Source organism: Psammomys obesus, unplaced genomic scaffold, assembly GCF_907164565.1.
Source record: "Psammomys obesus unplaced genomic scaffold, mPsaObe1.curated_primary_1811, whole genome shotgun sequence".
In the NCBI taxonomy this organism is placed as follows: Eukaryota; Metazoa; Chordata; class Mammalia; order Rodentia; family Muridae; genus Psammomys; species Psammomys obesus.
The window spans coordinates 16,503,664-16,573,158 of record NW_026596120.1 but is presented as its reverse complement, the minus strand read 5'-3'; the positions used below and the strand labels follow the sequence as shown (position 1 = coordinate 16,573,158).

At 51.4% G+C, this 69,495-nt stretch overlaps 3 protein-coding genes across 4 annotated transcripts in view; 1 reads left to right on the top strand and 2 right to left on the bottom strand.

Annotated features, from left to right (window-relative positions):
- Nucleotides 1–26,097: 26,097 nt before the first annotated feature.
- Nucleotides 26,098–35,275, bottom strand: CUNH3orf18 (chromosome unknown C3orf18 homolog). Its single transcript, XM_055629757.1, has 5 exons — nt 34,948–35,275; nt 33,080–33,455; nt 29,813–29,838; nt 29,062–29,209; nt 26,098–28,074 (listed from the first exon to the last, which is right to left on the bottom strand). Exons 2-5 carry the CDS (start codon nt 33,311–33,313, stop codon nt 27,994–27,996), a joined length of 489 nt encoding a protein of 162 aa, XP_055485732.1. The 5' UTR covers nt 33,314–33,455; nt 34,948–35,275; the 3' UTR covers nt 26,098–27,993.
- Nucleotides 35,276–37,309: 2,034 nt separating this feature from the next.
- Hemk1 (HemK methyltransferase family member 1) lies at nt 37,310–47,670 on the top strand. 2 transcript variants are annotated; one of them, XM_055629879.1, is made up of 11 exons: nt 37,310–37,375; nt 38,325–38,703; nt 39,205–39,296; nt 39,599–39,692; nt 43,474–43,608; nt 43,907–43,971; nt 44,238–44,287; nt 45,981–46,089; nt 46,824–46,919; nt 47,063–47,176; nt 47,288–47,670. In XM_055629879.1, exons 2-11 carry the CDS (start codon nt 38,473–38,475, stop codon nt 47,322–47,324), a joined length of 1,023 nt encoding a protein of 340 aa, XP_055485854.1. In that variant the 5' UTR covers nt 37,310–37,375; nt 38,325–38,472; the 3' UTR covers nt 47,325–47,670. The 2 variants fall into 2 exon arrangements, with proteins under 2 accessions (XP_055485854.1, XP_055485855.1); XM_055629880.1 differs by lacking the exon at nt 37,310–37,375 and having other exon boundaries at nt 38,600–38,665.
- Nucleotides 47,671–68,349: 20,679 nt separating this feature from the next.
- The window catches only part of Cish (cytokine inducible SH2 containing protein), a 5,378-nt gene continuing 4,232 nt past the window's right edge, over nt 68,350–69,495 (bottom strand). The window contains exon 3 of the mRNA XM_055629469.1: nt 68,350–69,495. This exon is cut by the window's right edge and continues 444 nt beyond it. Within this exon, the coding sequence (XP_055485444.1) occupies nt 69,407–69,495 (89 nt within the window). The 3' untranslated portion in view covers nt 68,350–69,406.

Sequence of the window (69,495 nt, the reverse complement as noted above, 5' to 3'; positions counted from 1 at the left end):
AGGCCAGTGGAAGGAGGCCAGGGGAACGTGCGTCTCTGCCTCACGGTGCAGACCCCAGCAGGCTAATGGGGGACACACAGTGAGCAATGGTGGGACATGGAAGCGATTTAGGGGATACCGTGCAGTCCACGTGAGGCGCCCAGGTGGGGCTTTGCAGGGACAAGCCAGGCCCTCTCCTCCGTCTCCCGTGTCCGCGTAGGGGACGAGTCCAGGGCGACAGTGTCACGGCACCCGGGTTAGCGCGGCACCCTGCCCGGCCTCGCTAAGTGAACATTCCTCCGCTCGGGGGAGTTTTATGGCTCGCCGCCGTGCTTCCTCCGCAATGGCCTGTGCTGTTTACGAATCTCTCTCCGGCTTGGAAATAGACTGTCTTTCCTGAACGATTTTCTCTTTTCCCATTTACTAAACATTGATTTCCCCCCTCCTGCGCCTCTAATAGAGCAGAAACCAATACGTCTTTGTTTGCTTTGCTCGCGCGTTCCGTGCACAGGCGGCGGGGGGCACGGGCTGCTGCGGCAGGGCCAGGCGGCTGCTCCGCGCATGTGCGTCGGGCCAGGAGGCGCTGCCCTCCGCGGTGGAGAGCTCCAGCATTGCTGCCCGGTCCCGCAGGGCACCAAAGCCCGGGACACCGGAATAGTGGGGGCATGCATCCTTGGGTGAACAGGGAAGTAGAACCGGGAGCCTCCAGCCGTCTGGGATCGCTGGGGGCCCCGGAAGCAGGTACGCAAGAAAGGCAATCACACCAGCAGTCTTTAAATTCTTCGGTGCTGCCTGCGATGCCATTAAGTGCTGCCTCGCTTCCTCCAGCGCAGCCTTTGAAGTCCAACTGTTCAGGATGAAGAGTTCGTGAGCACCCAGGATGCGTTTAGCAGAGGCCAAGTTGGCCACACCTCTTCCCTCTTGGATGCAGCCGCTCCATACTGGGAGCCCTTCCCCACCTTGGGGACTTGGCATGGAGGAGGGCTCTCATGACAGGCAACGTCTCTGCTCCTCAGGCCTCTTACAGCTCCCCCCACACACACACACAAAGGGTGAACCCCAATTAGAGCAGAAGTCACTCTCATTCTTTGGGCCTCAGGGTCTCCGTCGGGAAAATGACTTCAGTGGCTGGGTAAAATGCTGACGTTTCTGACCAATGCCAACCCCCAGGAGAACTCATACCCACCAGCATCCACCGAACAGCCCCGGAAAGACTCAATCCTGGGTTCGCTTTCTGCTCTGCCTTTCAGTGGGTTGTGAGCACACCCTGTCTCTTTCCTGGGGGTTGTGGCTAGGTTGTGTTTTGTAAGAGCACGAAGAGATCCAATGGCATGTGGGAACTCACCTTCTACCACTCTGTAAGGCCTCCACTAGCGGAGAGGTTTGAGCTTCCCCAGGCACTTGGCTCTAAAACTAAGCAGCTCCCACTGCATCCCGGACCCAGTGGAACCCCTCAGTGTCCCTTAGGAGCCCCAGATCATTTCTAGGACAGACTGCTGGGTACCCACTGCATGTGTGCAAGATAGACTAGGGTCAAGTTCCTTCACTCTTCCAGGGGGCATGCATGTCATGACCAGTGAGGACAGAATACTGGTAGTAGGACATCCTAGCCATCCATGGGAAGGAAGATGCTACAGGCATGGGGGCCTCACCCAGGAGAGGTCTGGACCAATTATGAGGAAAAGAGAGGTAGCAATAATTAAAAATTAAAAGCCAACACGACAGCAGTTTAAAAATGGAAAGAATGAGTAAAAACAATTAGCAGAGATGAGCAACAGGGCAAGTGCAATACAAATGGAACCAATCACAGAGCACTAATGACATTGGGAAACCCAATTTTTACAGTGTCAGGCCTGCGTGATTGAAGCACCAGGCCTACTTCTCTGAAACAAGCTGCGTGCTTGTCTGAGGACGGGAGGACTTGATCTCCGCCATGCAGCTCAGAGAGACCTGAGTGGAGAGGCCACGAGGCAGAGGGCAGCAGCTGATGGTAGGGGCTTGAGTCAGGGGTCCCAGAGATGATGCTAGGGGGTAGAGAAGATAAGTCGGGAAACTGAGCAAGGGACAAAGTGGGGTAGGCATAGCTCCCCCTCAGCGTCCCTGTCAACAACAGCAGTGGTGGTAACGCCACAGTCACACAGGCATACGCAATTGGTTGCCTCGGAGACCAGGCGACCCTCCTGGCAGAGGGAGGCTGAGTCAGTTTGAGTAATGGCGGAGAACGCTGCCGCTGATGGGGAAAAATACATCTTCATAACAGGGTGAACCTTTTGGAAAATGGAATAAGTAAAATAATTGAGAGAAAGAAAATTGAGTTTTTATTGCTTTTTAAGTGTTTAAGTGGAGGTTTCATTTAGGGAAATTATTGTTGCTTTTATTTTTAGCCACTCGGTGGGGTGGGGTGGGGTGGGGTGGGGGGTTGACTTAGGGTTGGGCGCCTGTTTCCTGCCCCTCTTCCTGGTAGCCATCGGTACCCCCATTTCAGAGAAGGAGAGCCTCAGCTGAGAATCTGATACAGTCGCCGGCCTTTGCAGATGCTGCTGTGATTTCTGGCTCCTCACATCAGGCAGACTCCCTTGCTTCTTCTCAGACTCCTTGCTCAGTCAGGCTCTAACCTCCTTTCTCAGTCTTTGGCCCTCACCTCCCCAGCTCTTGATCCCTGCTGCCTGTCTGGGATGACCCATCTCACCTTGAGCTGCCTCACTATCCTGAACCATTTGACCCTCCCCTAATTTTCTGCTTCCTCCTACGTGCTCCTATGTCTCCTTTTTTCTTGCCCTGCATGCAAGTCAGGGAGGAGCTCAGCAAACCCTTGTGGATGGACCATGTTCCTGCAGTGCATGGTGGTGGGGATTGTGGAATCTCCCTAGTCCACTTACCTGAGGTGCTGACTGAGCTCCACAGCGCCTCCTGCTGACCTGGGTGTCCGCAGCCTCATCTGCACTTGGATCTCCATTCTCTCTGCTTGGCTTGGCTTTGTCCTTTCTGCACCCCAGAAACGGCTCAGGTGAAGGCTCACAAAGACTACGCTTGGAAGACCACACACTGAACTAGGTGTGTCCCTCCAGACTCGACAGTTTTCCCCTGTGCAGCGTTTGGCACCACTCAGAGCCATTTATGGAGCCATTCTTGTCTACCCTTCCCTTACCTGAGGTAAGCACCCTGCTCCCCCAGGAACAACCATATTATTTCCTCAGCCCCATGTGGAGACATACTAACAGACCTCGGAACCCTTAGCTGTCTCTGACCCTGCCCTTTTTTGTCCAAACCCCTCGCTCAGCTTAACCCAAATCCCTTCACAGCACAGACCTCCATGGCTCTCCACAGCCCTGTCCTAGGGCATTCCAGTTCCCTGCTCTGCAGCTCTTTCCTGAGCCGCCTCAAGTTTCTGTCAGCCCGCATGCTCTTGCCTTTCCCTTCCCTTCTGCTCAGCCTGACCAAGCCTACAGTGCACATTCACCCCTCAGAAGACGAATCGAGGCAAGGCCCTGACTCGAGTTATTTCAGCCAAAAGTAGAACTTATGGAAACAAGTAACAAAAAATAAAAATAATAAAAAAATAAAAATCCAGACTTATGAATTTCTGGCACGGTTGGATAAAGGTGCTCAATCATTGCCACAACTCACTCAGCCTTTTACGTCTTTTTATTTCTACTTTTTAATTTAAATATTTCTCTCTCCGTGTGTGTGTGTGTGTGTGTGTGTGTGTGTGTGTGTGTGTGTGCCACAGGCTTCTGAGTGCCCCAGAACTGGAGTTACAGAAAGTTCTGAGCTATCCAATGTAGGTCCTGTATCCTGTATGTTCTCTCTACCACTGAGCCATCTCTCCAGCCTGTGTCCTAAAACAAAACAAAAAACTGTTGAGAGTTTGCTGTGTAGCCCAAGCTATCCTCAAACCCGTGAGCCTCCTGCCTCATCCTCTCTAGTGCTGAGATCACAGGTGTGCCCCATTACTTTCAACTAGCCTCCTTGTTAATCCATTCCCTGGAGGGAGAACTTCATGGCCACCCTTGCCTGCAGCCTCCCTCCCATCCCTGGGTCCTGATGCACACACATATTGTTTCCTCGGGCCCCTGATCTCTGTGTCCATCCTCCCCATGGGGTACTTGCCCTGGATGTGGAAGACATGGAAACCGGCAGGCATAGACCGGGCAGCTCAGGGTCTGTCTTCAGGCATGCCACCTTCCCTACCAGCTCCTACAGACAGTGGGTTTTTAACATTCTGAGTTGGACATGAACTCCTTCCAGCCTTCCCCAACAAAAAACACTCTTGGCTCCTGATTGTTCTCAGGACCAACCCAAATGGGCTCTTCCCACCTGCTGCACTGACTAATCCAACCACATGCCCTGACCTTGGCAAGGCTTGTCTCTGCAGGGTGTTCTCATCAGGCCTGTAGCGTGGGCCCTGCTGGCCTCAATACCTGAGAGGCCTCTCCCTCCAAACTCTCGTCTAGTTAATTCCCTTCTTCTTCAAGTTTTAGCGTAGAGATCACCGACTGTAGTGGCGAAGTGTTCTGTGGACCCCTCACCTGTCCTCCCCTGTTGAAGATGACTTGTCTCTGTGAGATCTTTTTTCTCCAGTGGCACGTGGCCCTCTCAAGGGCAGCCAGTGTACAGCTCCTCCTGTCATCTCACTGTGAGCAGCTGTGAGCCTAATACTCAGTGCATGGTCTTACGATGACTGATGGCTTCCCAGTGATGGGGCCAGCAAGCCCTCTCATGTGTATCGTGGGGCATGACCAATCAAGACCTCCCAGGACTCTCCCTCCTCAACAGAGCCAACAGGACAGACTCAGACATGCTAATGGAACCAATCTTGAGACATTTTAGAAGGAAGTGGGGTCCTATGTCTGCATTTCATCCCGCCTCATACAATAGCAGGGGCCTAAGCAAGCCGGAGAAGATGGAGCCCTCCTCCTGCTGGCTACATCCTTCTCTGTTCAAGTCCAGTCCCACCTTGGTCCCCTGGCCACAGCACCTTTCCTCTCTAGAGTGCTTCTGTAGCATGGCATCTTGGCCAACCACCTTCCCCCCTGCCCAGCCCCCAGCCTGGCTCCCCACCCCCACCCCCTGGGCTCCCCTGCCTCAGTCCCTCACACACCAATCTCCACAGTACACACAGTACAGCTGTTTTCTTCCAAGAAGCTAAGCTGACTCAGTCTGCTGTGTCATTACCCTATGTGGGCAGTGCCTGCCGGCGGAGGTGGCTAAGGCTGTGGGCAGAAGGGCAGCTGGGGTGTCTTACTAGGTGGGTCTTCACCTGTTCACACACAGGAGCGCAGCAGAGCAGGTGGGTTTCTCAGAGGGGGGGTGGAAGTGCACACCTCCGCCCACCCGTGTGCGCCCGTGTGCACACAATCACGCGCATAGAGTTAGCCATGCATGCACACGCACCCACACACACACACACACACACTGTTTCCCCCCGGGTGTCCCACCCACATCCATACCTGCTGATAGGCTTCCAGCTGCAGCTAGAAGCTATTATTAGCCATCACCATCCTAGGCCTGGCATCAGAGGCCTCTACAGTCAAACCTCAACAGACTGCTCCAGCCACCCTTTTCGAGGAATCCCTTGACACAGGAGACACACAGCCTGAGGATGGGGCTGGAGGTGGGGAGTCAGGAGACAAGAGACAAGAAAGAGGATCTCCATTTCTCTCCATCAGTCTGTCTGTATGGCTGCTTTGGGGGAGCCCCTAGGACAGATACTCGGAGTTCCCCTCTTTAGCCTGAAGGTCCCTCTTCAGTGTTCTCTGGTTGTTTCTGAAAGGTCAGGGGCGCATCTGAGGCCACCATTTTGGAGAGGACTCATTGTCCTTCCTGCTCACCACTAACTGTGATTGATCTTGCAGTTGCGATAATCTGAGGTCTCCTGTGGACCGTCCTGTGCCAGGTAACTGCCAAGGTCCTTGCCTGCTCATGCCAGAGACACTTCCCAGATAAGGCAAGTTAAGACTTTGGGATTTGACATGACTTGTTGAAATAAAGGCGGCAGGAATTGACCTTGAGGTAGGTCACCAGCTGGGCTGGGCTGACGCCGCCTTTCCCTCTACACGGCTGGAAGGGTGGATGGTACATGGTGGCCTCAAGCACGGGCCCCCGAGGATTATCTGGGTGTGGGCTGCATGGCATTCAAAACAGGCTGATGCAGGGTTCAGAAAAAAAAAAAATGACATCCCAAAATATGGAACCGTGGAGGTCATTGTGACCTCCTATGTCCTATTTCTACTGCTTCCATCTTCCTCCTGCAGACAGGGTCACCAGCCGATTTCCTAGTATCCCAATGCTAGTCATAAGCCATTGTGATCGATTCCCTTTTCCCTTAAAGACCCTCGTGTGACAGGTGTCTTGCCCCCTAACTGGAAGGGGTGAGAGGAAAGCATTTCACATGGAAACATGGGTCCCCTTGTTTATTACTGGGAGATCACACCCTTTTCTCTCCAACCGTATTTCTCCACAGCTATGCACAAAAAAATAAACAAGTAAAATTTTAAAATAGCACAGAAATTCTGCCTTTCCTAGTCTTTGAGCCTTTCCCAATACACCCATGGCCGTAATACTGGTTAAAGAAAGTCCGGCTTTCTCTTGCTAATCCACCTTTTGTTAGAGGGATGTGGGCTACAACCCTAGCAATAGGTAAAGAAATCATAGGACATTTTCTCTCCTCGCTATTCTTTCTGGAACTGCGTGACAAGGCTGCTGCCGGAAGATTTCCTGAAGATTACGTTCTGTGGGTTGGGATACAAACCCTTCTAGGGCAGGCCAGCTCACATTTGCAATGGGTAAGTGTGTCCTTCCCCCCTCCCACCCCCACTTGCCTCTCTTATCTCCATAAAAAAACAGCCCCAGGCCCTCTCTTTGTCGGGTGTCATTAGCTGCTCTTCCCTCACTTGGCCAGATTAGATTGGGGCTTGTTAAGGAAGTGGCCCAGGGGTCTTTGTCAGCTGGTGCTGTTAAGACTGACCTTGGACAGGGAGTGTAGTGGCTGCTAGCCAGGGTCCCTCAACTCTCCCTAAGGGGGAGGGGTGGGAAGTGAAGGAATGGGGGAAAAGGAGGAGGGAATGAGGGGGGTGAGGAGAGAGAAAGGAGAAGGGAAGAGGGTGGGGAAGACAGGAAGGAGGGAGAGACTGACAGAAGGGAGGGAAGTAGAGGGGAAGGTGGAAGGGGAGGGGAGGAGAGGAAAAGGGAGGAGGGAGGACACACTGCCTGACCTGCAGGGGCTGGAGGGAGGGGGAGCCTGGGCCGCAGGGGAGTCAACCGTGGCTGCAGGAGACAGATAAGGTTGGGGAGAAAGACTCTAGTCACAGAGCAGCTGATGGGAGCGTGGGGATTAGGGGCTCCAAGGGCTTGTCTTGTGAGTGGAAACCCAGGAAGAGAAAAGCTGAAGGAAAAAAGAGAAAGCCCCTATTTAAGGGAACCCTTCTGCCCTTGGGAAGAATAAGAAAACCCACCCCATCAGGGCAATCTAGCAGACTAGAGGCAGGGACTATCTAAGGGAGCGCAGGCTGGGGCAGTGCAGTAAATTCCCTGTGTGCAGGATGTCTCCCTCCCAAACAAAGACAAACCATAGCTACGGCTGTCCTGACAGGCGTGGCAACCCTTTCCAGCTACCAGAGCTATCTCTGCCTCCGTGGGGCTTAGCTACCCTTGAATATTTGTGCCCTATCTGGCTTTGTCCTACAGGCCCCTAGTCATACTTCTCAGAATCCTGCACTCAGCCTGGTGTCTGTGGCTCTTCCCTGTCGCAGGTGAAGATGGGCCCCAGCCAGCTGGGGTTTGGCTGGGTGCATGATGAGAAAGAGCTCGATGTTGCCCGATGGCATTGCACTGGCTGGTTTTATGTCAACTTGACATGAGCTAGACTCATCAGAGATGAAGGAGCCTCAGTTAAGAAAATGCCTCCATGAGATCCAGCTGTGAGGCATTTTCTCAATTAATGATCAACCAACAGGGGAGGGCCCAGTCCGTGGTGGGTGGTGCCATCCCTGGGCTGGTGGTCCAGTGTTCTTTAAGAAAGGAGGCCGAGCAAGCCAGGGGAAGCAAGCCACCCCTCCATGGCCTCTGCATCAGCGTCTGCCTCCAGGATCCCGCCTTGCTTGAGTTCCTGTCCTGACTTCCTTTGGTGATGGGCAACGAAGTGGTAATATCCGCTGAATCAACCCTTTTCTCCCCAACTTGCTTTTTGGTCATTGATGTTTCATCAGAGCAACAGAATCCAGAGTAAGACAGCATTCTTTGGACGAGATTTTGAAGACTCATACCTCTTCACTCTCCAAGACAGGAAGTTCGTGGACATTGGGCCTCGGATGTGACAAGCGTTGCCTGAGGTTCCCAGAGCCTGTCTTGTTCAGGCGACTGTGCCTAAGAAACCTAGTTCTTCTTGACCGGTGTTAAGACACTGTGTGGGTGGGGTAAGACCCTGGCCTTGCTGATACCAGCAAGCAGGACAGGCAGCGCTAAGTTGGCAGAAGCGCCCCCTCTCGAGACTTAGTGGGTGGGGCCTCTCTTGTAGGTTCCTCATAACTGAGCAAGGGGCCTGCCTGCTGGAGAGCTTTCCCTGAGGGAGTCCAACCAGTGAGTTGAGAGTCAGACAGGTCTGCCCAAATCAGCTTCAAAGTACGGAGGTAGGACCTGTTGGCTGAGAGATCGGCTCCGGAGAGCAGCTGATGGAGATAAATGGCTCTCATCCCAGGTGGAGGTCGGGACCCAGTAAGGCAGTATTGAGCCTGATGGATGACTCAGGGCTGAGCCAGGAAGGAAGGGAGGCTTCTTGGAGCAGATCTGTCCGGATAGGAGAGCCCCACTACCCACAGCTTTTGGGCGAGAGCTAAGTCATTGAAAAAAGCCTGGTCTCAGACCCTGTTTTTTCACTTACCTGTGTGTCCATTCTCATGTCTGCCCCTGTTCTTCATTGGGAAGGCCAGGCCATCCATGTCCCTTGGCCCTGTGATGTTTGTGTCCCTCCTACCACACTGGCCCCTGGCTGCTCCTCTAACAAGCTTCTGGATCTTTCCCTTTGACATCTCCAACCTAGTCAAGAGCCTTCTTTTGCAATGTCCCCTTGGAATTAGATTCTGACATCTATGTCACAGCTGGTACTGGAGGTGGCCCCCTCTCTCCCCCCATCTTGGAAACAGCCTTACAGGCCTTGTTTGTTTCCATTCAGAACCTGGAAATACCCAGTGTTTTAGTTCATCACTTTATCACCTGTCTCGACCAGGTATTGGAGAACCCCCAAAAAACCCCTCATCAAGCCCCCCCAAAAAATGTGAGGTCCTCGATTCTTTCCCTGCAAGGCCCCCAGGGCAGTCAAGTCAGAACAGAGCAGACTCAACCCCCAGGTCAGTAATGAGAGGATTGTTATGCATCTCTGAGGGAGGCTACAGAGGCTTATGGCTTATCAGACCCAGGGTGTAGGAGGGGCTGCCTATACAATCAGGACGATAAGGGTACCTTGCAGCCAGAACGTAGATTCTTGGAGCCCTGCCTGGGCTAGACCCTGTGGCCAGAGCGCAGAAGTGATGTTGACAAAAAGTCAGGGCATCTTCTTGCCCCCAACATGATGGTGACAAATGAGAGGTGTCTGGATCTTTAATAAATGATGGGAAGGCTGGCGCAGCCTGGCTGGTGCAGGGCTTCGTGAGGTGGCCAAGGGGAGGCGTGGGGGACATGACAAGCGGCTATGAGAATCCATAAACACTTCGAAACTGTCCATAATGGACAGGGGGGATGGTGGTCCTGATGGCACACAATGGTGTAAGCTTAGGGCCCAGCTTGGCCTCAGCCACAGAGGGGACACATTAGAGCCCTCGGTGTCCCCCTCATCTTTGGGCAGGGACCAGCAGTGGGCAGTGGAGAAACTTCACTCACCACACCCAGCTCCCATCTCATCTACCTTGCTCTCTTCTCTCTCCTTCCACCCTCCCAACCTTGAGCTCCAAGAAAGGTCCTTTCTGGATCAGTGAGGGTATCAGCAGGCCTGGTAAGTGTGGCTGTCTCATGCAGCCAAGCCACTGAGACCTTAGCACCCCACAGCAGCTCCTCCAGCCCAGCTTCTTCTTGGACTGTTTGCTTTAGAGTGTAGACCTCATCTTCCTTCAACTCTTTCTGGTCTGGAGCCACCAGAGAAACACCCCTGCCACCCCGGGTCTCTTTGGAGGTCAAGTCTACTGAGTAGAAGGGATCGAGCAAGACAGCCTATCACTGCTGCCACCTGCTGGCTGAAGGAGGCAATATATGTTAAAAAAAAAAAAAAAAACCAAACCAAACCCAAGCTGCTCCAATTCCAGGAACGAGGTGGAGGAAAGAAATTGCATAGGGTTGAGGCAAAGACATGAGGGGTCAGGGCGAGTATTACAATGCCTCTTCTAGGCCAGTATCCTGGGCCTTCAGTTTGCTTGGTTGAGGTGTCACCAGAACCTTGTGGAAAGCTATAAAAAAAATTGTGAGGCCAGGGAGCCATGGTATGGGGTGTAACCCAGAATAAGAATGGGATCAAACATAGCCCTGAGCCCCACTTCAACCTCCAGGAGATCACTTAGCCTGGTAGTCAGGTTTAAATCCCTCTCCGCTTATAAGGTCATGTCGCAGGACCTGAACTTCCTCCTCATTCAAATGAGGCATTTCCAGGCCACCTCCATAGCCCCTACCCACCCAAAAGTTCTAAGTAGCCTTTGTTGCTCACAATTCAGTGAGCTGTTTCCCTGAAGCCTATCTCTCAGAGGATCTGTTCTGGGAAGCAGACCCTGACCAGCAAAATGTGACTTGACTAGGATCACAGATGGCCTTTTCTGCCTACACTCTATGATGACTGACACTGAGGCCCACATCCTGCCCGCCTTGGTGATAGAGAAGAGAGGCAAGAATAGGACCAAAAAGGGAAGAGACAGAAAGAGCCACTGGGAGGAGAGTGTAGCCCAGCCAGGCCCTTCCTGCATCATCTCCTCTTTCTTACAGATGTAACTGGTCCTCTCTCCACATGATCTGGGGTGAGTCCCACAGGCTCTGTTTAGCACCTGGCTGTCACCACTTGTATCATGACTGTGCTGCACATAATTGTATTTTCTTGTTGCTGTGACCAGATACCTGACAAGAGTAATTTAAGGATTCTTCTGGCTCACGGGTCTTAAAAGGATACAGCCCATCACGATGGGAAGACGCTATGGCAGGAGCATGAGGTGTGCTGATCACATTATATTTGCAGCCAAGAGGCAGATGAATGCTGGCACTCTGCTTGCTTTCTCCTCTGTATTCGGGACCCCAGCCCATGGAATGGTATCACCTACATTCAGGGTGGGCCTTCTTATCTCAGTTCAAGCATCTTCACACACTCCCAGGGGATTCTCAAGCCGGTCAAGCTGACAACCGTCAAGATTAACCATCATGAACTGGAGAGACAGTTCAGTTTGAAAAGCACCCACCTCACAAGCACAAGGGCCTGGGTTCAGATCTTCAGCACCCATGTAAAAAGGCAAGCATAGTGGCAGGTGTCTGTAACCAAAAGCAGGGAATGATGGATAGATGGATCCCTGAAGCTCATTGGCCAGCCAGCCAGCCTTGTTGAATCAACAAGCTCAAGGTTTAGTGAGAAAGCCTACCTCAAACAAACACAATAATAAGGTAGAGAGCTTGTTTTACTATGTCTTCTGTTGCTATGAAGAGACACCATAACCACAGCAACTCTTACAAAACAAAAACAAAAAAATACCCAAAAACATTCAACTGGGGCTGGCTTACAGTTTCAGAAGGTTAGTCCATTTTCTTCATGATGGAAACGTGCAGGCAGACGAGGTAGCTGAGAACTCGAAGGCAACAGGAAGAGAGAGCATGGGCTTGGCTTAGGCCTTTGAAAACTTCAGAGCCCACCCTCAGTGACATACTTACAAGGCCACACCTTCTAATCCCTCTCTAAGTAGTGCCATTTCCTAATGACCAAACATTCAAACCCATGAGCCAACAGGGGCTGTTCCTGTTCAAACCACCACAGAGCTCTTCCATCCTGGTCTCTCCAGATTTACTCGGTGCTGCTGCCTCCTCTCCTGCAGCGCCTCCTCCTACCCTGCCTCCATTCTCTGGGAACTCCACCTTTTGGTGCAGACCCAGTTGTCCCCCTTGATCTTCCTCAGGGACCCTTTTAGCCTTCCCTTCTGGCCTATTTGCATCCCTTTGTGTCAGCTAACAGGCAGGAACGCTTTCTATCAGGGACCCCAGTGGCCACACTGAGCTGAAGGGAGATCAGTGCCCTACTCAAGCTCCAGGCTTAGGGGTCTACATGGAAGAGGAAGAGGATTCTAAGAGCCAGAGGTGACAGATGACTCCAAGGAAACGTTGTCTTCAAGACACGACAGGACTGATGTACATACGAACTCAGAGACTGTGGCAGCACACAGCAGCCCTGCCCAGGCTCAAGCTAGCTGCGCCCAACGCTGAGAGGGAAAAGTGCCTAAGCAAGAAGCTATCTGCAATTGATAGCTCCCGGAAAAGACAAAATCAGTTTTCTCCAGTGGGTGTCACCAGATATGTCAACCATACCTGAGGGCAGGCCCCATGCCCAGAAATAGTTGACAACACAAAACAGAGTCAATGGTATTTTGGTGGACTTTTCATTTTGTTCTGCTTTAGTTTTGTTTTTTGGTTTTTTGTTTGTTTGTTTTTGTTTTTTTGCTTTTTTTTTTCTTCTTTGTTTTGGTTCTCATCTTTGTGTTTTACTGTTTCTTGCTCTTTTTGGGTTTTTGTTTGCTTTAGAGAGACAGAACAAAGTTGGTGGGTAGGGAGGTGAGGAGAATCGAGGAGTTAGAAGATGGGAAAATATGATTATAGTATATTGTATAGACTTCTTTAATAAAAATACATTTTTTTAAAAAAGTAGAAAATGATCTGGGAAGACACCAGAGACTCTGGTTGGCTCTGGTTTCCACAAGGACACACACACATCTGGGCACATGCACTTGTATGTGTTCCGAAACACACATAAATGAACAGGTATATACCTCACATATACACACACTCACACACTCTTAACAATTACAATGCACACTCCCCCCATGTCTCTCCAGAAAGATTTGGACCCTTGCTTTTGCCATTCTGGAATCCTCCTACTCATGATCATCTCGTGGACTACATAGAGAGTCTGGCTACAGAGATGGTTGTCTCCAAAACAAACAAAGAGGAAGGAAAGAAGGAAGGTAGGAAGGGAAAGGTGGGTGGAGATGAACAAATTGTTTAAAGAAAATCCAAAGACATAACCTTGAAGATACAATTGCATTCCTCTAAGAGGAGCAGTTAAACAGGCAGAGCTAGAAGCAGTTGCCTCCTGGTTGACCATGGTGGGAGAAGCAGAAATTAAAGCTATTTGTTGGGAGGAAATTGTTCAACTTCCCTGAAAGCAATTTCACAATGTCTGTCAAAATTTAAAATGCACAACCTCCCCGACCCGCCACTACCCATTTCTAGGAAATAGCCTACAGAAGAACTCACACACGTGTGAAATTATGCCCAAGGGTGTTCACTACGTAGTGTTTGGAAGAGTAATTGGAAACAGCTAGCCTGGGGAGCACAGCCGGGCGAATAGGGAGTGGTCTCTTCCTGTGTATTTTTCATCTGTTAAAACGGATGTAGGCTGGTGGCCACATGCTGTGCCAGAAACACAAGGTGTCACAAACCTATGGGATGTTAACATGTTTTGTTTTTGTTTGATTTTAAGAAGCCAGTGGGGCCCGGGGAGCTGGCTTGGTGCCTGCTGTGCAAGAATGATGTTCTGAGTTCTAATCCTCAGCCCTCACAAAGAAAGCTGTTGTTGTTGTTGTTGTTGTTGTTTTTCCTCCACACACATCTGTAACCTCTGGGAAGGCTATTGGGGCTTGCTGGCCACCAATCTAGCTGGAAAATGTTGAGCTCCGGGTTCAGGGAGAGACCCCCACCTCAAGAGAATAAGGTAGAGAGCACCAGGAGACAGAGCCAGCATCTTCTTGTGAACTGCAACTGCACACACAAACATGTATGCATGCATACAAGACACGCGCACACATGAACAAGTAATAACGGGTGACAGGCGGAAAGTTACCCGTGTCCTCCAGGCTCCTCTGTCTCCATCCCAACTACCCTGTTCCAAGACATTTAACTGCATCTGGCTCTACAATTTGTCAGCCAGTGCCCAAGAGTTTAGCAGGGAGGAGGCAGAGGCTGTATTTATTACCGGAGGCTCCTCCCACACTCCATGCTCCACTTGAGTTTTTTAAGCCAGACACCTGGTCACCTGTTTCTGTCTGTCTGTCTGTCTGTCTCTCTCTCTTTATGTGTGTGTGTGTGTGTGTGTGTGTGTGTGTGTGTGTGTGTGTGTGTGTTTAAAACACTGTGGTTCCCTATGGCCCTTCGGACGGAGGTCAGAAGTCTATAAGGCGTCTGAGGGTCTAGTCCAGTGAGCAAGTCCATCCTCTGGACTCCAGAGCAGTGCTTCTCAATGCTCCTAACGCAGCAACCCTTTCATACAATTTCTCATATTGTAGTGACCCCCAACCATAAAATTGTTTTGTTGCTACTTCATGACTGTAGCTTTGCTACTGTCGTGAATCGTAATGTTAACTATCTGACATGCAGGACATCTGATATGTGCCCCTCACAGGTTGAGAACCCCTGCTCTACACCTCTCCCAGGCCCCTAGCCCCAGCAGCTCTCTGCCCACTCCAGGGCACAGCCTCGGAGGACCTCTTCACCCTCCTCAGGCTTCTGTCCTCCTGCCCTTACAATGTAGTCACTAGTCTAGTGCCTGCCTCCAGTCCGGGCTCTGCCAGGGAACTGAAGGCAGGGAGAGTCCCCATCCCACCCCAGTGCCTCGAGCAGTGCAAGTTGGCTGAATGAACAGAAGTTTTCTAGGTTCCTCATCCCTGAGACCCTCCACCCCTATCACAGCGGCCAGCTCTGGCCCCTCCAGCTCCTGCTTGACTCACATTGGGAAGCCAGATCAAAAGGAGCCAGGGAGACCCAGGCACTGGTACCTGGCCCACCAGAGATCAAGGCTCTGGTGTCTGGCAGGAGCACCCAGTGGTTGAGGCAAGGTGGGAAAGCGCATGTGTCCGGTCATTAAGATGCCATGTTTTTCAGAATGACTGTACTGCCAATGATGGAGAAACAATGTAGTAAATATGAGAAATAAATCTCGTTACCACGTAATGAACTGCCTTATTAATGTGTTAAACTTGTAAGAAATACTTAAGTGTTTAATTGCCACCTAATGAGGATGCCAATTAAGGATCATTATGCATTTCTTTAAAAATCATAATTGGCAGGGGGGCATTTCAATCAATGCCAGGGGGCTGGCTCCACAGGGACCCCATCTTGGCAGGACATCTGGTGGCTATAACTGCCAGCCGCCATCTGGTGGCTAGCCCCGGAGGAGCTCGCAGCAAGGTCAGGGCCACCTAGGTTTAGACGTAGCTCCCAAACCCCAGCAAACACCAGGACTCACTTTCCCTACCACCGCCAAGTTCTGGTATCGATCAAAGCCACTCTGAAATGTCACCTCTACCATTCTCCCAGGCAGATGGGAAGCCTCAGAGGGCTGGGGACCCACTGAGGACCAGGCTCACAGCTCTCCGTCAGTGATTTTCCTCTTCTGGTATCCTGACAGAAGTTTCCGGGAGGCTGCGTGAAGGCAGGAGACGGGACAACCGATTCAGGAGTAATGAGTCCTCACACTTGGATGCAGGCTCAGAAACAGTGACTAACTATAGCTTGGAGCTCCCTCAGGGCCTCTGGAGGTGGGACTGGGTCTCGCTCCCTGATAGATTGCATTCTAGATGCTTTTTACGGGAGCTGTTGTATGCCTGGGGTTGCTTAGGAGCATTCAGAATAGACCGGGTCCCTCCCACTCTAGCGTACCCCCACCCCCAGGAAAGCAGAGCCAAGCAGATCTATATTCCAGTCCAGGCTAGCTAAGAACAGCATCTTGAGAAGCTAGAGCATGATTAATTTCTAAATTAACTGCCAAATTAATCACCCAGGTAATTGCCAGAGAGCTGGGTGGAGGGCACGGAAAAAGGCCACTGCCCACCAGGGGCAAAGCTGGGCCAGGGGCAGGGTGAGAAATGACCACAGCCCAAGCAGAGGGTGAGAGGGCAGAAACCGAGATTGGACACTCTAGGAGCAGATGGCTTGGGCACAGTGACAGGCAGCACATGGAGGACCTTGGTGGCCAGACTGGGGTCTTCCTGGACTGACTTGAAGCCTTGCAGGTGGAAACTGTAGGAAAGCCAAGCAGGGTATGGAGGGAGCATGGTGGGGGAGGCTCGGAGGCTGGGGGAAGGCTCACGTATCACTTGGCACACACACGTGCTTTTAAGACTGAACAGAGATGGTGATTGGCATTTGGGGTATAAGGCATGGTGTCTGACCCGGGTACTGGGGAAGGGGTGGGTGTTCCAAGCCAGAAGCTGGGGCAAAGTGCTCCTTCTATGAATGTCAGATTAGGATTGATCTGGGAAGCCGCTGAGTAGCTCCTGCCATTTGCTGGTTTTCACGAATCTTAGAAACCTCATCCTTGCCCGTGCAAAAAATATCCCAATGGGCTTATGAGCCAAGGCTGCTGCCTGAAGCCAGGTCAGAGGATTCCCTGGCTGCAGAGCTCAGGCCCTGCCCCAGAGTTCCCAGGCCAAACCATTCTCAGGTTAGATTCAAGAGCTACCAGGTCAGCCTGAGTCTGAAGCAGAAGACTTCCTTGCCTTGAGGAATTTGGGGAATCCATGTTTTCTGTAAGTTTGAGGCCACTTTACTTTTTATAGTGCTGGGAATTAATGTCAGGGCTTCATATGCGGTAGGCAGGCACTCTAAAGTGTAGCTTCAGTCCCCTCCATTCATCCCCCTTTGAGACAGAGTCTCACTCTGTAGCTCAGGCTAGCCTGCCCCAGTCTCCTAAGTATTGGTGGTAGGAGGCCACTTTAGACCTTGAGCCACTTGGGAGAGTCAGAACAGCGACTGAGCCTGAATGTGACCCAGAGGCCGCACCCCTGCCAAAGCCCCAGCATGCCCTGGGCCACTCTTTGGACACCTGGAATGTTATTTATTTACTAAATACTTATCTAGTGTTCTGACGTGTCAGGTGCCATTCATGCTCTCTACATGTATGAGGTCTTTCAATCCCATCAAACATAGAGGACCAGGCCCATTTTGCAGATGGGGAAACTGAGGTAAGAGTTCAGACACTTGGTTGGGATTTTGTGGTAGCAAGTTGGGATTCAGAGCAGATTGTCAATACAGCAAGGGACACCCAGGAAAATTCAGGTGTTGTAGGTCCTTGAGCAAAGGGACACGTGGCTTTGGCATCCGGGGAAAATAGCTGAGCTTATTCTTAAGACTCAGAGGACCTCAGCCCATGCTAGCTTCTCTGGTGACATGCTGCCTACTGCCTGTTGCTGGTGGCATCTGAGCTGTTGGCTTGTTGCTGTCTTCCTCACAGGAGGGGGTGTGCAGGGCCGAGGGGACACTGGTTCTGTCCCCCTGGGGCACACAGCTCAGCAGAGATACAGGTGTGGTCTCCATCAGATCCATATTATCTTAGGGTTTCTATTGTTGTGACAAAGCATCATGACAAAAAAGCAGCTTACACTTCCACATTCCCGTTCATTACCAAAGGAAGCCAGGACAGGAACTCAAGCAAGGCGGGATCCTGGAGGCAGACGCTGACGCAGAGGCCATAGAGGGGTGCTGCCTACTGGCTTGCTTCCCCTGGCTTGCTCAGCCTCCTTTCTTATAGAACCCAGGACTACCAGCCCAGGATTGGCACCTCCCACCATGGGCTGGGCCCTCCCCCATTGATCACTAATTGAGAAAATGCCTCACAGCTGGATCTCATGAAGGCCTTTCCTCAACTGAGGCTCCTTCCTCTCTGATGAGTCTAGCTGTGTCAAACTGACCCATAGAACCAGTCAGTACCGGGATCTGCCAGCCCCAGTGGCAGGCGGAGGGATTTAGGAAAGGCCAGTGCGGTGAGGTGCTCCGCATCTTCAGGGGTCACTAGTGAGATCCTTGGCCTGCTTCTGAAGAAGTTCCTCATCCCTTATAACTCTGTCAGTCCTTCTGGAAATACCGGTCCCCTGCCCCCCATAGCCTTATCTGAAACCTAATTCAAACCAGTGCAAGATCGGCAAATACCTTCGTCCTTCGTGTCCATGTGTGGGGATGCGGGAGCCAAGAGAAAGGGAAGCCCGCTGAGAGGCTGAGTTCAGGATCCACCCCGATGACGCAGAGATAAACTAGACCTATGTGGAGTTTGGCACAGGAGTTCAGAAGAACTGAGTCTAGCCTACCCCTCCCCGATGGCTTCGGACAAGTCATTCAACTTGACTGAAAGCTGGCTCCAGGCGGGATAGCTGACTAACCCCAGGGCTCAGTAGAAGGTGGGGTGACACAGATGTTTATCACCATGCTGAGTGGGGCACCATGGACGGCAGAGCCCCGAGCCCAGGTTCCTCTAGAGCTCTGTCCACACACTAGATGAGCCATCCTCCCCAAGAGAAGTACGGTAGCTGCGTACACTTAGTGAGTGCTCTCAGCTTGCTTGAAATATTGTAACTCATCTAGTTCCCACGAGGCAAGAGCCACTTATCCAATACTCCACTCAATAAATAGCTCTAAGCACCTACTAGGTAGGCAGGCCCTGGCTCCAATCTGGAGGCTCAGGCTTCCAATCATCCTGACCCGGCCCCACTCCAGACCAGCTCCTGGCAGACAACGCAGGCAGCTTTTGTACACCAGCTGCCAGGACTTCTAAAGTCCGCCCCGCTTCCCCCCTCAAACCTCCAGGCTAAATTTAAGACAAGAAACTCCACTCCCAGTTTCAACCCTGTCCCCAAGCCACCCTTCGACCCAATAATCTGAACCTGTACTGCCACCTGGTGGTCACCGTGGGAATGGCTCCAGACGGAGCTGCTGCCTCCCTTGGCCAAGACTTGGAGAAGTCACCACTTAGAGGGTAGGGGCTGGGGACACGGGTGTGGTCAAAGCAATGTCCAATACATTTTATTCATCTCTGCCAGCACTGGTCCCAGGCAAGGCTATTTAGGAAGGGAAGCAGAATGGGCATGTCATCTGGTGTGGGCCTCACGTAGTGAGGCGCTCTGTGTTTGCAGGGGTCACCGGTATTAGTGGCCTGCCTCTGAAGAAGCTCATTATCCTTTACAACTTCTTATCTGTCCCAGTTGGAAATATCCCCTTATGGCTTTAATCAAACCTAACTCAACCCGGTGCGAGGACCAGCAATACAAAACACTTGCCCCAAACAGGAGTGATGGGTCCACCTCTGTACGCTCCCGTTGACCTCAGCTGTACCTTTCCTCACTTCCTGGTGAGGAACGTCATTGCTTGCAGCCTCACTGCCTTGGCTCTCACAGTAGATGGGCTTCTCCAAGGCTAGCCCATCCTGTGCCCATCAGCACCAGAGCCGATCAGAGGACAAGTTGGGAGTGACCAAAGAGATCAAACAACTAAGGCCAGGTAGCGATGTTCACCTTTAATCCCAGCACTTGGGAGGCAGACATAGGTGGTTCTCTGTGAGTTCGAGGCCAGCCTGGTCTACAGCATGATTCCAGGACAGCCAGAGCTACACACAGAGAAATGGGGGGGGGGGGGGGGGAAGCTCTGGCTTCAGAGAATATTTTTCCTTTGGGGGGAAGTTTAGCAGTTAGCTCTGAAGTTAGTCAGCCTGGGGTCAAGTTCAGGCCCTGACATACAGTAGGCACCCCACTGATTTGTGCCTTTGTTTCTCCATCCAAATCTGGACACACAAAGGATGCTCAGGAGGTTGCTGGGAGGTTGGACAGCGCCGGTTCTGTCTGTGGGTATCCAGGATGTTCCCACACTCTCACTCTGCAGGACTTCGCTTTCCCGGGGCTTCAGAGTGGTATTTTATTGACTTATTTATTGAGCTGATCATAAATCTCTTAAGGCTCTCATAATCTTTTGTTCTTGGCTTCCTTCAGTAAATCAGTCCTTCACTGAATGCCAGGCAGGGAGGCTTTGTCCATTTTGTGGCTCTATGGGTCCTGCAGTCTGCTGGCAGGAGAGAGTAAGCGGAGAAAAGAATGGGCAGCAGCATGGGTACTGGGATGAGGTGAGAGAGGCGTCCAGGGCATAGAGGTAAGGGGTTCATGCTCTAATTGGGGGCAGTGCGTGCCAGGTCCTAAGAGTGAATGACCAGGGTTTATGGAGAGGAGAGGAGAGGAGGGAAGGGAGGAAAAGGGAGGGAAACAAAGGACGGAGAACGACTCCAATAGGACTTAGCTGAGGGGGTCAGTGCCTGGTATTGCCAGCAGGTGGCACCATAGTTGCTATGAGACGCTATAGGGCGGATTGGGATCTGAATTCCTACTGGGGACCTGTCAGGCTCCAGAACACACGAACACACACACACACACACACACACACACACACACACACTCTTCTAGACTTTATCTAAAGCTCCTGTCTGGAATGTCCCAGCCCAGCCGGGAGCCCGATGCCCCCAGTCTGTGGGTCTGGATCACCTGTGCAGTGCAGGTGACCCTCCGACTCCTGGAGGGGCCAATCATGCAGAACGGCAACAATCAAGGGTGACTGGGATCACCACACCCTTCCTTGTGCCTGGATCACATTCCCTGGGGCCAGAGTCATGCTGAAGCCACCAACGACACCTCCTCCATGCACTTGAGCTGACGGGCAGGGTGGTTATTTGTGGGTTTCCCTGTTCTAGTGAACATAGGGGAGGGTTCTCCTCCGAGCCAACTGCCTTTCATTCTCACTTGGACCAAGGAGAGTGGGCTATCTCTCCATAAGCAAGGCAGCCTGATCAGAAAAAGTCCTGGGGGATTGAGAAATCAGCAGCCTTCCTGGGTTTCAGCTCTACCAAGAGCCAGGCACGTTCCCTGGCTGTCTCCCTGCCATCCTGCTTTCCAGCTGGCGACTCTGGACTGGTCCCATGACTCTCTGAACATACCTGTGCTTTCTCCAACCAAGGAGTTGAAGGAGGGGTGAACTTACATGGCACGTAGCAGGTATGATGTAGCGGGCAGGAGGTTGGGTACTTTCTTCTTCCTTCATCCCCTCCTCAGTTTTGTCTTCCTCTCTGTCTTTGTCTTAGATGGGCTCTTCCTGTGATATAGCCTGCTGGGTCTCAAACTTAGGATCCTACTGTCTCCACCTCTAGAATGCTGGGCTTGCAGATAGATGCCGTCATGCTCAGCTTCCCTTTGCCTTGTTTTAGGCAAAAGAGAGGACCTATTGGCTGGGTCAAAGATTAAAAGGCGGGCGAGTCTGGAAGAGAAACAGTGTGTGCACTGAGGGGTCAGGAAGAGCAGGGGTGAGGGATGGCCAGGCGGAGGTCCCTGTGAGGGTGATCTGTACCAAGGCTGTGTGTTCTCCTTGCCTCCCCTGCCAGCTCACAGGGCATCCAGCAGGAACATGTTTGTGGCAGGTTCCAGGCCCACCAGTACAGGCAGCTGGACTCCAGCCCTTCATTCAATCTCCAGCCTTTACCTAAGCATGTCACCTGGCACCCAGAGACGGGTGCCCGGGTGCCAAGCAGGCAGGGTGCAGGTTTCCTGTAACCACCGCCTTGCCCCCTCTAGGAGCACAGGTGTCAGGCCTCTAAGATGACTTTACCTAAGTCCCCTTCCCTGGACAGCTTCTGAGGGGTAAACCCTCATCCCCAGCTTTAGATCCAATGGGCTCCAGGACCCCAGGAAAACCTTCAGTTTATATGACTAGAGAAGTTCATCCCCAGGCTGTGGATAAGGGACCTACTGTTCTGGGCTTCCAGCTGGCTCAGCCACGGGAGGCCTGTGTGGCCAACACAAGGGAATCTGCTTCTAGTGTGGCATCTTCTAGACACCACTGTGCTTGCTGGGAGAGAGAGCTAACTGCCACAGGATTTCTTGGGGGAATGTCACAGGTAGAGTCATGGCCACAGCCACAGCCACACCCACATCGTGGGCAGCAAGCAGAAAGAGGCTTGTCCCCATGCCTCTTCCAAGCACTAGCCTTCTCTGACTAAATCTTCAGGAGCAGCTCTCATCAGTACCCTTTCTGTATCCCAGCAGAGTTGGTCCTGAAAGGTGGGAAGCCCCTTGCATGTTGTCAGACACATAGAAAGGCTTGCTTAGTCCTGCGTGCTCTGTGAGTGACATCTGGGAGGCTCAGGGGGAAAAAGGATGCCACGTGTCAAAGACTCTTGTGTCAGGATCCGAGAGCTTCCACCCACGAACCATTGCACTATGTATGGGCTGCCGGGTGCTTGTGGGAGCACCCAGCTGGACTGAAGGGAGCAGGGAGAGGAGAGGAGTGTGAGTAGCTTCACCAAGTGGAATCTAGCCCAAATCTCAGCTTCTGGGATAGGTGAAGGGGTTGGTGAGAGGGATGGCTGGAGTGATGTCACGGCAGACCTGGACTCTCAAGAGGGATCTTCAGGCCTGTCGGTCACCTGTTGGAACAGGGCACCGATGGACCTTGTGGCCAGGGAGAATGGAAGAGGCAGTGGGTGCTTGGGCCAGGAACCCTCCTGTCTTGCTCTGGGCCAGGCCAGGCCTCTGGTTGGAGGTGGGAGGTGTAGGCAGTGTGTCTGGGGGCCTCAAGAAACTTCTCCCAGAGACAAAGGGTCTGGTACCCATTATCCTCAACTGGGTGTTTCAGGAGGCAAGAGAGAGCCTCAGCCTCTCTCTGAGCTCACCAGATTCTCGGTCTCTTTCAAACCTCCCACATCTCTAGAACTGGCCTGTTTACATTTCTGGCCACTTGGGGCAATGTTTGCTGCTGTCACCTTTTAGGCCACTGTGAGGATCCATGTCACCCCTAAATGGGTCCGCTGGGAAATATCATTTAGAAACAGCTAGGTTCGCTTGCTCGTCCCGTAGAACTTAGAATCCAGAGGCCGCAGAGAAACTTAATGGTTTCTTGGACTAACTAGTGATTTCAGCTGTATCCTGGACCTCCTCCTGCCCTTGTAACCCCCTACACATTCTAGGAACCTCACCCTGAGGGGGACATGAGTAAGGAGGCACCTCCTGTGACTGATTCTGCTTCCAAGCTAGGATTTCAAGCTGTCTAGGGCTTTTCTCTAAATGTGAGGACAGAGCTGTACTGGGTAGTCTTATGTTAACCTGACACAAGCTAGAGTCATATCCCCCCAACTGCACCCCAATAACCTGTAGAGAAGCCTCTGGTGCAGTTTCTTGACAACTAACGTGGAAGGGCGTAGCTCGCTGGGTGGTGCCACTGGGATGTACAGGAAAGCGGTCTGAGCAAGCCCTGAGGAGCAAGAGAGTAAGCAGCACCCCTCCATGGCCTTTGAATCAGCTCTGCATCCAGGTACCTGCCCTGACTTCAGGCAATGGTGGGCAGCAAGGTGGAACTATAAACTGAAATAAAATCTTTTCCTCGTCAACTTGGTTATGGTCATGGCATTTCTCCATGGCAGTAGAAACCCTAAGACAGTAGCCCAGGCTGTGACCCACTGCTCAGAGCTGGCCTGAGCCATCAGAGATAGGATCCCTGGCCCTGGAGAAAGGCCTCCTCTCCCAGCCTCTCCCCTGCCTGCGGGTTCCAGCTCCTCAATGCCAGGCATAGAAACCCTGATCTCTGAGGGACCTCAAAGTGCTGTAGCCTTCTACCTCCTACTAGCCCTCAGGCCTGTTCTAAGGATGTCACCTTCCTAGATGTACTGTGAGAATCGGGACATGCAAACTGGGAGGATGTGAGAAGCAGCCTTTCTGACACATATAGAAAACCACCTTCCTAGGTAAGCCTCAGAAGCTTCAGTTCCTCTGTTCCCTCTGTAGTCCCTCTCTTGAGTGAAGGAAGGCTCTAGCATTGGGCTTTGCTCTGGGATTCCTGGGATTCTTTACCAAAAAGAATTTTTTTATTTGTTCTTTTTATTTGTAAACTTATCTGTATGTGTAGGTTTGTGCACATGATGCCTCTGGAGGCAAGAAAGGGGTGCCCTCTGGAGCTGGAGGGACAGGTTGTGGTCCACCTGACATGGATGTTGGGGACAGACGTGTCTTCTGTCACATCGGTGCATGCGTGAACTGCTGAGCAATGCCTCCATTCCTTCTCTAAGGCTCTTATCCTTACCCGGCATGTTTGCTTCCCTTCACCTAGGCGGTTTTCCAGATGTCCTTAAGGAATCCTGTCCCTTACCCTGATCTGCCTCTGCAGGACCAAAGCTAAGAAGTAAGGAGCAATGTACGCTGCCAGCTAGTTCTGAGGGTGAAGGGAGGCGGCATGCCATGGACAGCCCTGGTACCAGGTGGGATGGCACCTGCTTTATCCTGCTTGTCGCCTCTAAAGAGCTTCGTGCTCTTCCCTATCCCCTCCCTCCTCCTGCACCTGATATTCACACATTCCTTGTTCGCTTCTCAGTATTTATGGCCGTTCAAGAGTGTTCTCTGGGAAGCTGAGGCTGTCTTATCTACAATTGTCCCTATGTTCTGAGGACTAGGTGGCCAGGATATCCTGACATTTCCTTCAGGCACTCTTAGGGAAGCCCTGCCCTACCCTCACCACACACACTGAGGCCTGCCAAAGGAGCACAGCTTCACAGCCTAACATGGGGACATCTGCCTAAGCCTTTGATCACTCCATGCATTCCCTGGCCTAACCTTTTACCTTTTTCCTATTTAGCTGTAAATATAAAGATATGGTGGGGGGGGATATGAACACACAGGGTACTCACTCATAGCACCCCTCATCCTTTTTTCCCCCCCCCACTTGGGCATCTCTCTCTTCCATATAGAATGAAGTACAGTGTGGGTTGGTTCACTGATGGGATGCTGGGCTGGGGAGGAGTCTACAGGAAGGTGAGAGCACGGCCGGACTTTCTGAGTTTTCCTTTTCATTCTGAAGACATCCCCGCTGTCTGCCTGCAGCTGGGCAATGGGATTACTTTATTCACTTGGCCTCCTTTGAAGGCCCCCGTCCACCCTGAAACCACCCACTGGAAGCACCGCTGCTTCTGACCCGAGCCCTGGTTGCTATTCACAAAGACAGACTTCGTGCATGAGACGGGGCGAGGGTGGGGGATTGTCAAGGAGCACCTTCCTCAGGGGGACACAACTGTTAATTTTAGAAGCAGCAAAAAGTGGGCAATTCTGCCTTATTCCACTCACCCTGAGGGCAGCGAGGACAGTCCCCTTGGGTACCAGAACATTTCCCCCCAACATTTACCAACCCTACACTGGGTGAAAGACACGGAAATTTGGGAATCTGGATTTTCCTCAGAGAGTAGGAGAAAGAGCCAGAAAACGAAACAGTGTGGGTGGAAGGGACAGTTTACTATGAGGACACAGTCTAAGAGTAGGTGGCTTGCTACTCATGATATGGCAAGCTGTGTCCATTGCTTAGCCAGGCCCTCAGGAAAAAGACCTGGGTCATGCAGCAGAAGAGAAGGGCACAGAGGTTCTCCTATAGCCCACGCTATCCCTGGTCCCTGGGTGTCACCCTTGTTCCTCAAGCACTATGTCTTCAGGATACCAAGAGATCTGCAGAACCCACAGTCCTGAACCAAGGGTTTGGCTGACAGTGTGGAAACACACAGCCCACTTGCTCACCCCATGTCCCTTAGAAGTCCTGCCCATCTTCTGAGAGGAGAGCCCTCCCTAAGAGCAAGTCTCTCACTGACAGGTCCAGCTAGAGCCCGCATGGGTGGCCCATGGGGTACATGGTCCCCAGTGTGCCTAAAGTCCTAGCCCACAGCCTCCACCTTCAGCCCAGCCCTCCACCCCATTATGAAACCTGGAGGCTGAGCCCCTCCATATGTTCATCATGCTAATCTGAGACTTCAGCTCTTTCTCATGGAACCTTTCATCACGGACACTGGGGCATTCCTGGGCAAACTGCTCACCCTATTGCCTCTCTCCTCTAAGTCTTTCTGAGCCCAACAGGCGTGTCCCATACATGTAACCTTATTGACTCCCCCATTCCATGCCACATACCCTGTACTTTGTGCTCCACAGGAAGCCGTTTTACTTTTGTGTTTCGGACACAGCTCCTGTGTATTCCGAGACAAGGTATGCCACCTCAGAGTCTGGGGATCAAGCCCTCTTCCTCACCTGATCTCACAAGATTCTGTCCACTTGATCTCTCTACCCCGCCCCCAGGTTCTACAGTTCTACAGGCATTGTCACTCCATGGCTAGGTCAAGGCATGAGGCCCACACCAAAGCATTTCCATGGGTAGATCACAGAAAACCAGCTGGGCTGCCTGCCATATCATAGCTGGGATCCAAGTGACTGTCCCCAGGCTTCCCACAGATCCTCATCTCACCCATTGTGTCCCTTCCCGGGGTTTGCACCCCAAGTGTCGCAGACTCCATTCTCTTTGTGTAAACATCTTAATTACATCTTTAATGCTCTCACACACCGAGATGCTGTGAGTTAAATTACAGCTTTGTGCATCCTAAATTACTCACAGCCTTCCAGTTGCTCAAGTGCTAACGTATTTATAGCATCTAGAGGCAGGAATAAAACCAGAGCTGTCCCCGTGGGATCCTCCTAGCCCCTCACCTCCTGACACGTGGGATCTGCCCAAGAGTAGATGTGCCACCCCCGAATCCCCTCTAACCAGCAGAGGACAGCGAGTACAGAGACACTGGGGACACGCCTCTGTGCGCGCTCAGGCGTGTGTCTCTGTAGAAAAACTGCCCCGTGGTCTGCTCTGCCCGGATGCCCCTGATATCATCTTTGCACCTTAGAGGAAGGAAGGGCCAATGGCAGAGACTCTCTTCCGCATCCCATGAACACTGAGTGGCCCTTCCTGCAGATAGGGGTGGAAGGGAAAAACTAAAACCAGACTCATTTCTCAGACAACCGTAACTTTGCTTACCAGCTTCTGGCCTGTGACTGCCCTTAGACAGACCAACACCCTCTCCCAGAACCCCATATAGGAAGGGAGCCATTTCCAGAAACAGGTCAGGCCAGCTTTTGGAGCCCACGGAGGAAACACAGTGGACGGAGGAACCCAGCCTTGTTTCCCTCTGCTGTGTAGCCCTGAGCGCTGAAGGAGAGGATGTGGCCTACGGCAGTCTTTCACTACACACCATGGGGTGGGAGTCAGCTTGCAAGGTGGGGCCAATGTGGAGAGCCTCTGTCATGCTCTTCTGCTGGAAGAGCTACATATCTGTATGTGGCCCACTAATACACATGCATGAAGCCTTTCTCCACATCTGGGGTAATTGCATCTTCCCATACCCGGTCTCCCAATTTCCTCTCCCTCAGCAGCTGCCTTGGCTGCTAGGGGTATGGCAGAGACCTCTGGGAGAACTCATGCTAACCCACTCACCACAATATCTTAAATATGGATAGCTCCTGAGTTTGTGTAGCCCTTGGCATTTACTGGGCATTTCCAGCTCTGTTCCTGGGCCTCTTGGGCCTATAAATGGTGCTGCCCTAGCTGGATATGGTGGCATGCCCTAATCTCAGCACTCAGGAGGTAGAGGCAGGTGGATCTCTATGAGTTGGAGGCCAGTATGATTTACTGAGTAAGTTCCTGGCTAGCCAAGACCCTGTCTCAACAAACAAACAATCCCTTGCAAAAAAAAAAAAAAAAGTGTTGCCCTGTCCCTGTCATTCTCTACCCTAGAGGAGGCTCCAGGCCGAAAAAATAAAAGGGCAATCCTAGATGGAGGAGAGCTGCCTCTCCTCTCCCTTCCCCTTCAAGTTGTGCTCTTCCTCCCCGTCAGAGAAGCAGACCTTGATTCATAAAGGTTAGGAGGCAATCAGGAAACCAGCAATGGCTCTTCACCTTCCATGCCAGGGCCGTTGGTTCAGGCAAAGTCAGTGGCCAAATGGCTAGCCTGGTCAGCACTCTCTGTTCAAGCTTGAGAGTCAGTGGGTGGGGCCTCAGCACAGCTGGGGTCTGTTGCAGCCTTTTCCTGTCTTGGTGGTGGTGATGACTCAGGTCCTGAGAATAGGTCTTGACAGTCAGGAAGTGGGCAGCACTGCCAGCACTGTGGCAGGTGTCTTTGTCAGAGGTCCAGGCCTGTTTTCAGGCCTCTCACGCATGGATGGCATTGGCTACGTCAGTAAACACCAGCCTGCTAGGCCTCTGCAGTGGGCCCTGGGAAGGGAGGGTGCTCTGCAGGGAGACAGACAGGAACATCAGAAACCCTGACCCGGGCAGTCTCTGATACAGTCCCGTCCATCCTCACTTCCTGGTGCCTGCTTTTGATTGGCATCGGCTCTGCCTTCTGCCTAGAGTGCCCTTCCACCAGGCTCAGTCTAGAAATGTGACCTGGCTTAGATGATTCCTCCCTCCCCCAAGCCATTCCCAGCTTGCCCTGTCACCTTGGCAGCACTGACTATGAGCTTAGTATTGGATTAATTATGCATGTATTTTCTGCCAGCAGAAATATATCACCTCTGCTGCTCCTCCCCCTCCAGGACAGGGGCAGACATAAGGATGGATCAAGGACAGGCCCAAGCCCTTCACAGTACCATGGTTGGGGTTTGGGAGAGAGGTAGCAAGTGGTCAGGTTGCCCAGTGGTTCTGACAGGATGAGGGCATGGGTGCCCGCCCCTTTGCACACAGGAGGTGTGTTTGGCTTGGGTCTCCACTGCCCTAGATTGTCAGGGGCTAGGAGTCACGTGCCCACTCTTCAGCCACTGCTGAAGAGCCTGATTCCATTCACAACCCACTCGTGTCCACGGATCCTCATGGACTAAAGAAACCAAAGGGTCCTTGGCCCTGTCAATCTTGCCTTTAGGTTTTGTTGTTTCTTTTTTTTGCTTTCCCAGCTAGTACATGAGGAGTCACAGGGCAAGAGTTAGTATTTCCATCTGTAGATGGAAAAACTAGGCTCAGGGATTCTAACGGGGCCTCCATGATCTACCACCGGCTGTCAGACCTGAGCCAGGCTGGATCCCACAGAGCCTGGCTTTGCATAGAGTCTGCCAGGGCCACCGAACAGTCTCGTACTTTATGGACAAATCTGAAGAGACCCGTGTGCTCAAATCTGCCAGCTCATCACCTGGCAAGGGCTGGCAAGATGTGTGGGAAGGGTGCAGGGTGGGATAGAAAGAAAGGACAGCTCCAGGCTGGGTGGGGAAACTGGCCGGTGCCCACCTTGCCCTGTGTGGCCTGCATGGAGGCAGCAGCCTGCATGGAGGCAGCATCTCGCCCATGTTCCAGTAGCTCCTGCTCCAGTTCGTCTTGCTCCTCCGTGGGGTCAAAGTTGTACATAGGCATGAGCTGGTGACGTAGCTTCTCCAGCCTGGGGGGTAGAAGGAGGCTGTTTGGGGGTAGGGAAGAGCTTTCCTCCCTCAGTCCTTTTAGCCAAGGGAGCCACAGACCAAGTTTAGGGCGCCTAATTAGTCTTCCCTCAGGATTCACTGACAGACGTCTTTGAACCTACAGTATCAATTTGACTCTCAGATGGATAGCTTTAGAATGAATAAGAAGCCCATTCCTGGGTCTGGTGGCAGGATCCACATGGGCTGCCTAGACCAGGCCCCTACTGCAATCCCCAGCCTCTATGGACAGAGGCAGAGTGGGGGAGTTCGTGGCAGTCAATTTAGGCCATCAGGGCAAGGGTAGCTGGGTGGCCATGATTTCTACCCTCCTTTCCTGAACCCATACCCCAATACCAGGATTACACCTGTTTGCTCAGAATCTTCTTACCTGCCTGCTTGTGTGAGAAAGTGGCCATTATGAGTTGGCAGAAGAGGCCTTGATTCTGCTCTCCCCCACTGCCCTGCACCCAGAGAGAGGAGCCTTAGTGCTGGGGCCTCTTTCTGCTTTCCTACTCACATCCCTTGGATCTCAGCCCAGCCCTTCCCTTAGGCTATAAAGCTTCAGGGGCCATCTGGGGATTTACCTCTTCTTCTTCCTGATGTATAAAACCTGCAAGAGAAGAAATAGCATCAGATAGTGAGGGGAGGGGGCCCCAGCAGTCCAGCATGCCCTCATGGTGGGTGAACAGTAGAGTATAAAAAGTGTGTCCCCCATATCCTCAAGGTCCCATCCCATACAGACACCTTACATATGTGTTTCACATTTTCCCCTCCACTACTCAATAAGATCTTGCTACATAGCCCACCCTTGCCTGGAATTCCCTATGTAGGCAGGCTGGCTTTGAACTCTCCATCCTTCTATTTCCGTCTCTGAGGGCTAGAATAACAGGCCTGCACAACCCCACCTGGTTCCTTTGGTATCTTTAGATGCCAAGAGATCCCAGACTGAGTCTGGAGATTCAGAGATGGGGGCCAGGCAGAGGAAAACCAGTTAGGCCTGTCTGGAATTGGCTGCTTCCAGCTCTCCAAATCCTGACTGACTGCCCACTCAGCATCTGCCTGGGACTCCTCCCTGCTGACGGGGAAAGGAAAACTTCAGCATGTCCCCTCAATTCTCACTGAAGCCACCCACAGGCAAAGAGAACAGCAGATCAACAGCAGGCCGACTGCAGAGCGAGGCTCCAGGCAATGTTCTGCACACTTGAGCCCCAGGGCAACCCCTCAGAGCCCAGATGCTACAGGAACCTAAGAAAGTCCCTGGCTTCCTCCTTCCCTTGTCCAGACACAAAAGCAAAAGGTTAGCAACCAGATGGTATCTAGAACCCACAGGCAGGAGCAGGAAGCCTCGGCACCAAACACCAAAGAGAGAGGGGAAGGGGGTAAAACTTGGAAGGCCACACCTGGGCGGGGACTCCAAGGGACTACTGCCACCATCTGTTCTTCCCCAAACTGGCAATTTTTGACTATAAAAAATATAACAGGGGGGCTGGAGAGATGGCTCAGAGGTTAAGAGCACTGGCTACTCTTCCAGAGGTCCTGAGTTCAATTCCCAGCAACTACATGGTGGCTCACAAGCATCTATAATGAGATCTGGTGCCCTCTGCTGGCGTGTAGGTGTACACGCAGACAGAACATTGTATTAATAATAAAGAAATAAACCTTAAAAAATGTGTAAAAAATATATATATATATCAGGAGGATGTGGGGAAAACCACACCTTCCAGTTTGCCCTAAGCCCCTGTGGCTCCCACAATCTTTGTAGCCCACTCATAGCTTTAATTTGTTTAGTTCCCAATCTGGCCCAGAGCTTTCCCCATATGGTCTGGAGTGGAAAAAAGCTAAAGAATTCCTAGCTCATCTACCTGTTCCCGGGAGTAACTCCTTGCTGCCCTATGGGTAGACACAACAGAAACTCAGGTTTCTGGGTCATCCCCAGCCCCCTTCCACCCTGAGCTCCAGCTACACACCCTGTGCTTGCCCCTTGGCCTCGTGACTCTTGCTCCAAACCTCCTCCCACCCCTGTGGGCTGTGACTCAGGGTAAATCTATAGGAAAAGCCAGACAAGACCCTATCCAGCATGCATGCCTTTGCCCTGTGGCCCCACTGCCCCAGGTGAGCACATATTTCCTTTCCAAATCTTCTGGTCCCCCACTGTCCAGCCCCACATCTCCCAGGGAGCTTTCCTGTCCTGTACCAAGCTCTCCTTATACTCCCGTGTGAGGCATGAGGCTGGCACCAGCTCCTCCATGCACCTATGGCGTGGTTCAAGGCTGGCACAAGGGGGAAGGAAGAGGAATTCAGGGGACACTTCTAGCAGCCTTCTCTTCTCCTCTGTGACTTGTAGCTCTTCCCTGCCCTCCACTGTCTTTGTCCTACCGCCCTCTGCCCCTCTACCTTTGGTGGGAAGGTCATCCACTCTGGCTTGAATGTCCCTCTCAAAGAAAAAGAGCAAGGCAGCCTTATCAAATTCCTAGGTGAAAATCTTTTGCTTAGCTCAGGACAGATTCTAAGCCATTTGGCCCCTTGGTGAGGATGTCTCAGGCTGCTGTAGCCCCCACACAGGTGTCAAGGGGAAGTACTAGTGTTCTACCTCCCTCTCACCCCAGGAAAGCTCCTCTCCCCTCCCCCTGCCTCCCTCTGCCTTTTAATGTGTCCTGGCCCTACTTGCTGGTCAGCAGTTGTTCCCTGGCAACTGTCCGGAGCCTGCAGGGCCCATATGGCAACCCTAGTTTAACATTAATTGGTTCTAGCCAGGCCATGGATGACTATCCCTGCTCTATTTCTTTTCTGTTGTTTGTTTATTTGTTTTTTTTGTGTGTGTACATGTGTGCTGTTTGTTTGTTTGTTTGTTTGTTTTCTTAATGCTTAAGACTGAACCTAGAACTTTGTACCTGATATGCATGTTCTTGGCTTCTGAGCTATATCCCCAGTCACCCCCACCCCCACCCCGCCCCATCCAGCCCTGTTTGTCAGACCCACAACAGAGCTCAAGGCCAGCCATCATTGCCTGTAGAGGGCAATGGGCAGAATGCCATTATTACTAGCCCCTCTGGGGGACTTCAGCAGCACCTCATTTTTCTTAGTCTTAACTTGTACAATCTCTAGTTGTCTCTTTAGTGACATTCTCTGTGCCTGTCACTGTTGAAGAATACTCACATTGTTCTTCTAGCTCACCTCTGCTCTGAGGGCTGCCTGCTCCTACCCCTTCTCATGACAGTGAGGTCAGGCTCCTGCCTGGACTCAGAGCTCTAAGGTTTCTTCCCAGCTCTCTCTGACCACCCAGCCCAGACAAAACCCCTTGCCTATTAACCCATTCCTCATAAGAAACACAAGTCATGACCTTGTCCCTTCTGGCCCTGTTTTGTTCCAAGAGTAAAGGAGCACAGTCAATAAATGCCAAACGAATGCTAAAATGAACTGCTAACAGCCTGCCATGGCTAATGTATCCCATTCAGACTCTGCATCCCATAAAATATCCCAACTACCTTTCTGGCCTCTAATGCTCGAAACTCCTATACTCCCTTCTTCACTGCCCTTATTGCTGCTCACAGAACCTCCTACCTGCTTCAAACATGTGCCTGTCAAGACCCTGTGTCTGGACCCTCCCCAACACCTATCTTATATGCCCCAGGCTCAAACACCATGTGTTATTCAGACTCACTTCTAGTTCTTCCAATTAGAATTGCTTATCTGTATTCCAGTAAATAAGTCTTGGGGGGCAGGCGGGAGGGAATTGAATTATTGTTAATGGACAATTGTCTTCCAATTAGATTGTCTATAAGTCTAAACACTAATCACCCTCCCCTAAAGGACAGCCTTCCGGGCCTTCTCCGGCTTGCCCCGGCTCTCACCATGGCCACAGCCAGGCCAATCACTGTGATGATCCCAAAAGACAGAAGCATGGTACCCACGCCAGCTGCACCACCTGACATATCAGTGATTCTGGTGTCATTGAAGCTTGTGGTTTCTGGGCTGAGGGAGGTGGTCTCTGTGGTAGACCCTTCAGTGGCAGGCTCCAAGTCAGTCTCAGTGGTGGGCAGGTGGCTGCTGAACCAGCTCGGAGTAGCTGGGCCCCTGGAGTTCATGCTGATGCCGGAGACCGTCAGCGCTCAGTCAACCTGCCCACTAACTTCTGGTGTTAGGAATGTCCAAGGCTGTAGTTTCCACCTCCGTGGTGACCACGGGCTCAGCCAAATCCGTAACAGGAGACCCCTGCCTCCCTGGGTTCTACAAAGGGAAAAATAAAGGCGAGAGTTACAGCAAGGGGTCTGTCCATGAGATAAAGTCCATCTAGAATCTGAAGGCACGGAGGAAGTAAAGGTTTCAAGACAGAGCTAAGTCAAGTTCAGGGGGTATTAGGATGCAGGCTTTGTCTATGGCTCCCATATGGATGTTGGGACATGAAAACAAAGTTCTGCCACCTCTGCACAGTGATTATCACGATTGTACTGAGAAGCTGGGAGAAGATGCAGGAGGCCTGAAAGAAAAAGTCCACCCTTGCATAATGATCTCTTACTCACTATTTCTTTTACTCCTACCTCCTCACTCCCTGCACCCCACATCCCTCATTCCGCTTAGGGGGAAAAATCCTGCAGCCTTTTCCTTCCTTGGAGGGAAACGCTTGCCTAAGATCCAGGCAGACCTGATATAGCCTCAGGCAAGTCACCCCTCTTCTCTGTGTGTAGTTTTCCTCACAGTGGAGGACAAGAGCAGCCCTATGGTGTTGTAGTTAGTGGCATGCCAGAACAAATAAGTCCCCAGGAGGGAAAACAACTTAGCCAACCACAAGGCCTGTCCACAGGAGGCGCCCAGTAAAGGTTCCAAACCCCCATCTCTATCACCCACAACCTAGGAGAAGGAGAGCTCTCAGGAGTCTCTGGACCTAGTCGACTGTATGACCCAGGCTGTGGTTGGTGCTGAAACACCAAGAGGCAGGAAAGATAGGCTGAGCCAGATCCTCTGGCGGGGCAGTTGGCAGGGTGGTCATTGGACCACCTCCTTTCACTCCTAGAAGTAAGGCAAGGAGTCACATCTTCAGAGGCAGTGATAGAATATCCACTTTGAAATGCCTTCTCCTCTGTTTCCCCCCTAATTTGGAAGCAGAGGATGGGTGATCAGCCAGCCCCGTGGGTCCTGGATATAGCAGGGCGGGAAGGAGTCCTAACAGTGCTGCAGGGGAGCAGATCTAGAAAGAGAAAGGGTTCCAAGCTTATGGCCACATTCGTATTTGTCTGTGTGGCTCACAGGTGTACATGCGATGCCTCCTCTTGTAGGTGCAAAATTACGTGTGAGAGGTGTGCACATATCCTTCATGGTCCCTTATGAAGGAGCAAAGCTGGCAGAGGGTCATGCATGGAGTAGACTCATTCCTTTCTGTCCTCTCCAGCTTGGCTCAGCAAGAAGTCTCAGGTTCGCTTCTGGGCTCCGACACTGATCCCAGCCATGACCTTGGACCAGACCCTTAACTTGCTCTGAGTCTCAGTTTATTATGGGCCAAAGGGAGAGAAGGCATCCTGCCGACTATGTTCTTGGCCTGCCTCGGGGTCCAAAGGGGAAGGAAAGAACAGGGGGTAAAAGTGGTGGGCACCGCGACCTCCAAGAAGCGGCACGCCACTCTCCATCAGCTCTCTCAGTCCTCCCGGTCTCAAACCCCACGCCCGCCTCCTCGACCCTGCGATTCCTCCATTCTTGCTCAGGAGCAGCCGATCTCAGCACTTACTTAATCCTCTCCGGGGCGCCGAGCTCAGCCAGAGAAGCTAAGGGTGGTAGCGACCGGCGGGAGGCGTGGGCGGGGGGAACACCCAGGCCCGGACGGTGGGGGCGACAGGTCCGACTCAAGGTCCGCCTTCCCTGCAAGCAGTGATCAGCTAGGATTAGCCTATGCCGGCTGACAGACTGAGCTGGGGTGGGCTGGGCCGGGACCACGGAGGGGGTGGGGCTGGGATGAGCGGCCTCGGGGGATCCCCAGGAGCCGGAGTGCCTTGCCTCCCGGCCCCCTCCGCGCCCCCGGGCCCTGATTGGCTGCCATGCCTAAAGCCCGACCAGCATTGGCCCACTCTCCTGTCCCTCAGATGTAGCCCCGTCCACAGCGGGAGCCGAGCGCTGAAACCCGACAACCAAAAGAGATTCTCTGAGAGTACCTCTGACCCTGATGGCCTGCCGGAAGTTGGGCCGTGAACTGTAGGTGACCAAGCCCTTTCTGGGCCAGAATTCGGGCTCCTGGCCAATTCCTTCCAAACCGGGGCAGAATCGTAAGCCGAAAATGCGTAGGTACAGATGTTTGCTGAGAGCACAAGACCCGGAGCCTCTTTGAACTCTAGCTTGATCCGTTGAACAGTAAACTGCTTCTCCACCTTTGTCTCAGCTACCCGCTTAGGTAGGAACTCTGATGAAAGGGCTTTTTTGGTAAATGACTCCAACTATGAGGTTATAAATGGAGAATCTTTCGTCCAGAGATGTTGGGAGCAGAATGGAATTATGAGTGACATAATTGTGTGCCCTGAGCCAAGCAAACCCACCTATGACCCCTCATAATAGCTTCCATCCATAGCAAAAATTTATCTCAGGACAGAAGCACCAATTCCTTCCCCAGCCCTTTAAAACTATCCTCCACCCTGTCTCCTAAACAGTATCACACTGTTGTCCAGGCTGGCCTGATACTATGTAACCCAGGCTGGCCTTGAACCAAGGCCATCCTCTACTTTCTGGGTATTGGGATTTTAAATTTTAATTAATTTTATGTGTAAGGGCATTTTGTCTTGCAGGTATGTCTGTGCATTAGGTTTGTGTCTGAATTCCTGAATTCCAGGAAGCCAGAAGAGGGCATTGGATCCTCTGGTCCTGGAGTTAACAGTTAATTGAACCTGGGTCCTCTGGAAAAGCCATCTCTCCAGACCTCCTTGTACTGGGATTTCTACGTGTGCACCAGTACATCCAGTTCCCAGATCCCCCCCCCCTTTTTCCTCCAATTTTTAATTTTTTACTTTTTTTTTTTTTGACACAGGGTTTCGTGTGGCCCAGTCTGACCTTGAAAGATAAAGTTGTCCCCACGCCTCCACCTTCCCAGAGCTGGGATTTCTAAGTGTGTATCACCACACCCCACTTTCGGGCATCAGACCCAGCTTTGTGCATGTTAGGTGAGCAGGTCAACAAACTGAGCTACTCGATGAACTATTTTTAATTTCTTAAAATTATGTGTATGTGTGTTTGGGTTAGGGTATGCGCACGGATGCTGGGAACCTGAAATCCAGTCCTCTGCAAGGGCAGTATGTGCTCCTAACTGCTGAGCCATCTCTTCAAAGACCCCTCCCACCTTTTTAAAATTTGAGACAGGTTTTTTTTTTTTTTTTTTTTACTAAATGACCCAGGCTGGCTTTGAACATAGGATTCTCCTGCTTCAGCCTCTCCAGTAGCTGCAATCACATGCCTGCACAACTAGGTCCTGAGACTGCTATACATTTCATAAAAGGCACAACTAAAGCCTAGAAAGGTCTGGGCACTTGAACAAAGTTAAACAACGAATTGCCAACATAATCAGGTTTCAAATCCAGTATTCGCTGTTCTGCTATCTGCTCCAAAATTCTATGTGCTTACCGAGGGGGTCCTTCGATATTCAGTCCCTTTCCTAAAACAGAGACTGCCCCCAAACACGGAAACCCAACCACACGCTGCTAGGTGTTAGAACAACTCCCTTCCTCCTTCAACGAATCTGACTCTCAAACCCAGGGAACGCGGATGACACTCTCGCGGTTTGTTTCTTCCCACACACCTCCCCAACTAGATATGACAACGTTTGCTTCAAGCAATCACCGCATGTTGGAGACACATCTCTGCGATCTGAAGGAAGACTAGTGGGTCTGGGGCCCTACACAACACTTCACACATTCTTGCACTTTGCCCTTAGTGGGGCTGCAGCTGCCGGTCAGTTCAGCCTCCCCGCCGTCCCCAATCTTCCAAGGGGAATCCGGCCACTGCAGGAACCCTAGATCCGAGAGACGTGGTCCACACGAGCCCTTTCTCAACTGCACCGAGGCGGAAGCAAGGCGCTGAGGGAGTACATTGCAGGCTACGCACATCCGGGGGCTGACCCTGGGGCTGCTTCCTGGTGCCGGTGTGTGAATAGGGCACGTGTGCGTCGCCTCTAGCAGGTATGCACCAGAGGTGGAGCTCGGGATGAGAATACATGGACCGCCACGTTGACTTTTGAGACGGGGAGGGCCCTATTCCTCACAGCCAGGGGGAAACAGGCTCGAAAAGAGGGCGCGCACACCCGAATCGTCGATAATGTTTTTGCAGATTTGGGATGGAGGTTGTGTCTAGACTTCGAGCTTTGGTCCCTTCCGGAAATGGGTACAGGTGGATCCAGTTACCTCAGGAGTCCGGCAGAGCCGAATTTGTGTCCTGCCCGGGGTATTTTCTAGCTGAGTTACCGTGGGCACGTTGCTTCCTTCCTTTGCAGCCCTTTGAGGATGTGACAGTTAGCAGGTATTCAGCAAATGTTAGTTTGGACCTTAGTTTGTTTGAAAGTAGAGGGGACCACCGATTTTAAGTTTTCAGATAACTTACTCATGTTAACTTAAGTGTAACATGGTTATTTTTTTCAGCCTTCAATTTATGCTAACGTCTAGGATCAAGGGTTAAATTAGAGAAACACTTTCAGCTTCCAAACAAAATAGTACATACACAGTGTCACAAGCAAAGCTCCCAAGCATGACAGTCTCCTGCCATCTATTAGCCAGTCCCTCGTGTGTGATATACTGTCTTCCATGCCCTTGACATTCACTGATGAAGGCACCACATACTAGAGAGCCTGTGTAATTTTCTCAGGTTATGGATGAGCAAACTGGAAGCCAGAAACAATGACTTGACTGAGCTCACTCACATTGAGGTCTGACATAAGTCTGCCCTACTCCCAAACCTACACCTTGGCTATTAACAGGGACCAGGCTCTACCAATTCAACCTGGAAATAACATTACTAACAAAGACAAAAAGAAATCAGATAAGTGGTTGAGCATGGGAATATAGTTCAGGAGGTGACAGACTAAAAGCACATTCTTTTCAGGCAGTTCTTTAATCTTTCCACATCCTCCTCTAGGGTGATAACATCTGAGAAAACAATGGAGAACCAGTGCCTATGACTGATCCTTCTCCACGAAGCCCCGCCCAGGGATCACTCCCAGCCCCGACCTCAGTGACTGATAGCACAAGGGAGACCTAACAGCTTAGAAATCTTTCTCCAAGACATGAAGCTTTGGGGCCGAATACTTTGGAGCCTCCTCTCTGGTCCCAGGGGAAGAAGGGGAGTCTCCCAGGGCTGGGCCTTCAATTTACAGAAGTCTCATTCATGTCTGGCTGGGCTGTTGAGTGCCACAGAGATGGTGAGCCACTGGACACAGGTCTTTGAGGAAAGAGGTATCCCAGAGGCCCGGGAATCCTGTGAGTACATCGTGGCTCATGTCCTTGGAGCCAAAACAGTTAAGTGAAATATAAGGTAGTACAGGAAGAGGGAGGAGGGAGAACTCAGGGGAATAGATATTGAGGAGGTTTTGTATTTTTTTTTTTTTTTAAGATTCATTTATTATTTATATGGCATTCTGCCTACATACCAGATCTCACATTAGGTGGTTGTGAGCCACCATGTGGTTGCTGGGAATTGCACTCATGACCTTTGGAAGAACAGCCAGTGCTCTTAACCTCTGAGCCATCTCTCCAGCCCCCGTTTGTTTTATTTTTTTATTTAAATTTTGCCTTAATCAGGGAGCTTAATTGAGACTGGTGGGATTTTGTGGAACAAATATTTCAGGCAGATATTTATTCATTCATCCAACAAACTTACTACAGTATGTTCCAGGCGCTATGGGTTCAGGGATGATTAAGTTGCTAGTGTTGAGTCCACAGACATTGTCCACACAAGAAACCTGGGTGTGTGTCCCTAGACCAAGGAAACCAGCCACTCACATTCTTCATGGGGACAGTTTCAGAGCCTGAGACCAGTACTTCGGACCAAGCTTCTGACCCCTCAACAACGGGAGTCCATTCAGGAGCTATGTAGCCATCGGTTACAGAGGTAAGCACTCATGGACAGATCTGAGAATTCTACAGAGATCCAGCCATCCCTGGTTCTACCAAACTACGGTCAGGGAGGATTGAAGCGCCTAAGGACTAGGGATCTGTTGGGGTAAGGAAGTAGCAAGAGCAGGATTGGTGTAGTAAATTGAAAGAAGGGAAAGAGGGTAGGTCTAGACTGTTTGTCCTAGGGTAATGCAGATAGGATCCTGCCTGATAGCCTTAACAGTAGTCCTCAGTTCAGCTCTGGCCTTATTAATCCTGGTCCTGGTACTAATGACTCCCTGGATGCTCCTCCTGCAGGATGCCAGTGCAGTATATCCTTGGGGAGTGGGACTTTCAGGGGCTCAGTCTGAAGATGGTACCCCCAGTGTTCATTCCTCGGCCAGAGACAGAAGTGAGTATATATCACTAGGACAGGATGGAGAGGAGAAAAGGTTCAAGGTACCTGTCTTGCCCTCAACTTCCTCCAGGGGGTGCTGGGACCCCATGGTTGCCATTCACAGCATCCTTCTACACATAGGTCTTGCTGGCTAGGTTGGCTGAGCCATGATAAAGGACCCCCTCTTGCCCTCTTCCTTTGACTCTCTTCACATTCCAAGCCTCTGCCCCAGCTCCAAGGACTGGAAGTGACACAGAATGCTCCAAGTAGTGCTGTCCCTGTGCTCAGTTCATTGTAGCCATTTCTTAGCTTTCCTGTAGGCCAACCAATGGCAGACTCGGCCCATGGGAAATTAATGGCCTTCAGCAGCTTAGAGAGCATGGGAGAAATAAAGAGGGCTGTAACTGGACACCAGAGGCCTGGTATGAGTAATGTGACCTTAAAGGTGGCGTTGGCCTGTCTGGTCAGGCCATCTGTGACTTGGTGGTCCATTGTCTGGTCAGGTGATTGCTTGTGTCCTTCCCTCAGATTACTAGAGCTGGCAATTGTGTGGCCCGTGCATGCTGCTCCTTGGGTACACACCTGATGTGGGAGAGATGTGTTCCTTCTTTGACTTCTTCTTACTTTATTGATGGCAGAGCTGGGAGCTGGAGAGTGGGCTCTGGGGTGAGGTGGGACCATATAGGGCATGATGAGAAAAATCAGAGGGCGCTAGGCTCTGAAAAAGATTATTTCTGCAAAGATATGCCGGCACATAAACATTCTTGGGAACAGTCTGTCCCATTCCACCTCTGCTAGCCAGAGCCTTCGAGCTGCCCATCCTTCCCCCTTTCAATCTCTGTCCCTTGGTCATGAATCCACCAATATGTCTGAGAGATGGCTCAGTGGTTAAGAGCACTCGCTGCTCTTTCAGAGGACCCAGGTTCAAGTCCCAGAACCCACACAGTGGTTTACAGTCCTGTGGGATCTGATGCCCTCTTTTGGCCTCTGTGGGCACTACATGCACATGGTATGTTGATATGCATACAGGCAAAATACTGTACATATACATTAAAAAAAAAAAAAGAATACTCTGGTCACCTGGTTTTTCCCTTCTCATGTGGCAGAACGACAGGAAGTTTGAGGCCTTGAGAAGTGACAGGGTGGTCAAGAAAGGGACCCATGGGCAGCACCTGAACTTTCTGACTCTGTCCTCTTTAGAACTGGCATGACCTGGGATGGGGTACAGATACTCCAAGCAGGATGTGGCCTGTCATCTTCAGGCTTTCAGGGGATTGTTCTATAGCTTCCCCCAAATATGTGACTTCTGCTTGCCATCCTTGGAGACTGTCAAGGCTTGGAACATAGCAGGGAAGCTGTCATGGTGGCCTTTGCATCCTCTTGGAGCTGACCTGGTGTCTGCCATGTGTCTTGGGATTCTGAGTGTCAGGTATGAGCTTTCAGGTCCTATGTGCCCCACCTACTTGAGGTGGGTCCGGGCCAGGAAGGCAGCTTTGCTGCTGGAGGAGGGGGGGGGGAGTGAGGACGCTGTGGTTGGTTGGGAGGCCAGGTCTGCCTCACTCACTGTACAGACATTTCTGAGAACTCACCAGGTTTGCCCCAATGGGAAGCCACATCAGACGGGGGTGCTTTACTAAGAAATCAAGAGGACGTGGCCTGTGGCAGGGAGTGGAGAGAATGGGTGCAGAGGAGGGGGTCACAGAGCCTGTATTCTTTATCCATCAAAGGGTGGTTTTTGATGGTAGGTGTAAAAGTCTGAAATGCAAATTTGCAAGTGGCTTGTGGCCTGATGAGTTTGGTTTTCCTTGGGGGGGTGGGGATGGGTGAGAGGGTGGCTAATATATACAGTGGGAAACCTAAGGCCGGTGTGAGCTATTTGCATCTCCATCTGGCATGGTATGACTGTGTTCGCTTAGAGGGGCTCAGCTGCTATAACTGTTTCAGGGAGGCAGTCTACCTGACTAGGGCCAGCCCATCAGGGATGTGACCTTAACAGAGGGTGTGTGTGGCACTTGTATCTGAGACCTCAGGGCTACCTCCATAGGGGTTGTGGAGTACTTCTGGAGTCCAGGCAAAACTGAAAACTGCCCATTCCCTGTTTTGAGTTCTTGCTGGATTCATTTGGAAAAGATGCCCTGCCTCTGTAACTAGCTTGGCTCAGAGCCAACAGCTTTTGGTAGAGGGAAGGTCTTCACTGCATAGGAAAGAACTTTCTAGACTTCCTGGATGTCGTCTCAACATAGTTCCCACGTAGTCCGCGGATGGTCCTACAGTTAAGATGAGATTTCCATGGTAGAAAGGAAGGAAAGAGGCCACTGGTAGCAGTGGGGGCCCAGTCTGTCAGCTTCACACCCTGTGCCAGGTGGCCATTTGCATAGATGGTGTGTGTGTGTCTGAGGTCAGGGATGCCTCTGTGAGGTGGCTAGCCAGTGTGGGCTGGCTGAGGGGTCATCCTCCAGCCAGAGTGGGCTATTTGTGGCCAGGAAACCCAGAGAAACTCACACCCCTAACACAGGCTGTCATTTTGCTGGCCTTTCAGCCTGCTCCCTGTACCACAGCCTCTCAGTCACAGCCCTAGATTGCAAGTTCTACACTGGTCATAAGCCCAGTGCTCCTCACTCACTCCTGGCACAGGACTCAACCAAGCTTTCTCACCTATGAGCAGTATCTCTTTAGTACAGAGGGGCTTGAGACAGAGAAGGCTGGTCCAACTCTCTGGTGTCTGTTTGCTTTGGACTTGTTTCCTTTGGTGTGAATGAGCACTGCCACTGAGATTGGGGCCCTAGAAGGACAAATGCCTTTTGGGACTCAGCAGGACAAACTTAAAAGCAAAGTAGGTTTGGGAGACCTGGTGCCGTTTGCTCCACCGGCCCAGCTGGTGGGTCAGACCCAAGGTCTTCTCATAATTTAATGTAAGAGAGGCAAGCCCTGTCCTAGATCTTCAAGTCATAAAGATGGTAGAAACATTTCAGCTATGGAAACAGCAGCAACCTTCACCCTTCATTCCTAGCTCACCCTGCATACACCATATATGGCCTGTGTAGACAGCAGATGGTGGACGAGATACTAAACCCTCTGGCACTCATGCTGGTGGTGTCTGAAAGTATCCTCCTTCCACAGTTTTGGGTGCCATCCAGACAGGCTCCTACTGTGCCCCTTTACCGTGTTCTATTTGTGCCATAGCCACTTGCTAGTATGAGACTCAGCAGGGATGTGCTCCTGTCCCATTAAGGGAATTACTTGCCCCTTTGGCCTAGGAGTCTCCTGGGAAATTCTCAAAGTCAGCTCTTTGAGAACACTGCGAACACACCAGGTACCTCTGCCGTATTAACTTTTTCCCCATGGTACTTGGGTGGAACCCAGGACCTTACATATGCTAGGCAAGTGCTCTGCCTTTGAACTATATCCTCATCTCCAAGCCTGATTCTTGACCACTGTGAGCCACAGTTCAGGCTCCATATAGGGCTTTTTGGGTGTTAGTGTCTATATGATTCAGTGGTGATGATCCAGCACATCAACACAGGCTCTAGAAGCAGGACCAGGCACAGAAGATTGGCTGTCAAATATGGGTGTGTGATTCTGACTACCCTTTACTGGGTTCCTGAGAGAAGTGCTCAGTTTTGCAGATGAGTAAACTGAGGCATGGAGGGATAGCATGAGCCACCCAGGGTCCTTGCGAAGATCAGTTTGGCCTTGGTTATCCCCCACCCGCCTTCAGTAGGAGCCAACTGCCTGGACTTCCTTGTCAAGGCACCCAGGAGCACTCAGTCTGATCCAGACCCTCTCTGCTCTCCAGGAACTGGTTGAATGGATCTTAGAGGAAGTTGCCCAGAGGGCCCCTGCAGTGGGACCCCAAGGTGGTCCCCTCATTCTGGAGGTGGGCTGTGGATCAGGAGCCATTGCCCTCAGCCTGCTGAGCCAGCTCCCCAAGGTAAGCCCCCTCTGCATCCCTCTACCCTGCCTTTAGCACATGGCGATAGTCACTCACCGAGCCTTCCACTGATCCATCCCTCACATCCCTGTGCTAGAAGCATGCAGGGAAAGTGGCCAGATAAGGAAGGTGTGCCCAGCCCAGCGTGATCATAGCCTTTGACTTCCATCGATGTCTGTCTGGCTAGAGCCTAACTACAGGAAAAATTTGTTACATATTTCTTTCTTCTTAGGAACTGGGGCAGGATCCCTAGGCATCTCACAGAATTCCATTCTCTCTTTCTTTGTTCTTGGAGCAGAGTCAAGTTATTGCTGTGGATAAGGCAGAAGCTGCTGTTAGTCTCACCCGTGAGAATGCTCAGAGGTAGGTGGGCTGTGAGGTCCAAAGGCCAGCACTGGGGAGTTGGACTCTGCCTGGAACCTCAAACCTCCTAGTGTCTGGCTTCCACTCTTGAGGGAGAGCCTCGATGAGGGTAGCCCGGCATTGGTCCCATGGGTTTAGGAACAGATGGATCATGAGCAGTAGCTCTCATGCTGATCCAAGAAGGGCTCCCTTTCAAGCTCCTGGTCCTTTTAGCCAAGGGTAAAGGCTTGCATCCTATGCTCACCAGCATGTCTCCATCTCTCCAGGCTTCAGTTGCAGGACAGGATTCAGATCATCCCCCTTGATGTGACCTCAGGTAACTTCCCCTATACATATTCCTGGGGTAGGGATCCTGGAGAGAGGCGCTGCTGGTGGGTGAGACACTTCAGAAATGGGGTAAGGGTTTCCCAATAATCATACCCATGGACCATCTCAGACCAGGCCTTGCTGAGGACTGACAAGGTGCTATTGTCTGTGGGGCCAGGGAACTGTTGGGGAAGAGGAAGGGGAAAAGGGGTTCAGCAAGAGTGGGGTCAAGGCATGTCCAAACTCCAGAAATGTCATCCTGAGATTGGCAGGAGTAGGACCATGACTTTAAACAACCTCCCTTCCCCCAGAGCCTGCATGCATCTGCACATTTAGCCCTGTGCCCCAGCCCTTGCTCTTTTTGGGAGGCCACATAGCCTGCACCAGGTTAAACTTCCTTTCTCCTTATAAGGTAATGTCCAGCAGCACCTGGAATTTCTCCTTATGCAAATTAGGCATCTTCAGCATCCTGGCCCTGGCCAATGATATCACTCAGCACATCAGCCCCTACTCACTCATGAATCCACAACATTACAGCTGGGCAAGTGGGCCAGGAATGGCAATTGGCTTCTTGACTGACCTGACCCATGAACCCATGAAGGGGCTAGCCATCAGGCCTTTTTTTTTTTTTTTTTTTTTTCCTACTCCTCAAGACAGGGTTTCTCTGTGTAGCCCCTAGCTGCCCTGGAACTTGCTCTCTTTGAGGCTGGCCTCAGACTCAAAATCTGCCTGCCTCTCCTCCTGAGCTCTGGAATTAAAGGTATATGCCACCACTGCTCAACCTCAGGTCTCTCTTACCTGCTGGATCCCCTGTATGACTGTTAAGTTTAACTAGGGTTTGTTTACTGTGAAGAAGTAAACAGATGTTGAAAGGAAAGCAATTCAGAGACAAGTATGGCAGCTTATACCTGTCATCTTAGCAGTGGTGAGGCAGGAGGATTCCTATGAATTCAAGGCCTGACACCAGAACATAGTTCTAGACTAGGATGGGATATAAAGTGAAGAACATCTCAAAAAAACAAAAATCAAACAAATTAACAACAAAGAGAAAACCTTAGGACTAAAAACACACATGTGCCTTCCCTGTGCCCCCCTGGCCTGGAAGAGGTGATCCGGCAGTGCCTGGCATGTGGCGGACTTTGCAGTATCCTCAGGTTTCCAGCTCCAGTTCTGATTTTGTTGTTGTTTGTTTGTTTGTTTTGTTACCCACAGAATCCCCTAGCTTTGTGTATTATATACCTGGTTTAGCATCTGGTACAAATGGCACCCAGGAACTGCCATAAGGGGTTGTCTGAGGGCAGCAAGCCTGGCCTCCTTGTGCTCTCAGACTGTATTGGTTATAAAGCAAAGAGTGGCAAGGCCAGGGAGCTGCAGAGCAGAGAAGCCCTTCCTTTGCCTTTGTAATCAAGGAGGGCTTGCTGGAGGCGTTACTTAAATATTGCTTAATGAGGAGGCCTTGATAGGGAGGAGAGAGAACATGGATATTCCAAGTGAACAGCTGCATGTCAGAACTTGTCCGCTCCCAGCCAGCCTGCTAAGTAGGAACTCTGGCTACTAATCTCTGAGTCTGGCTTATCAGGTTTAAAGACAGGCCCACAGTATAACTTGAGGGGTGGGACTGGCTAAGGGACAAGGTGGCAAGTGGAGCTGCCAACTTTTACTTCTCTGAGCTTGATGCTATGCATCCTTCTCTTTGCCCACAGAGGGGCACTGGACACACCTTCTGCCCTGGGCTCCCGTGGACTTGGTGGTCAGCAACCCTCCATACGTCTTCCACAAGGACATGGAACAACTGGCTCCAGAGATCTGCAGGTACAGTGTGGGTGGGACAGCAGAGAAGGTCTAGTCGGATTGGTCGGCCCTTGGAGGCCCTCCCATCTGGAGAAAACAGTGCAGTGTTGAGAGGCATATTGTAGAGCCTGCAGCCTTCCTGGGGAAGTTTTTGCCTTTGCACTTGTGACTCATGGAGGCCCTACCCTCTGAGCATCCGTTTCCTACTTGGAAAGAGGAGCAAGTGGTGGTGCTTGCAGGGCCATGGGAAGGACTTAGCATCAGGCATAGTAAAGCCTTACAGAAGGTACTCATAGGGGCATGTGTCATTTTATACAAGACCAAGGCCTAGGAGGAAAGGTGCCTTGCTAAAGGTCTCATGAGGGCTTAGTGGGAAAGCCATCCTGCATTCACATGGCCGGAAAACCCAGTATAACCACATGAGCACTGGTAATATGTGTTGGGGGCTGGCTCCTCTTTTCTGGAGTCTGTCAGGATCAGCCTTAGATGCCGTGTTGTGGGAGCCTCATGCCCCAAGGGCTCTGTCAGTGGGACTCAGCAAGCCCATCCAGCCTTGCTGAATGGAATGTGGTCTGCACGAGAGAGGAGAGAAGGAAGAGCTATACCCATTTAGGAACTACTTACTAATGGGTCCTCAGCTTACCTCGCAACCGGAGTCTTAGGTCTCAGAGGGCCCTTTGTGAAGGTCTGCCTGGCTTCTCAACCCTGGACACACTCCTCCCCCAGGCTCTCACCTCCACTGTTTTCTCACTCAGTTACGAGGATCTGGTGGCCCTGGATGGTGGTGAGGAAGGCATGGACATCATTACCCACATCTTGACCTTGGCACCTCAGCTCTTGAAGGCCTCTGGGTATGGACAGTAGCCTCCTCCTCTTCCATTGTGTAATTGGCATGCCTTGGCAATCACTGTGCCCGCCTCTTACAGGCCAGACAACCTAGAAGCACATGTCCTGGCCCTGCCTAGTTGAGCTGACCCATTTCTCCTCCGTGTAGAAGTATCTTCTTAGAAGTGGACCCAAGGCACCCAGAGCTTGTCAGCAGCTGGCTTCAGAGCAGGCCTGACCTGTACCTTAGTCTTGTGGCTGTCCGTAAAGACTTCTGTGGGAGGTAAGGCTACAGTTCTCATTGCCACAGCACTTCCGTGCACTTCAGCAGCCCCATTGTGTGTATATTCCTTAGAGCTTAGATGGCACCCAGGTATTCATCCTGTCTCCTCAGGCCCCGGTTCCTGCATGTCCAGAAGTCTGCATCATAGTGTGGCTACTTTGTGAACACCTGGCCAGGATTCTAGCCTGCTGGGCGCACCTGGCTGCCCCTGCATGGGTGTTCTCAGAGGAAGGTGTACAGTGCCTCCCCAAACCCGAGGTGAGGCCCATGGTTCTGTGATTCCTCATGGTGAATGTTTCTAGAAGATTCGGAAACACAGAGGGAGTGTTCTTCCCAGGGCAGCAAAGAACAGAGACTCAAGAGCTGGGTTTCCAGCCGAGGCTATCCTCTCAGTGTAGGGGCCTACTTGGTGTTCCTCTTGGTGAAATTGCTGTGATGATATTGGGAAGTGTGGCCAGTAAAGTATTGAGAGAACAATAAATGGTGAATCAGTGTCTTGTTTGTGGATCCTTGTCCCCCATGTATGGACTAGGCCCGAGAGCCTCCTTCTACTCCTCCAGCAAGTCAAACAGACAGTCTATAGTATAAGATAGCACGTGATGGGGGGTAAGGCTGGGGAGGCCCAGTTCCAGCCTTGGACACTGCAGGGCCTTCACAGAAGAGCCTACTCTGGCATATCATCATCTACCTCCAGCCTGGGTATGTCTTCATACACTTCCTTAACTGGGCCTAGGCTGAGCATGGGGGCTGTGTCTGCAGGTGAAGATAGGGCTGAGGGTCTTTGAGATGACCCTAGGGTTGTATACCCACATTCATGTAAGTGAAGGTTTGAGACAGTAAGGTGGAGAAAAAACAAAAAACCCACAGGACTTTTGTTTGTTATTGACCATCCTTTCCAAATGTGGAAATTCAGATTTGGAGTTGAAATAACCCACGTACCTCTCCTTGTTTGGTGCACTGACATATGATCTTCACCCAGCTCTGGCCAGGTTCCCAGCTACCAGGGTGCCTGAGACCAGCCTGTCAAAAGCAGCACCAGGAAGCCTGTCCAGGTGGTGAGTGTGGGTACAGACTGCATCTGAGTGGCTCATAAAGTGCGCCGACACCAAGCAAGTTCATTCCACTGGGCTCTGCTGCCGCCCTCAGAATTCACAAGGGCCCGACCTAAAGTGTAACAGCCACAGGCCGTGTGTTCCGATTGGCAGCAGCTCTGCCAAGACAGCTGGGTTCCAGGGCAGAGCCTTGCAGTTGGACCTTCATCATCTCCTTTCTCTCTAAGCAGCACAGAAGAGCATTCTACATGAGCCTGTCAGTCTCCATGAGTCATGTAGAAGTCTGTTCTACATGAGCAGAGTAGAATGTTCATCCTGGCATCTGAATGCCCACTGTCCAGACAGGAGGGTCCAGGCAGGTGGTAAGGCCTGCCTTCTGAAGTCCCTTGATACAAGGGATTTAGGGATAAGCCCCATGAGAAAGGAAGTTAGGTCCTCGCCTTCTGAGCATCTGTACTTCTGGACACATATCTGATAATACTTATAAGTGATATCAGCTACTGTGGTTGATGGGTATATCTGTGCTGGCAAAGATCACACTGAAGGTCTCAGAGCCCCAGGATCTGGCCCTGTGACCCTGTGTCCAGCCCTAGATATGTGGCCCTCGAGCTGTCTCTGGCTTCCTTTGAAGGAAAGAGTCTGGGCTTCCCCTCATGCCTGTTCCAGAAAGAACCAAGGAGGGTAACAGGGTACACTCAGAGCAGGGCTTCTCACCTCCCAAGCCTGTGCCATTTGACCTTTGCTTGCCCAAGCCTGTTTGTTGCCTTCTCTCTCTTGCCTTTGCCCTTTGGCCCTAGTTGTCTTCAGACATCTCAGGGCTGCTGCCCTGACCCCACAGCAGTCTGTGACCTCTTGTCTAAGAGTTTGGATTATACTCAGTGCTCATTTCCCTGACAGTTTTCTCAGCTGGCCTCAGGCCTGTTTCTGAGGTAAGGCCTTTGGGGAGCCTTCGGATCTGGCACCCAAGAGAGTACAATGATGGATCATGACAGCGGAGGGGCAGGTGGGGTCATTGGAGCAGGATCCACCCTTGGGACAACTTCCTTCCCAGAAAAATGTGGGGCTACTCCACTGGGATAAAAATCCAAGCCAAGTAGAGTGGCAAGGCAGGGCCTCCAGACTGTATCTACCCGCTTAATTAGGCTAGACATTGCATTGCCATACTGGAGCCATATCAACCCAAGTTTAGATTTGAGTCTGTCCCTTACCAGGATGTGTCCTGGGACAAATGACTTTGACTTAATCAGCTTTGCCCTCCAAACCTTGAGAACCAGACCAAAGTGCTTTACTGAAGAGGGTGGTGGTGAGATTTTCTTGGTACATTGTGGGTGTCTCATTGCCTGTACCCTGCTGGGTCAGCTTAGCACCAGCAGGCAGAAACGCTGCACTGAGCAAAGGAAAGAAGGCAGGAGTTTAGTGCTGGGCTCTTGGTGACTGCTCCCTGGAGATGGAGTCACCAGGAGCTGCCTCCCCCCTCAATGATTCTTCCCGTCAGGGCCTGAGTACCTGAGGCCCAAGCCGTGGCAGCCAGCGGCTCCACTCTGGGAAAGCCAAGCTCCTATGCTCTGCCCTCCTCTCTCTCCAGATGGGAGTGCCAGAAACTTGGCACAAGTCAAGGACTCCCTTGGGGACAGCTCAGGAGAATGCAATACACACAGTGCTGTCCAGGCCCTGCACACCCTAAGGGCTTGAGGCCAGAACCTGGGAGAGCAATTCTGTCCCCTCCAGAAGGTGGAGAAACTATGGTCTTAGCTCACAGTTGGACGTTTTTTGTTTTTGTTTTTTGTAGCTTCCCATGGATTAATCCATGGGGCTTATTCAGCTACCGTATTAAAATGTGTCCCCAGCTAGCAATATACCTGTTCTGCATGCCCTCCATGGCAGCAGGGCATCTTCCCAATCTCTGTTGTAAGCCTTAACTAGATCCCAGGACCTAAGTATGGTTTCTGTGTCCTGCAGAGTGCTGTTGAAGAGGCGGGGAAGACAGTTCTAAGGCCCTAGGATATGTCTCGCTGGCGCCATTAAGTAAGCTCCTGTCAGGACAGAGGGTTGCACCGCTGACAGGTCTGTGAACTGCTGCTATGAAGTCGGAAGCCCTTTAACCTCTGCAGCCTGTCCTGATTCTCCCTGTCCACCTTGAGATTCTTTACTGCCCTGGACCTCAGCCACCCTGCAGTGCCCTCCTCTAAACACCTTCCCCTAGCCCGGGTAGCACATCCGATGGAGTGCCCTTGCCCACCACTGCCAATCCGTGTCATACCTGCTAAATTCCAACACACCTTTCCTGGCCTTGTGTTCTAGCCATCTCCTACCCACATCTCTGTCAGTGCCCTAACTATATAACTGTCCCCTGAGTGAGGAAACCTTCGGGTCTCATTCTGGGAATCGCTGTGAGACTGGCACATTCAAGTTTAGTAAGTGTCCACTGATAAACTGACAGGATATCCATTTTTTAGACTTGAGGCTAGAACTTCCTGAGTGGGCTGTATCTGACCTGACAAAAAGCTCTCACATATTCCAGTCAGCAGAGAGAGGAAACCATGAGGTCTGGCCTCCTGCCTGAGCCAGGCAGCTGTTCAAGCTGAGCCGTAATCATTTTGAGGGCTCTAGTGCACCTGACACCCGCCCCGAAGCAGTGCCAGGAGAACAGGCTGTCCTTGGCGGCAGCGGGAGCAGGCGCCAGGTTTCCTGGAGCTCTTGGCCTTAAGCAGCCCCCAGTCAAGGTGGTGACTAGTGTGGTGGCCTGATCGCTCTCTCTTTTGTTTGTTTTTATTTTTTTGAGGCAGGGTTTCTCTGTGTAGCCCTGGCTGTCCTGGAACTTACTCTGTAGACCAGGCTGGCCTTGAACTCAGAGATTCACCTGCCTCTGCCTCCTGAGTGCTGGGATTAAAGGCATTCGCCACCACGGCAGCCTGGTCTCTTTTTATGAGCCCGTGTGTGGTATGTATGTATTCACATGAGCATGCAAATGTGTGTGTACATACATGCACATAGAGGCCAGAGGCCTCAATTGCCACCTTATGTTTTGAGACAGGGCCTTTCACTGACCTGGAGCTTACCGATTACCAAAGCCCCAGGGCTCCTGCCTCTGTCCAGTGCTGGGGTTACAGACGTGTACAGCCATGCCTTGATCTTACATGGGTGCTGGGGACCCTGACTCAGGTCCTTGAATTCATGGAGCAAATAGTTTACCACCTGATCCTTCTTCCCAGGCTTGCAGCTCAAGATCTTGAAAAGGAAAAAGTGTCCTGAGTTGTCCACAGAATGCAGTAGGATCCCAGGTGTCTGTAGGGAGGAGACAGGTGTCAAAAGAGAGGAAACGGGTCGGTATGGTGTGATTGCAAGAGGAAGGAGCCATGAGCCAAGGAATACAAACAACTCCTTCCCTAGAGCCTCAGGAAAGAATGTAATCCTGCTCACACACAGTGGAATTAACTTTGGATTTCAAACCTCTACGATTGTACAGTGTGGTAGTGTATATGGTTTCAAGTTTCAAAATCTGTGGTAATCTTATACAGCAACTGTAGGAAACTATAGCTCCGTGGAGCTTGGGCAAGTCAGTTTGTATTCTTTTTTTAATTTTTATATTACACTTATTTAGTTTGTGTATTATGTATTATTTATTTGTATATAGTTTATTCCAGAGCATGCAAGTGGGTGTCAGGAAAACTGTAGGAGTCATTTTCCTTTATGTGGGTCTGGGGGATTAAAGTCAGTTCTTCAGGCTTGGCCTTCAGTACATTTACTCAGAGTCATCCTGGTTAGCCTTCACCATATTCTTGTGACAAAACCCCGTACAAGGAGGAAAGATTAGTTTGGCTTAGAGTTTCAGCCCAGTATTGCCTGGCTCTGTCGGAAACATGCAGAAACATGGTAGGGGGAAGCTCCTCATCATAGCAGCCAGGAAGCAAAGAGAAGAAAAGGAGTCCAAGGACAGTGCATACTTTATGGCTAATCTTGGTTGTCAGCTTGTCACACCTGGGAAGCAGAACCCTCAAGTGAAGAACTGTCTCCATCAGATTGGCCTATATTCATATCTGTGGGTCGTATTCTCAATTGATAATTGATGCCAGGGGTCCTGCCCACTGTGAGAAGTAGCATCCCTGGGCAGGTGGACCCGGGCTCTATTAGCTGATTGAGAGCCAGGAAGTGAGCCAGTAAGCAGCGTCTCTCCATGGTCTGTGCATCAGTTCCTGCCTCTGCGTTCTTATGTGAGTCCCTGCCCTGGCTTTCCCAATCTGTAAGCTGAAGTAAACACTTCCCTCCGCAGTTGGAAGGGGAAGTTCACACACACACACACACACACACACACACACACATTTCTGTTGCTTTGACACAGGGTTTCTCTGTGTAGCCTTGGCTATCCTGGAACTCGCTCTGTAGAGCAGGCTGACCTCAAACTCACAGAGATCTGCCTGCCTCTGCCTTCTGAGTGCCATGTACCACCTTCTGAGGCATGTACCACCACCACCATCTAGCCCTTAGACTATTTTTAATTATGTGAGGCCTACCTGGGCCTGGCTTCTCATGGGGACATGTGGTTGGCCTATCACACAGACTCTCCATATGCATGTCATGCTGTGAACTGAGTACAACAGCCTGTGACTAAGCAGAAAGCCTGGTCTCCTTCCATGTCAGTGAGTAGCTGGGCTCTTTCCAGTCACCCAGGCAGTCCTCACTTGGGTAGGACTGTGTCCCTACTTTATTCTGAAATTAAGTCTGGCTGTCCCTGAGGATCTTACTGTTCTGGTTGTCAAAGCTGGAGTAGCCAACTGGTACATTTGGACCCTGTCCCTAGCCAGTCTGAGGACTAAGGGCCTGTGGTGAAATTATCTCACCTAGACAAGGTGTGGCCCTCTTGAAGCCACAGTCTTAAACCAGTTGTCACGTGGAGAGCTTCTGGAACTCTGTGGCCAATGTGCTACATTTCTGGGTTTAAGAGAAGCTGAGGACAGATAGTTGAGATGGTTGTTAGCTCCCATGTGAGTGGTAGGAAGTGAACCTGGCTCCTCTGGAAGAGCAGCCAGTATGCTTAATCACTGAGCCATCTCTCCAGCCCTGGACAGAGGGTGGGAGGGGACTAAAAGCAAGGTTTTTGTGCTGAGTTACAGGGTCATGTAGGCATTGGAGTTCTTCTTTCTGGGTCATAGGAAAAGAAAAAGAGGGCTCAGGCAAGTGGCTGAGACCGCCCAATCTCTGGAGTTGGCCGGGGCTGTCGTGGAGGCAAAAAGCGTTCTGGATCAACTGACTCACAAACATCACTGAGGAGCTGAATCGGGGTGCCGATGGAGTAATGCATAGCCTAAGGCTCTGATTGGGACCGGAGGAGATTGGACTGCTCTGGGCTGAAGACTGGGGATCTGGAGACAGTGAGTCTAAGCATAGAGGACACTGGGCACCCATATGTGACCATATGGGAGCACTGCATCCATTTGGGAAGATGCTTCCAGGCCTTGGGGCTGGCTGCAACAGTAACAAGACATCTGCCATGTCTAGACGTGAGCACATCAAGGATGCCTGCCTGGCCCGTTGTCAGGATAGAGTGAGGCCTGCCCTGTCCATGGTCATATGGCAAGTGCTCATGCTGCAGTTTGTGCCTAACATCTGGACAGGAGCGGAGGTGAGCAGGCCACGGAGACCACCTGCATCCCAGGTCAGCACAGAGGGCTTGGCAGCTGGTGAGAGGCCCAGAGACCAGACCCCTAGGCAAAGGAGAAAATGGCCAAACCAAACAGCACCAATCTCTGGTGAGCTTCCTCTTGGCTGCCCTTGGGTGCCCAGCTTTCATGCCTCACTGAAGAGAAACCAGACAAGGAGGCCTGGGTGTGGGGGAGGAGGCCTGGCAAGTAACTGGTACTGCAACAGAACCCCTGTCTCTGGAGGTGAGGTGGGGCTGGCAGACGTCACACTCTGGTTCTTGACTGGCAGGTGAGGTAAGGAGGTAAGTCCCCATCTCACTGTGAGGAGGAAGCCCTTCAGGGCCCCAGGCCTGGAAGGCTCTGGAAGGAGGCACTGGATGGATGAGCCTAAAATCCCTTTTGGAGGCACTCCACTGCTGAGGAGTTTTTTGTTTTTCCTCAAAAAGGCAGTCTCACTATGTAGCCCTGGCTGGCCTAAAACTTGCTGTGTAAACCAGACTGGCCTCAAACTCAGCAGAGATCCCCCTGCCCCTTGATTCCTGGTTGCTGGCACTAAAGTCATGTGCCTCCTTGCCTGGTAAAACGCTCCTTCATCTCACCCAGCCCCTTACAGCTGGAGAGCTTGTTCCTTTCAGCCAAGTTTCACATGGCACTCAAATACATATTTTAAAAAGGTAAAAACATTTTAATAACCTAATGTTTAAAAGTTGAAAATCTTTCTTAGCATAAAGTCCATCAACACGAACAGCAAAGAACACTAATGTCTGCAACAGGGCCTACGATGGGATTTTTTTTTTTTTTTTTCATTTAAAGGTGTTTTTAATTTTATTTTATATAAGTATTTTGCCTGTCTGTATGTCTGCACCACAGGCATGCAGGACTTGTGGAGCCCAGAAGGGAGGCTTTAGATCCTCTGGAACTAGAGCTATAGGCAGTTGGATACAGGTACTGGGATTCAAGTTCCAGTTCTCTGTGAGAGCTGGAGTTATACTGCCTGAGGCAGATGCCGGGGGCCAAATCCAGGTCCTCTGGAAGAGCAGAATTGCTCTTAACTGCTAAACTGTCTCACCAGCCCCAGGAGACCGGGCTTGTCTCGAACTCACAGAGATCCTTCTGCCTCTGCCTCCCACCACGCCCAGCTTTCAATGTTTGATTTTCATAACCCAGGACCACAGATGCGCTGGGAGCGGTGGCAGTGCATCGGTAGCCCACCTGGCAGTCTCCGACTTCAGGGACAGGAGAAGGTTCATTTCAAGCCCAGATCTCGGGAAAAACGCTGAGGTGTTACAGCGGCGGGCTACACCTGCTTGAGTCTGTGGTGTAGATACCATTACCATTCCTGTTGTGATCTGGGCGGGGGTGGGGGGGCATGCACGCTACAGTAGGCCTTTCGTGGTCAGAGCACAGTTTTTTGGAGGCCATTCTCTCCTTCCACCTCTACGTGGGATCCAGGGATGGAACCATTCACCCACTAGGCATGCACAGCAAATGCTTTCCTCACTGAGCCATCACACTGGTCTGAAATAATTTGTTTATTTTTTATTAATTCTTTTAATTATCATAGAAGGTAATAAGTTTTCATTGTTAGGTTTTCATATATGTATGTATATACACTGTATTTCCCTCCCCACCTCCTTCATCCCCAGTCACCTGAGACAGGGTTTCTCTGTGTAGCCCTGACTGTCCTGGAACTCGATCTGTAGATCAGGCTGGCCTCAAACTCAAGAGATTCGCCTGCCTCTGCCTCCTCAGTGCTCGGATTACAGACATGAGCCACCATTTCTGGCTGCGTCGTATCTTGTTTTTATTCACTCCCCACTGCTCTCCCACCCCTCTTCCCCTCTCTTGTTTCTTCTCCTCCTCCCCAAATGGGCCCCATCTGCCTTCCTGTCATATGTAAGTGTGTATAGGCACATAGAAACATTCTCTGTGTATGAGAGAAACATTTGATATTTCATCTTGCCCCTCATCACCCTCTTCCTCTCCTCACACAGTCCCTCCTCTGTATGTTTCCGTGCCCTGTGTATGCTTGTGTATGTATTCTACTTACGAGAAGAAACACTGGCTATTTGTCTTTCTGAGTCTGGCTTATTTCACTTCTGTTCCAGCCTCCCCACAGTGTTTATTTTTAAATATGAAAAAGAGAAAAGGGGAGGTAAGGAAAACAGAGGAGGGAGGAGGGAGAAAGGAAGAGGGAGAGAAAAAGAGAAAGAAAGAAGGTTAGAGGAGGCTGAGCAAGATGGGCGTCAAGGTCACTGCCAAGCCTGATGAGCTGTGTCAGCTGTGGAAGGAGAAAAATGCAGATCGTCTTACCCTTCACATGCACACGGTGGCATTCATGTGCACAAATAATGTGACACAACAAATGTTAATTTTTTTTTTTTTTTACACTGCCAGGCAGTGGTGGTACATGATTTAATCCCAGCACTCAGGAGGCAGAGGCAGGCGGGTTGCTGTGACTTCAAGGCCAGCCTGGTCTACAAAGTGAGCCCAGGACAGCCAAGGCTACACAGAGGAATCTCCTCTGGAAAAACAAAAACAAACAAAAAATTCCAGTAGGTGGGGAACCAGGAGCATCATTTTCAGTGTTGACTGCTCTGTTCCTGAAGCCTTCAGTGTCCCCAACTCTCCTGTCCTAGAGGCTCCTCCTCCCACCCAGCCTCTGTCACAGCAACTGAATCTGGGCCATGTCTTTCTGAACGGTCCCTGGAGTCCACAGTCCTGAGCTCGCTGCGCAGGATGTATGCCAGGTACATGTCCCTGGTTTGAGGTGGTAAAAAGAAGGTCTAAGCAGTAGGCATGGCCTAGGGGCTTCCCCAGGCCTCATGGTACCTTTAAGGTGGGCAGAGTGGGGAACCAAGGGCCCCACAAAGCCTCAAGTTTCTCCACTTCTGGGTATCTTCATTTCTGGGAACTGGCTGTGCTTTGGAAAGAGAGAAATGAGAAGCAAAACCCTTTTGGGCCCCAGCATTAACCTCCCCCCCCTTTCTATCTTCTTCCGCTGAGTCACAGTTAAGAGCCAGGCACCTCAGCCTCCCTAGGGCCACCGGGTGGGGCAGGATTTAGGGTCAGGTGGGGACACAGCATCTGAGATGAATTCCCTGCCCTGCCAGCATCCTCTGCAAGTGGTTCCTGGGTGGCTAAGAGCTGAGACCACCTCCCCAAGCTTAGGGGAGGTGCAGCTAAGAGCCTTTCTATGTCCTGTCCCTCCCATTTTCATGTCACGTTGTTCAAGTGCCAACTGTATGCCGGAGCCAGGATGGTAGGATGGCTCAGATGGGCTTCGGTTCAGTGTCGTTAGAGAGCACATGGATAGGATAGAAACAGACTCCTGATTGGCCCCAGTGATTGAGTCTGGGTCTTTAGGATTTCTCTTGTCAGCAGTGGCGACCCACACATGTTTTGTCCTCCAGAGAGAGCTGGCCATCTCATACACGCCTACACAGAGAACTACACACATGCCTCTTACAGGAATGCACGTGTACACGCACGTGCAGGGGTGTGGGACTGGAACACTGGCTGGTATTTATGACAATAGGTATCCATACAGAACCTCCCAAGGGTGGAGGGGCTGCACACTCTAAGAACTGGGTCAGAGCTTGCTCTCTCTGTGTGTATGTGTGTGTGAATGCATGTGTGAGTGTGTGTTTGAGTGTATGTGTGTGTGTTATCCTGTCTCAGAGGCCCAACCACTACCTCTGAGTCATGGCTGCCTGTGGAAACTCCAGCATATCACCCCCATTTCATAGAAAAGCTGGCTAAACTCTGAGGCTCTCCCTGACTTGGCTGCCCTAGGGCCACACAGCATTTTGGGGGTAGGCCTGGGGGGGCTACCCAGGTTCCTGACCTTTTTTGGCTGGTAGTTGGAGCCTGACACCCACTAAAGGCTGTACTCTATCAGCCACTCAGGAGGCTGTTGACTCAAAGAACTCAGCTGACGACCAACCTCGGGTCTTCCGAAGCCTCAGTGACCTTTCTCTAGGCTTTCCTACTCACCTTTGCTAACACTGTTGCAGCTTCCTGGGATCCATCTAGCCTGAGTAAACCAGCATCTCACGTCTGCTGAAATGTCCCCCACCTTCTCGAATCTTCTGGGATCTTCCTGTGATTCTAGCCTTCTTCCTTCTAGCCTTTGTGACCTTATATCCACCCACCAAGGCTAAAATTGACCCCTGTATCACTTTCTCCTGTCCTTTATATAAAGAATTGTGTTGGAGGGGCATAGGAGAAGAAGAGGGAGGGAGGGTGGGATTGGGAAGGGGTGGGTGAGAGGGAGGGGGCTACAGCTGGGATACAAAGTGAATCAACTATAATTAATAAAAAGAAAATAAAAATTAAAAAAAAGACTTGTGTTGGGCTGGGGTAGATATCTCAGTGAGTAAAATGCTCTGGACCCACATAAAAGCCAAGTGTAGCTGTGCCCACTTATAATCCCAGAGGCTGTGGAGGTGGAGATGGGGATCCCTGGGACTCGCTGGTCAGCCAGGCCAGCCTGCTTCATGAGTTCCAGGCCAGTGAGAGATGCTGTTTCAAAAGAGTGCCTAAGGATGATTCCCACAGTTGATCCCTGGTCCCCACATTGCATGTACGTACACACGCACGCGCACACGCGCACACGCGCACACACACGCAAGCGCATAAACACTGGGAAATCGGAGTTTGTATCCACCATGTAAGCAAATGAATTAGACATCCATATTGTCAAAGACCCTGGCAGAAAACATGAAGCCCCTGGCTTAAACAAGGGACAGGGTACCTCTACTTTATTGGGAACAAGGGCTGGCAGTTCCTCAGCTAGGCTGGCAGGGGTACAGAAGTGGGAAAGAACTGTGGCACACAGCCTTCGAACATCCTGCTGGGGCTCCTTGGCATTACTTCCGAAAAAGGTACTTGCTTTAGGGTCCTAGTCTCAGGGTACTTCTGGGGTAATGCAGGGAGGCCATGTCTAGGAGGAAGCTGTGTCTCACAGCTGCTGCTTTGCGCCCCCGGGAGGAGCTGTGAAGGACATTTTGAACATCGTCTCCCTTTAATCCTGAAATATTTCCTCTATCTAAGAATTCATGGTGAGGTAGACACTGAATTTTTTTTCCCCAAAATTACTCCGGTATCACTTGTTGGAAATTACATCTGGTCGGTTACCATTCTCTCTTCACCTGCCTGAAGGCTGTTATTCGAAGTACTGTCCAAACCTATTAAAAAAAAGATTTCGGATATATTTACAAAGAGCACAGGGCCATTATCATTACCAGGGACTTGATACCATGTGCCTGGTGCAGTAAGACAAGCCTGTGATCCACTCCTATCATAACAGTCCGGGAGACATGGACAGCTGTCATGGAGGATTTGAGCTAAGTCAACTGAGAGGATTCATCTCTATGAAAACATTTAACACGACTTAATAAAAACCTCAGGTCTAAGGGTGGACCTCAATGGTAGAGCAACAGCCTGGGATATAGGAAACCGGAAACCCTGGGGTCAGTCTCTAAAAAAATTTTTTTTATTAAATTAAAAAAAAAAAGAAAATTTAATTTTACCTCATCTTCACATTTGACGTCATTAATACGGTATATAATTTATTACTTCAGTTTTTGTTGCTGCTGTTGTTGGTTGATTTTATGAGACACAATCTTCCCTGTGTTTGCCAGGCTTCCTGGAACTCACTCTCTAGCCTAGGCTGGCCTCATACTGCGATCCTCTCCCCTCAGCCTCCCAAGTTAATTCCTTTTAATCAGTTAATGATTAATTTTGCATGTGTGTTTCTCTCTGTGCGTGGGAGGGTTGCCAAGTGGGTGTCTATGAAAGTAGGTGCCAGCGGAGGACCTTCAGGAGTCTTCCTTGCTTTCTCTTTGCCTTGCTCTTTGATGCTCTCAGGCTCTCAGGCTCCTTTGCTCTCCCAATGCTGGAAGCCCAGAAGGCCGCCCCGCCCTGCCCCCAGGGCACTTACGTGGGTTCTGAGGAACAGAGCTGCTGAGGTCAGCGCTTCACCTCCTGAGCTATCTTTAATGCTAATAAATAATCTCACCACCAACAAAAAAGATTTGTTTATTCTTATGTGTGTGACCGCTTGTGTGTATCTGTGGGGGCTACGGGTGTCCCTCAGAGGCCGGAAGATGACATCAGAATCCCTGAAACTGGAGTTCCAAGTGGCTGTGTGTACTGGGAACTGAACCTCTAAAGACCAGCAAGTGCTCTTAACTGCTGAGTCATCTCCCCAGCCTCAATTTTGTTCTTTCAAAAATATTTGGGAGTGGGGGACCTAGGGATGCAGCTCACTTGTGGAATGTTTGCCAAGTACGCCTGTTCGATTCCCAGCGCTGTATAAAACTCTGCAGGATGGCATACGCCTATTACCGAAGCACTCAGGAAGAGGCAGGAGAGTCAGAACTTTGAGGCTCCGTCTCAATAAATATAAATAAATAAATATTGATCCTATATTTAAAGTACTGTCAATTTTTGGTATTTTTCATTTAACCTAACTTTTTTTTTTTTTTAAATATTCTTTGGTTATACTGTGTTACTTTAACTTTGTAAATCATTACTGTCAAAAACAATAATTACATTCAAGTCTTGTAATAAATGACCTTGTAAGTGATTATAATAACGTGATCATCTTTTCTAGAATAAATACAAGAACAAGTAGTGCTACGGGAAAAAATAGAACATTCATTATGAGCTAAGTACATCTCTGTTTTCTTACTTAAATCTCAGACCCATCAGAGAACACCAGACACAAATAATTATGAGGTTCAAAAATCCTTGATATCAGCTGGGCATGATGGCACTCACCTGTAATCTCAGCACTCAGGGAGGCAGAAGCAGGTGGATCTCTGTGAGTTCAAAGCCAGCCTGATCTACAAAGCAAATCCAGGACAGCCAAGGCTACGACGCAGAGAAAACCTTGTCTTGAAAAAAACAAATAAACAACAAAAAAAAACCTCTTTGTTCTCTCCTTACTTTCAGACTTATAAAAGCTGTCCATTGCTATGTTTGTTAAGAGGCTGGCACATACATTATTAGCAGTTTGTAGCTTATGATATTTCAATATTTAGATTCGTGTATCAGGACCTCAGCTTGTCCCTTTGCCTTCGGTACTGCACATATCAGGGCCTGTGCCCCAGAGGGAAGGAGGTGAGTGTAGCCGCAAGTGCTTCTTGCTACACAAGAAAGTGTGTGAGGAAGTGCTCACATCCACAAGGGCCCTTGATGAAGGAGAAGCTAGAGAAGTGGGGTGGGACCCGGAGAGAAGATCTCAAAGAAACATGGACTGGTCAGAATCTACACTTGATTCAGTACTCCTTACAGTGACGCTGTAAGGTAAATGATGGCACTTTACAGAGGGGGAAACTGAGTTTCGGGGACGTTCACGACTTGCTGGTGACCTGGTTCTGCAACTGTGTGAACTGGCCATGGGCATTCTCTGCAAACCCAGCACTCTGAGCACCTCTACCTGCACTGAGCCGGCCTCAGTTCTCCACAGCAGGCTTTCTGGCCTAGGCCAACCTACCCATGGTCAGGAGCGGAGCTCCTACCAGCGAGAGAAACGCAGACTCCCACTTTTTATCAGCGGCACTGGTAAAAGGGACTGCAGTTGTTCTGGGTGGCTTGCACTGCCTTTCTACAGAGGTGCCCTCACAGCTACTTCCAGCCGCCGCCCTGGCCTTTGCTCCCAGGACCAGCTTTGGAAGGGGGGAGTCATCTCCTCTGAAACACGTGGGTGGGTAGGTTTCAGGCTGGGAACGGTGCTCAGGGTGGGCCAAATACTGATGAGTAACTGAGTGCAGAGGCACACGGGTGAAAACCAAGGCGCCGGTAGGCGGGTGCTTGTCCAAGGCTGCAGGGCTGAATGATGCTGCCGGGAGAGCCCCCGACGACTCTATGCTGAAGCCAGGAACGACACCAACCTGGAGGCTGCCTGGAACTAACAGGAAGTCCCCTCAGCAAGACCTGGCCCTGTTGACCTCCCCTTGCGGTTCCACTCTCTCTTACAGCCCTTTCCTCTAACCTGGCAGTACAGGCGTGTCTAACACTCCCCCTATGCATACGCGCCTTTTGATGCTGTCCACATCCATGTCTAGTTGCTCACTCTGCCCCAGGTTGGACACAAAATACCTTAGAGGCCACACCAGACCTGGGCCTTCTCAAGGAGGGGCTTTAGTGTGATGGTGGAGGTGGAGGAAACACCTTCAGTCAAGGAGGGCTTCCTGGAAGCGAGGATCTAAACTGAAGCTTTGACACTCTATTTCTTCCCGAGGTCACTTGATGTCCTCTAAGCCTCTCCCTTGAATGGACATCGGGTTCCAGGAAGTATCCCTGTCTCTGCAATGCCAGTTCCAAGAACAGCAGCTCCTGGCAGCATTCGCCTGGCATTCTTTCTTAGAACTTACTGAGGCCTCCAGAGTCTCAGGGCAGGGAGAGTTGGAGGTATAGAATGGGTAGAAATGACTTCTCAGCTGGGTGGGGTGGCGCACGCCTGTAATCCCAGCTCTTTGGGAAGCATAGGCAGGTGGCGCTCTATGAGTTCGAGGCCAGCCTGGTCTACACAGCAAGTCCAGGACAGCCAAGGCTACACAGAGAAACCCTAGCTCAAAAAGCAAACAAACAAACAAAATGATTTATCTACAGAGAACGCCCTTCATGAGCTGGACATGGGGAGGTGGTCCTAGACTGTCAGGCAAGCGGGAGTAAGCGCACTGAGGTGGGCCTATGAGGTCAGTGAAGTGAAATGCCTTATCTCAAAGTCAGCCGTGGGGACAGGCCTATGAGTTTTTCCAACACAGAAAGGAAAATGATTCCCCGGGCCCATCACTAGCTTCCACTAGCTTTCCATACTCCACTCCCCATTCCGCTAGCCTGGTACCTAGAGTTCTACCCCATGGAGGATAGGCCCAGGTCTTCCCATGGCCTCAGAGGAGGCCTTCATCACAAAACACCTAGAGGCAAAGGCAAGGGCACAGGATGGCAGCTTCTCAGCAGCGAAGGGTCTGGGAGCAGGCCTTCTGGGGCCTTGAAAGAACGTAACACTTACAGCATGCATCCTGTTCTGATGTCACTCTGCCTGCTGAGGACTGAATAAGTCATCCCCCCAAGTTCCCCAGCACGCTGAGTGGGTGAATGGGGTCAGCGCCTTGATGGATGAGCAGAGACAAAGTCCAAATTCCCTCAAGGTCAGTTGGGCCTCTCCTCTGGGTATCTTCCACCCACCCCACCTCTGAGCTGGCACCGGGCCTGCCCTCCCGCCTGGGACCTGCCCCAGCACATTGAGCAGCCAGTTCCTGAGAAGCGTGGAAAAGCTGTTTGGTTTAAAATTAACTCCCCCGCGCACCCTCCCACCAGCCCTCCGCGGAGTTCTTGGAAGAGGCGCTCTGCTCTTCCCGGGAAGAGGCCTCTAGCCACAGCTGCTCTGATTCTGGCAAAAACACCTCACCCGGGGTGGGGGCGGAGCTGCCCACACTGCCTTCCCTGCCCTCCACGAGCACCCACAGGTAACGCTGAGACTCAGGAGAGAAAGTGGGGATGGTCAAGCTGCTGGAAGCGGGTGCCGGTGTGCCCAAAGCCCACACCCCCCAACCCGGATAATGACCGGCTGACTCCCAAGTGCAAAGGTACAGGACGGTGTAGACCTAGCCCGGGCACCTCTCGAGTAGGACCCAGAGCAAACGGATCCCACAGAGAGTAAACCCAGAATTTTGGCCGTGACGAGAACGCGTGTGTCAGGATGATAAAAGCAGCCTGCTTGGGGCCACCCGGCTTCGCCTGTCAAAGCCGAGCCTACCCTGTCGATACCAGACTCATGCTGGCAAGCTCCCAGGGGCACAGGCGCCCGAGTGCCAGGGTTAATAGCACACCTTTCCAGGAGGCCTCATCACCATGTCAGGCTACCGGGAAGACCATCTCCATCTGTGTAGGCCTTGGTGGCTCTGAGCTTTGAGGAAAAGTTTCCCCGAGGACATCTCTCCTCTATGGCTCCTCCTACCAAACTGTCCCCTGGAAGCAGCTGAAGAAAAACAGAGGAATGTTGGCCAAGGGGAAAGGTCAGCACCACGGGCACGCTGGCAAACACACACACACACACACACACACACACACACGCACACTAACACACACACTTGCGCACGCACACACACACACAAACACACACTCACTCTCTCTCTCTCTCTCTGATGTGCGCAGAGGGGAGCATAAAACGTTCTCAGGAAGAGGCTGAGAGCTGACAGGCACCGAGAACAGAGCCTTGCCTACACCGGTGGGAACTGAAATCTGTATCTCTGGTGGAAATAGAGCCCATGTCTGGGGACAGGAAAAGTCTGGTCTGGTTTATTGGTGCTAGGGTTGGGGAAATCCCCAAAGCAGGGTTCTGCTTCTGGAAAGCATCTGCTAGAGGCCATGCCCCCTTCAACCACGCCATCGGAATATGTTTGGAGAACAGTAAGTTCCTGTGTGGGTGGAGCAGTCCTGGAGGGCTGCTTGGAGGAGTTGTGGTAGCCCCAAGTTTCCCCAGCCTTTCCCTAGGCTACCTAACTGCACCCTGGGCTCTGCTTGCTTCAACTAGGCTAGGGTCATGGAGACCATGGTCCTTCCTCTGAGTAGACAGCTTTGGCCTCCTTCTGCCCTCAGTGGGCTGCATCATCTCCAGCTCAGAGATGAATGCTGGCTCCCATGTACTTGGCTTTCCCCCAAAGCCAGGCCCAGCCACTCCCTACTCACCCTCTTCTCTGCCGTCTGGCCAGAGCTGACCCCCCAGGGACCTCCTCTAGCTTGTGTCCCAGACAAAGATCCCTCTCCTGCTGCCCCGCAGTGACCACTGGGGTGCCCCTAGTTGGCTGGCTGTGCTGCTCCACTGAGCCAGAGAGGGGCGGGGAGGCCAAGGGTAACCTGCTTTGGATTAAAACTGGTCTAACAGGTTGGTGTGAAAAGGGCTGCTCCGGCCTGCCCAGCCCAGGCTCTCCTTCTAAATGAAGACAGCCTCAGCAAGATTGGGGGGAGGAGGCAGGGAGATGGCAGATGCCCTGTGCACAACCTTCTTGCCTGCTACACAGGAAGATCTGATTTCAGGCCCCAGACACCTAGGGTAGAAGGGTTTCCATCTGAGAGTCATTCAGATGCATTTAGCTTTGGTCTAGCAGGATCTGCTCAGACGGCAAGCTAAATGCTGGACTCAGGGTTCTGGGGCTCTCAGGACCAAGGGAATGTTGTTTGACTTGGTAACCTTGAACGAAACATCCCAGCAAGACACTGGCCCGTTCGTCCGTCCTTCGGACCAGAGATGGCTTAGTGGCATCTGCCCCCCAAAAAAATGTTCCAGAGAGGATGTAAGCCTAGAGAGGAATATCACGTAAGAGTGCTTGCCAAGTCCATCTTCCTGTTCCAGGGCCAGCATCCTCTCTAGAGAGCTCCTCCCAATGCCTCTACCCTTCTCTCTGGCCTCTGAATCGTGGCAGGCTGAGGCTTCAGGAGGCAGGTCTTCAGAGGCAGGGTAGAGGAGTGGTTGCACAAATAAGGTCTCGAGACAGGCTTATGACCCCAAACTGGCCTTGGCCACTCCGTAAGCCAGTGTCTCTCAGCCTTCCTGACGCTGCAGCCCTTTAATACAGTTCCTCAGGTTGTCGTGACCCGGACATTTGTCGTGAACATTTCTGTTGCTACTTCATAGCTGTAACTTTGCTACCGTCGTGAATCGTGAATCGTAATGTGAATGTCTGTGTTTAGGCAACCCCTGTAAGAGGGCCGGTCAACTCACCAAAGGGGTCATGACCCCTGTGAGAAGGCTGATCGACTCCCCAAAGGGGACGTGACCCACAGGTTGAGAACCACTGCTCTAAGCCATACCTTCTCAGCTGAAAATGGGGACAGCCTCTGTCAGTGTGAATTAATGGGGAATGAACCACGCCCAAAGTTGCCACCCTTGCCTCCTCTGGTTTCCAATGGCACCCTACCCCCCCTAAATTCCATACTTGTGAATCTTCTCACTGGCTGCCTGCTTTGAAAGCCCTCACAGAGCCATCCACCTGGAATTCTTTAGAAATGAGCCTCAGAGCCCAGGATAGCCCTGCTAGACTGAGATGCTTCACCATCTAGACTAAAATCAGTCCCAGCCCCCCTTGCCCTCCCCATTCCATGCCAGAGTCTAGGCTTGGCTCTGCCCGACAGCCACCGTACTCATTGTTCCCAGTGTGACCAACCCCTGCTCTTCGCACTGGCTGCCAGGCTCATTGTCACCTTACTGGGCAACCCCATGCCTAAAGCCCCTCTCCGCCCCCGCCTCCTGCCTTTGCTTTCTTCACTCCCTCAAAACTTGCCCATCTGTTCACTTGCTTACTCCCTTTCTTGCACTAGCCACAGCCCCATGAGGGCGGGGGCCATGTTTATCTTGTTTCCTCCTGGGTCCCCAGGGCCTTGATGGAGCCTGGCTCAGTTAGTAGCCAAAGAGCACTAGAAGAAAGGGACACACACAAAGAAGGGACTCAGTTGGCAAAAGGTTACCACCAATCACTGTTTGGATATTGTGCCAGGTCCAGCATGCCCACCCCATGGCATACCCTTCCACTCTTATTAGTACCCACAGGATTGCCCTTTTTAGTAGCCCAGGACCATCCAGAGGTGATTACACTGGCCAGCTGGTTTCCTTTTCCTTTTAGGCTTGGCTTTGGGGTCCAGTGATGATGTGTTTTCTGCTCTCCCTATCCCAGGCTGGCATTGCTATTCCCCGCATGTAAAAACTGAACTGTCAGTAGCTGGCAGATCCTTCTCAGGAAAGTGCCGGACTCTGCCTTGAGGTGAGTCAGGGGTAGCCCATTGCCAGGCAGGCCTATGGCTCCAGCGCTCTCAGCAGGCAGAGACAAGGTGGATAGAAACAACTGTCAGAGCTGGCTCCCGGTTGCCTGTCCCCATCTCACCGAGATGTCTGGAGGCAGAAGGCCAGTTAGGGTGAACGCTGCTCTGTGCTCAACTCTCTGGGTGGCCTCAGGCAGGCCCTGCTCCTGGTATTTGAACTTAGGGGAGTATTTGGGCCCCAATCCCACGGAGTATAGGGTCCTCGCTCAGACTTACACCTGGCAGGCATTTTTAAGACAGTCCCTTGTGTGAAGAATGAGGTTTTCTGATTCCTTTTGTTACAGCGACTGAAGTGTCCAAGTTGTGACACCATGTGTGGAGAGTCAGCCTCTGGCCCCTAAGTGCTACAATTTTTCCACTAAATGACTCACTCTGAGGGAGCGGGAGGTGCGAGGTAGAAGAGCAATAGGGATCGCCTTACATATTTTAGGAACCACAAGAAGGCTAAGATCAAAGTTGGAGAAAAGACCCTACCAAGGCCATGATGACAATTGGACAAGGCGAACTGTTGGGCCCCACAGCCAGTAAAGGTTTTACCAGCTGCTGGCGGCAGTGAGGAAGGTTTCAGACTGAAGAGCTGGGCTTTGACACTACTCCTAGTTTTAAAGTATTATCCCTCGTTCATTCACCTCTTGTTCACACTAACCCAATGTCTGTTTGTATTTGTGTGTGTGTGTGTGTAGGTGCACACAGGCCAGAAGAAAACATTAGTTTCACTAGAGCTGGGAACACTGATTCTCTGAAAGAGTAGCAAGCGCTCTTAACCTCTGAGCCATCTTTCCAGCCCTCACAGTGTTATTCCTGTTCTTTGTCACCACTGCCTCCTTGCCTGGGCCTCCCTGATTCTAGGTTGTTTATTTTTTTAGCCTCTTCCTTATCAAGATGCCAGTCCTCACAGCTTCCTGCGCTCAAGCCAACATTACTGGCCTCCTGTCATTTGCAACTTCTACTGTTCTCAGGACCAAGAACAAACACATCCAGAATTGTTTCTGCAGTAAGGTTTAAAGGCTTTGAGAAGTTTAGAGGAGCTTTGCCCTAAGGCCCTCACACCATAGTAGGATCTCAGCAGCCTAAAAAGTCTCGAGTCAGTCCATCAACCCTGGACAGTGTTCATTTTAATTGTATTTCTGATGTAACAAGATCTTGACTGAGAGGGTCCGCTGACCCCCAGACCACGTGAGCCAAAATTCTGATACTTCCACCCCAGGCCAGACCCTACCAGCTCATTGGTCACTATCCCTGACACATTGGCCAGGAAGAGCCCTCACAGGCCCCTCATCACACTTTAGTGCCTTTGTGTCCACTATACTTTCTCTTTGTAAGGCTGGCCTGAGTCCTGTGGCTCCTCAGGTCAGTGCCCTCTGTGCCCACTTGCACTTTGAATGGATACTTCCTCTTCTTGCTTTTCTCCTGCCCGCTTCCTCCCTACCCAGTAGCACAATGGATAGCACCCCAGAAGGGAAGCCAATAGACCTTTACCTCCTGTCTCTCATCTCCCGAGGAGAACAAGGGGGAAGGTGAGAAGAAAGGCAGCTCTATTCCCTGCACCCCTCCCCGGGCAGAGACTGCCAAGTCGTTAAGGTTCTGAGCTTCGGCTTTTCCAAAAGGGGATAAACTATGCACGACTCCAGGAGCCCCAGAGAAGGCTTCATAAATGGAAGGCATAATTTTATTACCATTACAGAAAAACCGGTGGAAGGAAAACTATCAAAGTGGTTCTCATGTTATAATTGCTTTATAAAGTCTTGTCAGGCATGTATTCCTCCCTCTCTCACATGCAGGCAACTTCCTGGGTGGGAAGAAGACATGAAAGAGCTGCATCAGCAGCCCTTGAGCCAGCATCCCTTCCCTGACCCAGCACAAGCCCCTCCACAGAGGCCGCACCACAGAGAAGCCAGCTCTATGAAGCCATGGCACTGCCCAGTGAGGAGAGGAGAGGAGAGTGAGCTCTGTGTTTCTGGCTCCTGTCTGTCTGGTTACCCAGCCTCCCAAGAGGCCAGGGAGAAAAAGAGGGTGACCCCATATGCAGGGGGTCAGGGCCTGGACATTCGGGACTACTTTGGGCCCAATAATACGACTCGGGGTGAGGGTCTCCACAGGGAAGAACCAGAGCTGGGGGGTCTTTGGACCACCCAAGGCTTAGGGCAGAGAAGTGGGATGGCTCATGCCATCATCTGACCCCCGACCCCTGCCAGGAGAATAAATAAATAAATACTGTATAACTGTGTAGTCCCTCAGCCCAGTCTGCTTCCTCACAAGGGGGCTGGCATCACCAACCTCAGTTCTTCTGGCTGATATTCTCCCAGAGATGGGCTATCTGCTCTACAGGTGGGGAGGGGGCCTGCCCTACCCATCAGATTGAGAAACCAGGTCTGGGAGACTGACAACATTTGGGTGGCTAGGGCAGGCGAGTGAATGGGGACCTGGGTCCAGCCTCTGGGGTGAGACAAGGTCCTGCCTGTCTCACTCTTGTCTGACACATGACTCACCACAAGGAGCCATATGGGACCTAGAGGCATTGACCTCAGAGTTGTGTGGCAACCCTTCCTCCACCAGCCTTGTTCTTGCTGGCACTTTCTGGCCCAGCTGTCACATGCATGCTGGCACCGGGATGACTGAAGAAGGGACAGCAGGACTCCAAGTCCAGCTAGGGCCTGTGTCCCCTCCAGGCTGTAACTGTGTGAGGCAGGGCAGGGTGCCAGGCCCAGTCAGAGTTGGAAGGGGTACTGTCGGAGGTAGTCGGCCATGCGCCGGGGCAGCGGTAGGCAGTCCACGTCGGCCACCAGACGGTTGATGA

Bases quoted from the DNA above. Each gene is read 5' to 3' on its own strand.
- CUNH3orf18 (XM_055629757.1), bottom strand. From the start codon at position 33,313: ATGAACTCCAGGGGCCCAGCTACTCCGAGCTGGTTCAGCAGCCACCTG. The intron at 29,839-33,079 runs GTGAGAGCCGGG...CTTCTCTTGCAG, and splicing joins TTGGCCTGGCTGTGGCCATG to GTTTTATACATCAGGAAGAA. The intron at 29,210-29,812 runs GTAAATCCCCAG...TCTACCCCCCAG, and splicing joins TACATCAGGAAGAAGAAGAG to GCTGGAGAAGCTACGTCACC.
- Hemk1 (XM_055629879.1), top strand. From the start codon at position 38,473: ATGAAGCTTTGGGGCCGAATACTTTGGAGCCTCCTCTCTGGTCCCAGG. The intron at 43,972-44,237 runs GTAGGTGGGCTG...CCATCTCTCCAG, and splicing joins ACCCGTGAGAATGCTCAGAG to GCTTCAGTTGCAGGACAGGA. The intron at 46,090-46,823 runs GTACAGTGTGGG...TTTCTCACTCAG, and splicing joins CTGGCTCCAGAGATCTGCAG to TTACGAGGATCTGGTGGCCC.